Consider the following 67,500-nt stretch of genomic DNA (forward strand, 5'->3'; position numbering starts at 1 on the left):
ACACATTTTGGGTCTATATAGATATTTCGCTTACCATTTGTATCCATTCTGCTCCTGCAATATTTCAGAAGTTCATTTCCCAATTGTTAGCTTTTTATGATTTTGCTTATCCATATCTGGATGATATTGTTATAGGAGACTCACCAGCTGAACATGATAAACGTGCAACTAGCAGAGAGAAGAGCCCCATTAACTGTCCTTGTTTTCATTCTGTTTCTTTGTTTAGTTTTTAAAGAGTTTTAACTTTACTGAACACTCGTTCGCATTGAGCATTAGAGTGCGGCAAGCAAAGAGCAGTTAGAGCAAAATTGGCTACGTCTGAAAAAACAAGACTCTTTTTGGGGACACTTCTCCCCAGAACTTATCAGGTGACTCATTAACGAGATGTTTAAGTTCATGTTGCAAATGGGAAACATTCTCCATTGATCATCCAGCTTTTGAAGTAGTGAGTGGTCATCTGGGGTACAATCAGAGGAAGCTCAGATGCAAGAGGGAATAAGGAGGGGATTCTTTCTCTGATTCTGATGAGAGCATTTTTTGGACAGAGAGCTTAACTTTTGACAGGACACCATCATTGAAATTATACCTCTTTCTTTATTTGTGTGGATGCCACTACAAGGAACTTCTACACCTCTGATAAAACTCCTGCTGTTGAGCTTTCTTTTCCTGTATGGAGGGTTTTTTTTTAATCCCTGCATAACTTTAACTCCATAGGTACATTTGGTTCCTGTCCATAAATGAGAGAAGGAGGTCTCTGAATAGCATGGACACTTTATCATGGAGAACTGTTATTACTGCTTTATCTGACGGGAAAAATTTGTTGAACTCAGTAAACTTTGGAAGAACCCAGTCAAGGAACAAGAGATATAACTTCATGAAAGGATCATGAAGGGAGTTGATAATCAACTATGTTGCTAATAGTTTCTCAGCGAGCCACTTCTCCGAGAAAAATAGCTTCAGTGCCTCCCACTGTTCCAATAGCCTTTGAACCACGTTACAATTGGAGACAAGCGGCGGCAAGCCATGTACGGACTCCGAAATAATTCTTTCTTTTTTTATAGAAATTAGCCTGTTGCATGGAGGAGTTCACCGACCATTTATATTTGTAATTAATTACCTATCAACACCTTAGAATTATCGCACTAACCGTGCGATAATGGAAAATGCTATCGTGCATCGTACCAAGGCCGTTTTTATCGTACTTGTACGATAATTATCGTACGTGTGGCAACACTGGTTCAGCCTAGGACCCCTTTTGAACCTACTGACGTCATGGATGCGTATACGACAAAAATTTCAAGCGGCAGTGGGTTAACCTGTTAATTCTATCGGCCTTGACCACTGCTGCCTGCAGAGTAGCCTTATTATCGCTGCTGGCCGCCGCTGGGACTTCTCCTTGTGTCAGTGCACCTCTCGTGGTGCATTGTAGGCATTACTAAATGGTTTTTGCAGCGTCCTTTCGGCCCCGAGCTGCACAGTATAGTTATCGACACACACACACGTATAGTACACTATTAAGACAGTATGAACGATCTCCACACAAATTTCAGTCTGAACAAAGATTTTGTCTCGAGAAGACATGGCGTCATCTCTAGAAAAGACGTGCGCGATAGCGTTATATTGGCAGACATACACATACATTAAACGACCTGTGTATGACAGACATAAGTCATAAGCCACCATGGCCCACAACCTGGTCGTGACAGATTCCCGCTGAGATCGTTCAGACCACGAAACTCCGCCCACTTTTGCATTCAGACAAATCCACACAATGTTTTTGCGAACGATACAGACAATCGTTCAGTGTTTGGGCCCCTTTATATCTCCATGCCCAGTTCCTTTAGTCAATCTTGCTGTCCACCTCATTTAATACGTCATCCACCTTTACCTCAAAAACACACACACTACGATTACACTTCCTTGGTGAAAGGAAGTAGGTTGAATTAATGCCATGGAGCTGAGGAAAATAGAAAGAAGAGTTTCGCCTTTGATGCATTATTGGGTTTCAATTATTGGTTTATATAGCTACTACGGGATTTATTTTTTCTGATCGAGTTGAGAAGCAGTTTATTTTTCCAGTCAGAGAGAAAGGTACCTGTATGATTATGTTCATATTGTTGCAGATACGGTTCAAATAGTGCTTTAGCTGTGATAAATAATACACAACAATAGTCATAATTTTGAAAATAAAACCTACCTTGCACAATAAAAGGTTTCTGAATAGACCGCATTCTCATTGGAATTACAAATAAAAAGTTTTCTTTGAAAGACTCGTTTTCTATTCTGTTAGTTAAAGCCATAACTAATATAATAAAGTCTTCAACGTGATTTGTTACATTATTTCAAGTAATTTTAGTTATGCATTTTGTCAGAAAGACAAAATGTCAAATGAAGGGTAACACACTGAAAACTAAATTTGAATTTTGCCATTATCTAACAAATACGAGTGACGCAATAATAATGATTTTTTTTTTTTGCTATGCTAGCTAGAAAACCCGAATCCAGAGTAATTCAAATGCGAAGGTTAAATTTCATAAAACCCCATCTGTACTACATCGCGACTCCCTAAAACAAAGGAAAAGGCTGTTCTTCTGATTAATTCAAATGTAAGAGGAATTCAGTGACTCGAAAAGACTCCATTGTTTTAAATAACACTAGATGTAGCTATATACGTTGCGAATTGAATTCTCTGAAAAATTACTCTCGCAGAGTCGAAATAAACGACCCAGGAAACTTAGTTGTTTATGATGATTTCTACCAAAATTAACATGATTAGGTAGGCTATACCTAATGATTCTCAGATATATTTTAAAAATTTCAGAAAAAGAGGTCAGACTAAACTTTCTTCTTCTTCTTCAAATTAGCATAGTAATGTCCTTTTGCAATAGGAAACTTTCTCAAGAGTTTAAGGGACTGTGTTCAAGCTTCTGACAAATCCACATAAAGTGAATCGAGGCACTACAGTAAAAGGATCGAAAGGGGTTGCAGTTATAGGGGACGGAGTGACGCTGCAAAGAACCTAAAGTGATGCTTACAGTGCAATGTATGAGGTGTACTGACGGCACCATAAACCCCCTACGGGATATTCTAAGTTTGAACACAAACTCATCATTGATTTGATTTTTTTTTTTTTTTTTTTTTTACAAGGGACATATGACACGAAACTTCATCTTTGTCATTCAAGACTGCCTTTAATTTTTTGTTGTTCAAATGTTTACGTTGATCTGAATCTGTGTAGTGTTCGTTGTCCATTGAATTTGGGTATTAGTATATTACCCGTCTAGTCTTACGTTTGGGTAGTCACATCACTTCCCTGATTCCTTCTGTGGCCTTAATAAGTGTAGAGTATAAATTTATACATTTTAACATCCACTTACGCAAGTAACTGAATGCCCCAAAAAACTTGAGATCATCGCATTGATCCAGGTGGTAATCACCCTCAATCCCCCACAGGGAATGTTTCTGAAAGGGATTTTTGAAGTAGTTTATGGTGAATAGATCGTAGAATTTCTCTATCTGCAAAAAACAATTCGCGTGTGTCTGATTTCGATAGATTCTTAATTCTTCTTAATTTATTTCTTCTGGAATGAATGGTTTCAGTGAGCGTTTATTTTCTTTCTTTCTGAACAGACTCTCAACTAACAGGTAGTACAACGCCAAGTATTATTCTTTATGGGTATCACAGTTAAGTCATATAATCTTTTCAGTGCTTACGAATCTGCCGTAGAATAAAAAGAACGATGTACTGAGAATTTACGAAAAAAAAAAAATATATATATTAAAAAAGCTGCCTATACACAATCTCATTCTTCATAAGAGTATTTTCTCGGAATATCTTCTCCCGTTTTCTATCTGCAGGAGATGGGATTCTCTGTTAGACTGAAAAAAAAAAAAAAAAAAAAAAAAAAAAAACTATGCATGTCCGTGTATGAATAGAGCAGGTATAACTATCAACTTTACACTGATTATCTTATGATTTTCTGAAGGAACCGGTGAATACATTAGTAATCGATGTTATTTCTCAAAGTGAGCAAGACGTGATTTGCGGACTCATCAGAAATAAAGCAGTTCGTGCAAGCGATTCCTCTACTGCAAAATAAACTTCTCGAAAGTTCTTGAAAGCATTTAAATTTACAACCAATTATCTTGGAGATGGAAGCTATATCAAGTGCAATTTTGAAGTTATTCTTAGCAAAACAGATGAAAGGGGATATTCTATCTCCTATTAATATAATTATTCTCAGAATTCCTCATCAGGAACTCGATCTTCAGCAGGGTTGAAAGATTACGAGGTTCTGTTTAGTATCCTTTAATATGCCAATTTTTACAGTGTTAAAATTACGGTTCGCGTAAGTTAACGCTTTGTAAGGAAGGAGACGACGTAACTGGAAAAAAAAAAAAAAAAAAAAAAAAGACATTAAGCGAGACTGAGGAAAATACACTATAAATTTGATGAATATATAACTTGCGAGGAGTGGCTATGTTTACCTCTCCGATGATATTTTACAGTATGTAGTTACTACAGGGTGTTGTTAAGGTAATATGTTTCAGAATATGACAAAAGAAAAATCAGACCATACGTTCTTAAGTATATATACATGAAAGTAAACATATATGCAATTGTGCATTGGTACGACTCTTGTTGGGCCGGGGTGCAAGTTCTTTTGCACAAGAATAGAGAGGACAGTGATCTTACCAAGTATCCAGATAAATTCAGTCAGCGGAGACAAAAACACACAGGAAAACTCAACAATATTTATTAACAAACAAAGCAAAAGAATAACAAAGTCAGTCTTGTGACTATACAGGACACAACTTAGTCCTTACGACTCCAACATTAATATAAACCAATATCTATAAATAAGCAGTGAGGAAAGAAGTAAGAGACCAACAGGGGGGAAACTTCATTCTCCTACTACAATTATAAACTAAATCTTAAATATAACAAGCATCAAACATCTTAAAAGATAATATCCACAAGAAATAACGAAAATTACATCACTCGTGACAAGATATACACAAAGACTGACATATATATATATATATATATATATATATATATATATATATATATATATATATATATATAAATAAATATAAATGTACGCTAAGAGCTTCTCACACTGAATAAGGGATGAATGGATGCCCAAATGATTCAGGCTAAACAGTCGCCTTGCTGAAGGCCGAAATACAGAGGAGCCGTGACCTCTTTTACATTCACTGGGACCATGCCACGTACCAGGCCAATACTCAGCTATCTGAAGGGCGTGCAGCTACACAGGTCACCAACACCGTGGGAAAGGAGTCTGTCGTGCTCCCAACCAAAAAACACAAGGGAATTCCCTACCTGGTAGCAACCGCCTACTTGCACCTTCACGGCCTCAATGCCCCCACCGCTGCAGCTCAGAAGGACGTCGTAGAAAAATACAGCGAAGTCTCCCACGTCTACACTGTCGGGATCCAGCGCCGATATCAGAGCCCGCGGGAAAGTAAACACTGTAAGGGGGAAAGTCACCGCAGATGGCAGAAATGCCCCTGCGCCTCCAACACTGACGGCGACAAATCCTTCGAAGGGCGATAAAGAAAAATATGCCAGCTGCACAACAATGCGGGGAGAATAGCAAGCCCGAACTGTTCTCGGGAAAAAGTCGCGCCCCTCCAATATCATCACTGGTGTCCTTTTCACCAACCACTCGAAAGATTAAAAAAAAAAAAAAAAAAAAAAAAACTAGCATTAATAAGATGCTCACAAACATTTAACGAGCGGGGAGGAGGTTAACAGGCAGTTCGCTTGACGCTCAGCCGAGACGAAAGTAAAGCTTAAAACTAAAACCTTAAAAACTAATTTCCTTACGCTAATTTTACATATAACAAAATATAACAAAAAGCAGAAACAAGGCTGAGATAAAATAGCAAAAGCAATGCCAATTACGTTAATACGTGATATGCATCAAACGTGTCACTCACTACAGAATGGTGCTGCAGACATATCTTAGAGAGAGAGAGAGAGAGAGAGATGCATATTGACACCAAAATATGAACAGGGTTCGGACTAAAGATACTACAGAGTTCAGACTGAATCCCGTGACGAAAACCGACCAAGAGCGTCAGCAGGCCTAGAAAGAAATGCGATTTTAATATTATTTTTATGATCTTCCAAAGGTCCCATTCAATAAATGACCCACTGCTTGTTGATAAATACACAAATGTTGACTTCAATATATATGCTCTGTGACCTGCGAGGCGTTTGTTTTCATTCTGGACTCAAGATAATGAAAGATTTAAACCGTTCAACATCGTAGGCAGATGCTCCAGCGATGAGATATCAGGTGTTCTCGAAACAGAATCCGTAAGAAAAGGAGTAAAAATTATTTAAAATGCGGGAAAACATTAATCTTCATTGCTAAAACATTATTTCAATGTAAGAAAGGGCCTAAGTTTTTATCTTTATTAACATAAATGTTTTGCAAACGACTTTTTTCAGGAATTGGATATTGGCGTTCCTCGGTATTCGATGACTTACCGATATGTGATAAATAAGGCAAGATAAGTGTTTAGAAAATTAACACTATTCATATTTAAATACAAAGCCCCACGAATACTCGTGTCAGTTAGAGGATATTGGTTAACGATATAAAGATCCTGGAAGGAATTAAAAATAACGGTTGAACATGTGATAGTTACAGCACAAGGAAATGTGACATTGCATAACATTACAGTCGGTAACATATTCATACTAAAATAACTTAGCATAACGTGGTTATGTACTTGGATATCGTCATAAGAGAATGTGATCGAGTATTTTATGGCTCAAGCATATCGGAATAGAATAGATGATTTAGGCATAAATCCAAGCTCATGCTGTGAAGTACAAGCTTATCGACTTTGGTATACAGTAAAAGTTAAAATCCCGTAAGTAGAAGACTCGTTCATATTGACAAAAATGTAAATTGAAAGTGTGAAAGTTTGGAATTACAGCAGAGTCAACATACATCCTTGCTTCAGTATTTTATGAGCATTTTGTTTATAGTACAAAATAATGTTCCATACTTTGAAACCACATCATAGTTATTTCCTCTTCCAAGTGAATTTCCATTTCGTTTCTAAAAAACAAATGATCTCGCTGCAGTGTAGTTGATTTTACTCGATTTAAGGAATATTTTGTATGCAGGCCTTTTCACGAGTAGGAAATCGATATATAATTGGTAGGGTAATCTTTCCTGATGGTATCGTTCTTCATTTGTCAGCTAGGGCATCTCAGTCTCCTAAGTGCGTCTTCAGATGGCCACTTATTGGGGTAATTGGTAAAGCAGAACAACGCATATGGTTAAAAAAATCGTAATAGAATATCTCAAAGTTACGTTGGAGGGTAAAGATTAGTGATTATTATCTTCTTAAAGATTAAAGGTTAAAGGAATGTGGTACGAAGATATGGTAATGGAAAAAAAATTATGCTCAGAATAATTATTCATTTTCCTACACATCGTATATCATTAAGATGAGTGAAGATCTTTTTCAATAAAATTAAAAAATATACTACTTCTCACAGCAACTTAAACAAAAGGGTAACACTCTATTTTACAAAACAACTGTGAAATAAATCACAACAAAAAGTTATGTTAAACGCCCATTGTACACGAGAGAGTAGAATATTACATAAATTATCCCTAAAGCTTCATATGAAGAGCTTTATTCACGCTGTCCATATTTGGAAGTGCTCAATCTTTGAGAATGTTTCTGGTCCATTTTTGGGGAGCATGATTGTAAGTCAAACTGGGTGTACCTGGTGAGACGACGCAGTCATGCTCTTAAAATAAATTTTGAAAGTTTAATTACGTATATATTATATATATTATATATGTGTGTGCGTTGTTTTGTATGAGGTCATCCTTACTCCTTTATTTATACATGGCGTAACTAAAACACTCTACCACTGAAAGAAAATAGTTTGTGGGAATAAGAAAAACTAGAAGAAAGGAATTTATGCCAAATTTTGGCATGCACAGGCAAACGTTCTGTAGCAAGCTATCTCTGATCAACCATCTATCAACAATGCAAGAATCTTCGATACCGTCTATTCAGAATGGCCGAAATCTCTGAGTTGCTGGTAAGGACACTGATGGAGAAAGGAAATCGAGTTTAAAAGATATTAGTATCTGCAGAACATATACTAATATCTGCTCAACTCAGGGTAACTAATGAACAGTAATGAAACTTCAAAATATCTAACTATATGGGAACGTTTCATCAACAGATATTCGAATGATTAAGGAGCCTGAAATATAAACTACTTGGCAAATATACTTCGAAATTTATTCTCGTCAATGATTTCCCAAATCATGACAGTTGACAAATATGGTAACACCTGGGCGAAGTAGGTACCAGTTAAAAAGGATTAATTTATGTATATCACAGACGTAGTAAAACCAAGCATATAGGTAATTCTAAAATCCTAGTAGTGTAGTTCTTACTCAATTGTGAGATCGGAAATAAGTACTACATCGTTTAATATGACACGAGGTATGTAAGGATAAAAAGAGATAGGCAAGCAAATGTCATATGTGGATAAGAAAAACTCACTAGGAAGCCGAAAAACTAACTCTTCACCTGAGAAAATAAAGCAACTGAAAAAAAGATAAGGGATACACGAAATGAGTGTATATCAACGAAAGAGAAAGACGATTAAAAAAAAACCAAAGTCCCTTTATTATCATAGAAACAACGAGCAAAATACTAAAAAAATTTATGTTGCTACGATAATTCAGAGATATTTGACAAGGAAAGTTTAAATGCATCAGAACTCAGAGAATGAAAAAAATCACAGGAGATGCTATCATTTTAATGTGCAAAAGGCAGTGATTAAATGGAAGACTTGGTATAACACTCACTATTATAAATGGAATTCTTAGCTTTCGAAACACATAAATATTAAACTGGGAGGGTCGTTACAAAGGAGGCTCCTCTCTACTACTACTACTACTACTCTGCAACGGACGGAAAGTTATCACTATCACAGAGAGCTGAAGAGAAGGGAAAACTTTCAGACGACTAGAATGCTCTAAAAAGGAAGTCCAGGGAAATATAGATAGAAACAAAAGAATTGTTAGAAGTGTAAATGAGTTAGAGGTAGGAAATGTAAAGTGATAGAATTGTAATAATTTCGAGATAGGGAGTAATAATATTTTTAGAAGTGTAAGAATAATTAGTTAGAGAATAGAATACCTAGTAGTAATGTTAAGAGCTCTGAGGAAGGAAGTAGAAGAAGGGAAATTAGTTTAGGGCAGGTAGGTGGGTGAAGGAAGTAACTTTAGTAACAATCTTAGACTATTAGACCTAGAAGAAAAAAGTGGTTTGCAAAGATAGATAAATTGCTAGATGGTAGAAGAAGCAATTTTGTAAATAGAGAAAGTGAAAAAATAGAGCAAGACAGAGAAACATCTCAAGAAATCTTGAAATAAAGCTTATAAACACCCAAGGACTGACAAAGCAAAAATAATCGAGCTAGTGGAGATAACAAAAGGAAACACAATTATGTGCATCACAGAAACACACCTTAAACAGCAAAAATTACTATTACCAACAAGCATCAGAGCGGTAGACTCAATGAGAGATGAAGACAACACCAAAGAAGAGGCCTACTAAAAAAAAAAAATATGTTATAGAACCAAAGGAGAGATTCCAGATGGAGAGAAAAGTCTGGAACACAAAGACATTCCTAATAGTAAAGGTTAATTATAGAACAGCAATATTCAACATAATTCTGGTCTACATGTCAACTAGTGTAAGAAAGAAATAAACGAATAATAAGCGCCTTGCATGTAGCCAAAGAAAAATCCACAGACCTGCCTGTGATAGTCCTTGGGGATTCAATGGGCATTTAGGTTTCATAGGGACACAAGAACTTGACCAAAATGGAAAATATGTTATGGACCTAATGGAAAAATATAGACCTAACGCTATTGAAAAGGAGATCCCAGCTGCAAAGGAGAGATAACTTGGACTAGGAGATCAGAACAGTGATATAGACTTTGCCCTAGTCAACCAAACTATGTACAAAAACTATGAATGTATGGAGATAGATGAGGGAAAATATGAATATGATCTATCAGACCATCACCTCATACAGTTCCAATTCAAAATGAACACTAAAGTAAGGAAAACTTTCACAAATGAAACAAGAGAAATCAGATATTTGAAAGTTACAGAAGAGTCTACCAGGAAATACCTTGAATATATAGAGTATAAAGTAAGCCAACAAGACAGAAAAGGAGATCTAACCCAGTTGGAAGAAACAATGAGTGAAGCAAAAACAAATAACCTAGAGAAGATAATCAAAAGAAGGTTAAAGACAGGAAAGCAAGAAGAAATAGGACCAGTATGGGTCACCAAAGAAATAAAGAAAGAAATAAGCCAAAGAAGGATATATAACAAATAAAAAGGAAAGTCGCAAGAAAAGAAGAAAAAAGATACTATGAAGAAGCATATCTTAAACAAAAACAAAAAGTACAGATAATAATAAAGAAAGCATATGAAGAATATGAAGAAAAGATTAGAAATGAGATAGTGAATGATAAAATAGACACAGGAAAATCTGGGAATATATAGATATGCTGAGAGGAAAGACAACATCAGAAAAAGAATGGATAAGAATATTCGATGAAAATAAGGCAAGAGATGAGACGAAACCCTAGGAAAAGAGCTGGTAAAATTCTGGGAAAACAATATACCAAAAAGAAGAAAACAAAATAGGATAGATATGGAATGAAAGCAAGAAAGAACAGTACAAACATGAAATGGAAGAAATAGTGAAAAGATTAGGACAGCGGATGAAATGCCATATATCTTTAAGGGAACATATGTATGGAGTGTATGACCCGACAGAGATTAGACCCATGGAAGAAATCAACATAACAGAAGAAGATGTAAAAAAATCAACTTGAGAAATGAAGACAAATAAAGCACCAGGACCAGATGGAATGAAGCCAGTACTGGTTCAAATACTCTTACAAAGTAACAACCTTCAAAAAGAATTGGCAGAATGTTTAAATAACATCTGAAGGGCAGAAAACGCAGAAAAGCTGGTTTAAGTAAAAAACAACACTTACGCCCAAAAAACAAAACCCCACAGTTAAAGATCTAAGGCCAATTTCTCTAACAAATGCATCATATAAAATCTTCATGGGGATCCTGAGAACCAAAATACATATTAGAAATATAGGAAAAATGAATGAACTGCAATCAGGCTTTACCGCACAAAGGAGAGGAATCGATAATTTATATATCTTACAGTACTGCATACAAGAAACGTACAAAAGAAAGGACCCATTATTTGTAGTATCAATAGACTTCCAAAAAGCATTTGACTCAGTTAATAGGAAAAAGCTCATAGAGGTATTGATGAAATATAGGCTACATACAGAAGTAATAAATGCAGTTGCAAAGATATATACACATGATGTAACAAGCCTATGCCTTAACAATACAGAACAAAAAGAACTAAATGTAACTAATGGAATAAGACAGGGATGCAATGGCTCAACCATATTCTTTCTATTAATAACCTACCTGATAATAGAAAAATTAGAGAATGCAACAGAAGGTTTTAGAAATGAAGTAATAAGGATAGTGGCACTATTATATGCAGACGACGGATTAATACTAGGGCACACACTACAAGAAATAACAAAATCAATAAAAACCCTTATGAAAATCGCAAGTGAATGTGGCCTAAACATAAACAAGGACAAGAGTAACATACTAATATACAACGACTGGTACAGTATCGATGATGTGGAGAATATGGAACACATAGAAGGAATAAAAATAGTTAAGAATATGAAATACCTAGGAGTAACAATCAACAACATGAAAGACTGCTTCAGAGAACAGATAAAAAGGGCCCAAATTAAAGCAAAGCAGATGGCAAATATGTCTAATGCAGTCATCAATAAAAGCTGTAGCAGAGTAAAAATAGAAAAATTGTACTGGAAAGGACTAGCGATGCCTTCATTCATGTATGCAATGGAATTCATGAAACTTGACAGGAAAACAATAAATGAATTTCAGAAGATAGACAATAAAGTATATATAGAGCAATTTTGAAAGTTCCAAGCTACACAGCAAGTTGTGCGTTAAGATCTGAAATAGGGGCCTCTTCCTGCCAATCTAGAGATATCAAGAATAAACTATTCTACCTGAAACATACACTGAAGAATGGTGGAAATAGGCTCCTATATGAGATAACCATGGATCAGTATGAAAACAAAAAAAAAACCCTGGATAATGCAAGTAAAAGAGTATATGAAAGAACTAAACATAAACTTAAGTAAAATTGAAGCAGTTAAAGACAAACAGTTAAGAGAAATAATAAACAATTGGGACAAAAAAACATGGCAGAAAGAAATGAATGAAAAGTCAACGTTAAGAATCTACAGAAAATATAAAGAAAACATAAGAGAAGAAATCTGGTATGACAACACTGAAAAAAACTAGGTATACTAGGATTAAATGACAGAAATAGGATAAAAGGAGAAGATACAAAATGTTTATACTGTGAGGAACAAAATGAAAATTTAGAACATTTCTTACTTTACTGCCCAGCATACAATGAAATTAAAAATAGATATAGCTTTATGCAGCAACCATATCAAGAAAATAAAGAGGAATTAGTAGCAAATATACTCTTATTGGTAGTACTTATGAGGGAGGAAGTGGAGAATAGGAAAGATTTTATAAAAGAAATGTGGTATTTCGGAGAGAAGAAGCTCAAACAAACACAACAAAGGAGGAATAAAAGAAGCAAGGAAGCCGTTTCAAAGGCAAATCCCACCTACTACTACTACTACAGCTGAGAGAGACACCGGAGAAAATGGCTTCCAAGAAACTGGTTAGCTCATTTTGTATCGATATTTTCACTTTAATATCATACATACTAAATATGCATTGTCAGAATTATAGAAATATGTTCAGAAAGTTGGTCGACTTCATTGTTAGAGATATATAGGCCATACAAAGTGCCGTAATGCGTGTCTAGGCTATGTCTTTCGTTAGGTTAGGGAAGACTACGCTCGAGTAGCCTGTGTAATATTTTGGTATATGATTGTTTAAGGAAAGGATATTTTCTTATAGTTTTTAGTATAGCCCATATATTTTTTCAGCCATTAAGCCTAATCTAAGCCTGTTTGTACAGGGGAGGTCTCTTTTTAGGTCGTCTAGCCGGACTGAATTTCTCTCCAAAGGCACGATACCTAGGAATGGTCTTAGCTTATAGGGTAAAACACCGCATGGCCTGAATCAACTCAACGACGATCATAGCATGCCACCCTCCGAAAAAGTACTTATAACGCGTCTTGACACCAGAGATGGGCATCAGTCGCGACTTCTTGTTGGTGAGAAGCGGAGCTAAAGACCTCTACTCTCCTTTCGAAGTAAGTATTTTCTCCAAAGTTAGAAATTAAGCCCAAATTTAAAGCATTAAACAGTGGGTAGTGAAAAGGGTGTCCAAATCAGTGCAAATCTCACCAAAACGCTTTCGAAATTTTTACTTACGCTTCAATATTTTAGAAGATTGACGCCATCTCGATGTTTACGGAGTCGCTTGTGTCAACAAACTTCCCATTTCCTGTGATACTAAATCCGCACACCACTTGTACCCACAGACGCTGGGGCACTTTCATCACAACAATCGGAACACGGTCCCTTACCATGACGTTTTTAAGTAGGCCTAAACAACTTGTTTTGGTAGAAGACGACGATGAAGCATGGACTAGATCATTTTTTAAATAAATAGTAAAATATCAATATTTTACATATTTATGATGATTAATTTGAAAATATTGCAATACACCCCCTGAACACCTGAACTAGCCCTGGTCACTTACCAGCCCGAACCATCATTTATTAAAAATTTACCAAATCTTTGGTTAAAATAAACGATCAGTGTTGCCAATCTCCTGGCAAACACCCTCGTTACCTAGTTACCAGCCCACCGCTAGTAGCCCTGCCTCACGGGCCGGTCACACCTGCCCTCTCACGTCAATCACTTATCGTTCGCGGTGGAGTACAGATGTATCCACAGCGAACTCCTTTTTGGTCTTGCCCGGCCTTCATTTGCACCTTTGATTTGATTGATTTTGGTGACGAATTACGCATCCATTTGGATTACGGTGGGATTGCTCTTAATACCTTGTCATTAGACATTGATTCTGCAAAGGAAGAAACAACACAGGCTACGACAACGACTACTGCATCTCGGCCACGACATCACAGAAAACGACGAGCGGAAGTTCAACACGTATCATCTTTGCCAACAATGCAAGAAAAGGATGAGTACCCTATGACACGATAGTCATTCCTTATGCGTAAATTGTAGGCCTGTCCAATATAATGTAAAGACCAGATGTTTGGAATGTCAGGAGTGGTCTTTGGACCAGATGTTAGGGTATCTTCAAACATAGGAAACGGTCTCGTATTAGAAGTAACTGTAGGCAGGAAGAGACTAATGTAGATCAAGATAAGACTTAGAGACAGTGCTTTTTTTAAGAGACTTGAGAGTACGCTGACATCGAGTATGACATCTGTTACCGATTTTGATTTTATGTCAAGATTATGTGAGGATAGATCGAGCAATAGGGATACTAAAATTACTAATCGTTCTTTTCCAGCTCCCCTGCCTGTTCCAGAATCAGCCCTAACCGGTGCTGGGGGTTATGGGGATCCGCAAGCCCAGAGGGCAGGATCCGCCGTCCCCCCTGGCGCGGAGCAGGCAGTGTTGGCAGCAGATTCCCCTTCCCTCGATGACATCTCTGTTACCGATTTTATGTTAAGATTATGTGAGGATAGATCGAGCAATAGGGATACTGAAATTACTAATCGTTCTTTCCAGCTCCCCTGCCTGTTTCCAGAATCAGCCCTAACCGTGCTGGGGGTTTATGGGGATCCGCAAGCCCACAGGGCAGGATCCGCCGTCCCCCCTGGCGCGGAGCAGGCAGTGTTGGCAGCAGATTCCCCTTCCTCGATGTAAAGTTCTCAGGATGATAAAAACTAAACATAAACATAGTGTTTAGTTTAGGAAGAGAAGTGCAGGCTTCTTCGGGTCGGTTTTCTATTAAAAGTAGTAGTTTTTAGAGGCACAGTGTCCTTAGAGCATCTTTAGGCTTTTTCCTGCTTCGAGTTCCTTGCATCAGAAGCTTTTAGGCCAGGGTTTGTCTTTCAGATATGCTCCTTCGTCTTTAAGGTTACTTTCCTCTACGTATACGATACGATAATTGTTAATATCAACTAATTCTCCGTTCAATGCAGATTGACTTACGATATTCAGTATGAAGAGAAATCGAATAAAATTAACTACGGTTAGCCTAGTGTTCACGATGATATATCGTATGCATATTCAGTAGCCTAGCCTAACCTAAAGTATTCGCTGTACAACATATCGGTAGTTATTTTTATATTGGCTACGCTGTAGGCTTAAGGCATTCTTGACTTCGGATAATTCAATACAGGTGTAATTGAAAACGAACGAGAATCCGATCTGAGGATAATTAATATGAATGTAATCGAACAGAATGAAGATCGGATTCTGTCCGACTAAAGCATTATAATTGTATTATGTGTATCATCATATTGGCGTAGTATAAACACTAAACTCGGCCGTCATTCACGCTGGAATCAGCGGATGACGAATACGGGTTTGCGTCGCCGTATCCATCTCATTCTCTCCTGATTGACTAAAATGACTAACGTAACAACACTCTCACTTATGCAAGTTTGTACAAACGTCTTAAAGGAGACGTGTCTTCAACTATGTTGACATTTAAAATAGTCAATGAGGTATCTTATCTTGGGGCATATAATCAGATGTCAGATATAAGGAATTTGTATGTATGACGTCTTCATACGTCTAACAGACTATTGCCGTCAGTATTTACATTGAGCTTATGTCAATTACAGTTACAAAGTATTACCAGTCGTATTATCAAATTACAATGACAACTGAAATTAATATTAGGCCTAATAAAGTTAATTTAATTACCTTTAAATATTATTTTATTACTTTTCAATTAAATTACAATTACACTAGCTGTCGTCAAACAGCACTATTGTAAGGAGGTGTGGTTTAGACAGACAACGATGCCGGCTAGTCTATTTTTTTTCTCCTTGGCTTCAGATTCAACCATATCACTTGGTCTCGGCTAATGTTTTTTGTCCTTAGTTAGCATATTAATGAATATCTGGATACTTAACTTATGTAACGAAGTCATACTGTTCGTCTTACGATGTAATTTAAGACCAAAATTTGACTGATACGTCTCATTGGAAGCTAGTTTTTCCCTCGGGTTAGATGGCGTTAAATTTAGGATTCCGTTCGTTTTTCACTCGTTTTCATAGGTATTACGAACCTTACACTTATATATGTTATAATTCCTTTGTCTGTGTGAAAACAACAGTAATGAGCTCTTTCATGCTATAGTTTCTTTTACCACACGGCTGCGTTGGAATTCATACAAAGCTCGGGACTTCTGTCCAGGTTGCTGATGAACATAATTTTTGCCCTATTAGCTTCAGCTGCATTTATAACATGAATACAGTAATTACCGTCCCACGCGGATGAATACAATAACGGATGTTGCTATCGGATTCGATTACTGTCAACACAAGCAAGCCGCTGATCAATACAATAAAGTGATGTTGTTATAGGAGTCGATCGCATTAGCAACAAGTTCTCGTTCGGTTGTTGTTTCATAGCTTTACGGAGTTATACGAGTATTATCGTTAAGAATACTACCCTTTTAACTTGCTGCAATTTGCGGAGGTGGAGATATTAGACATCGTAATCTCTCTCTCTCTCTCTCTTCTCTCTCTCTCTCTCTCTCTCTCTCTCTCTTCCCTGATTTTATCTCTCTCTCTTTTTCCCTGATTTTATATTCTCTCTTTATCCTAGACGATTGTGTTTCTCTCTCTCTCTCTCTCTCTCACTTTTCTGATTTCATATTCTCTCATCCTATTTTCCACGCTCTCCTAACACTGGACTCATTGTGCAACAGAGGTTTTTCTTCCTTTCACACCTTTTCAAACTTTCTCAACCTTTCCCTTCAGCGCTGACTGACCTCATAGGTCCCAATACTCGCTTTGGCCAAATTCTATTTTTAAACCCAACAATCTTGCTGTCTGAGTTAGGATTGAGTAGGGAGCGACTATTAGGAATATGTATAAGGTATTCATGATATGATATATCACAAGAGGATTTTAAGTATTAGGACAGATAGGAAAGAACATGTCTAGGTCTATCTGAGGGTGAGGGTATTCTTTCAGTGCCAACCAGGCAGAGTACAGACTGGCAGGTACAACACTACAAGAGGACAATCACTACGATCGACGACACCGTCGCAGACGCACCGATGGACATGGTTTGTCTCCTCCGTACATGAGAGGCCTAAGGCCACATGGGAGGTCTTCAGTTAACCTCCATACATGAGAGCCGAGAGCCACATGGAGGTCTTCAGATTCCCTCCATACATGAGAGGCCGAGAGCCACATGGAGGTCTTCAGATTCCCTCCATACATGAGAGGCCGAGAGCCACATGGGAGGTCTTCAGTTTTTTCCTCTACTCAGGTGAGGCACATAGCCAGCTGAGAGGAAACAGGTTTGTATCCCTTCCGCAACTCAATGAGTTTTGACCTTAGGGTAGAGGTGCAGGAGTTTTTCCCTCCACATATGGCAGGCCTAGAAGCCACACATGGGAGATTAGCTTGGACGAGTGACAAATGAACTTGAGACTGACTCCGCGTACTCAATTATATTGACTGACAACTAGTACAGTGGAGGGCCGGGCATTTATTTGATTCCCACCTCCAAATTAATGTTGATTAATCGGGCTAGTTCAGGTGTTCAGGGGGTGTATTGCAATATGAGGTTTTTAATTGTAAAAACTAATATTGTAATACCTACCTGAACACCTGAATGATTCCCACCCTCCTCCCCTCTCATACAGAGTTATTGAGTTATGATTGACGTGAGAGGCGGTGTGACCGGCCCGTGAGGCAGGGCTACTAGCGGTGGGCTGGTAACTAGGTAACGAGGGTGTTTGCCAGGAGATTGGCAACACTGATCGTTTATTTTAACCAAAGATTTGGTAAATTTTTAATAAATGATGGTTCGGGCTGGTAAGTGACCAGGGCTAGTTCAGGTGTTCAGGTAGGTATTACAATATTAGTTTTACAATAAAAACCTCATATTTGTTATTGAAAAAGTAACTCGATTCTGACTCAAATTTAGGTAAGTAATTATTTTTTGGAATTAGAACATTCTTTTAAGTCCTGTATTATGACGTCACGACATCTTGACTTTCATACCTATTGTAAAAAATTGCTATACTCAACTTTCTTGCAGAACAGTTTACCAGTTATTCATGCAGATTGTTATCAGCTATTCATGTAATTGTTATAATTGTAATGCGCATATATATCATTATTATTTAATTTTTGGATATATGAAGATGTTTTACTGCCGGATTACCGCCGTAAAAGTGTGACGCAATCGCTTTTGGTCCCTGGGCCTCTGTCTGTTTTCGCACCATAAGAAATTATGGGGCCGAATTTGCAATGACCAGAAAGTCGTTACAAGAGGAAAGTTAGCATTGAGGGGCATATGTTTTGATTGAGAAAAATACAAATTTATACAATAGCTAGCTTGTAAAAAATACTTGATTACAAAAAACTTGATTGACAACTAACCAGCATACCTACTATGGATTTCAGAGACAGTGCAAGCACGTTTTTGGGCAATATTTCTGTAACGAACACTCGTATCAGAACGAGATTTTGCTTTAGTGCATTACACCCAGTACCGTAATTTATAAGGGTATCGTGAATCACTAATCGTAAAGAATAACGACTCTTGTCCTTGTACCAAGAGACAAAAACTCCATTATCCAGGAATGGATATGAACACGCATAAAAAACTCCACCTACCTTCCCCCCCACCCCCCCCCCCTTCCCCCCCCCCCCCCCCCCCCCCCACCGCCACCCCTGTCCTTCTTCCTTCGCTTTCCTTTTTCTCTCTCTCTGTTGCCAATTGGTATGTGTTCACCCTCCAAACTGGGTATAAGACTTACACAAAACGTGGAAATTGGTGAAATTAGGCTATGTATTGGAAGTATATATACATAAATATTAAAGTAATTTTATCATTATTACATTACTATGAGAACTAGAATTCATGGAAACAGTTTATAATAATGCATCGGCTTATGTGTGAAGCTCCACTAATGTGGCATCAATGATTTTGCCATTCTTAGCATGCAAACATTAAAGGTTACATTTATTTCTGGCATACAGTTATTAAAAAAAATCAAAATACTAATATAGACTTAAATCAATGAAAAGTGCTAGCAAAAAAAAAAAAATAATAAAAACATTTTAATCCACTTATCCGTAGTCTGTTCCGCTATGGTTTTCGGCAGCCAGATGTACGACAAGGTTAGAAACAATGGATTGTACCTACTTTAGAAATAAGTGTAATTTTTGGGGTAATTTGTTTGCAAAAAAGGGATAATAGATATGAATTAAATAAAAATTTTTAAATAACAAAGTAAAGTTGAACTAAATAATGAGTAAAGTAAACAATTTAGGGAATAAAATTTTGCAGTGACGTCGTCTGCTGTTCGTAACTGTGTTTGTGGAGTGCGCGCTTAGGAACCAGGAACAGCAACATGGTTAAAGTGCAATGTGGAGTGAATTGAGACCAAAATGTGTATAATAACAATCAAATAAGCACTGTGGAGTTTCAGTTGTGATGGCAGTAAGGATAAAACCACCGATTACAAGGTAAAAAATGAATTCAGTTCAAATCATGACCCCGGGAATAACAAGTTTCATACTTTCACTAATATAGGCAACAAAATGTTGTTTTATTGTGCTGATTACAACTGCAATCTTGAGTAAGATCAATAAACGTTACATATATACACTAACATTGTTCAAATGAGTGCTGGGAAGGCTGGGGAAGATGGTGGACAGTCCGTGACTAGACCGGCCAGCCACACGGTAGCCGCCATATTGGATTTCAAAACTGCCTAGAAAACATATTTTATGAAGAGCGTCACATGCTTATTTTAGTTCTTATGTGGCTTTCATAAAACACATGTTGACGAAACTTCAGTCTTTTGAATGGTATGCTTAGAGTTGTAATTGTTTCACCAATTAAGTATCGAGTGAATAAGACCCGGCCAGCATGATGATGGTGGATCCTCCGTGATTGTTTACCCTATTCACTCGATATTTAATTGGTGAAACAAGAATACAATTACAACTTAAGCATACCATTCAAAAGATTGAAGTTTCCTCAACTTAATGTGATATATGAAAGCCCCATACGAACTGAAATAAGCATGTGAGCTCTTCGTAAAATATGTTTTCAAGGCAGTTTTGAAATCCAATATGGCGGCAATTGTGTGGCTGGCTGGTCTAACCACGGACAATCCACCATCTTTCCCAGTCTTTCCAGCACTCATTTGATCAGTGTTAGCGTATATATGTGACGTTTATTGATCTTACTCAAGATTGCAGTTGTAATCAGCACAATAAAACAACATTTTGTTGCCTATATTAGTGAAAGTATGAAACTTTTTATTCCCGGGGTCATGGTGTGAACTGAATTCATTTTTACCTTGTAATTGGTGGTTTTATCCTTACTGCCATCACAACTGAAACTCCACAGTGCTTATTTGATTGTAATTATGCACATTTTGGTCTTAATTCACTCAACATTGCACTTGAACTACGTTGCTGTTCCTGGTTCCTAAGCACTCACTCAAACACAGTTACGAGCAGCAGACGACTACACTGTTTATGAGGTGCAAAGCTTTATTCCCATAACTGTTTACTTTACTCATTATTTAGTTTAACTTTACTTTGTTACTTCAAAATGTTTATTTATTTCATGTCTATTACCCCAGTTTTGCAACCAAATTACCCCGAAAAATTACAGATATTTCTGAAGTATGAGCAGACGACGGCCAAAAGACACTTCGTTGCCAATCTAGTGCAGCTTCACACATACGCCGATGCATTTACAAACTGTTTCCTTGAATTCTAGTTATCATAGTAATGCAGTAATGATAAAATTGCTGTAATGTGTATATGTATATACTACAAATAGATACGCTAATTTCATTTATTTGCCCGGTTTTGTGTAAGTCTTATACCCAGTTTGGAGGTTAACACATACCAATTGACAACACTAATAAACAATTGAAGAGCGCAAAACGCCGCAAAGAATGCCATAGTCCCCTTGAATAAGTGCTGGTTAGAGGTTGGGTTTACGACTGTTGTGATGAAAGTACCCCAGCGTCTATGGGTACAAGTGGTGTGCGGATTTAGCACAGGAAATGGGAAGTTTGTTGACACAAGCGACTCCGCAAACACCGAGATGGCGTCAATCTTCTAAACTTTTTTAATCGTAAGTAAAAATTTCGAAAGCGTTTTGGGGTAGTGTCCACTGCGTTGGCCACACTTTTCATTACCCTCTGTTTAAATCTTAAAATATGGCCTTAATTTCTAACTTTGGAGGTAATACTTACTTCGAAAGGAGAGTAGAGGTCTTGAGCTCCTGCTTTCACCATCAACAACTCATGACTGATGACCATTTCTGGTGTCAGGACGTGTTAAAGTACTTTGGAGGGTGGCCAAAACCACGGTAGTCGGTGAGTTGGCCAGTCCACTCAGTTGTTTACCCTAAACATGAAAAAAGCTGAAAAAAGCTATAAACATGGAAAAGGCGAAAAAAAGCTAGTAATTAACATGTTTGGCAGTGGGCGGGAACCAGGTCTTGGTAGTCATCAGTTGTAGCTCAAACCTTGCCTAGATATTCGGTCACAGGGAGAAAAACTGGATGCATCCTGTCCTAACCTAAGTTGGGGAGAAGGGTCCTTCCTGGCCCCGTGAAAGAGAGAGTTTCACTGGCATGAACCACTCCAACATAACTTGACCATTGTTCGTGTTTTAAAGTGCGAATGCGAAATATTAGCATTGCAAAAAGGAGTGTCTATTTTCTTCCTCGTTTTTACTTTTATACTAATAACTTTGTCATTTTTTATCTTTGAGTTAGTAAATATTTGTATAACTATAAGATATATATATATATACTGGCAAAAACTGATTTTTCTTTCATATTATTAAATAAATATCTGTACAGATCTAATGATGAAAAACTAATACTGCAATGTGTATTATATCCTTTCACCACTTATTTAAGTGTATTAAGATATGATTATCACATTCAATAAAGGGTATGATAATTACTTCGTTTCATCACAAGGAAAGAAATGAAGCTCTAATGTCTTGTTATGCCTTGAAAGTTTGCCTCTTTTCCCAGTTAAAACTTCTTTTGTTCCGATACGTAATACAAACCATCGGTCCTTTAACAATAGGAAGTAGCTAGCGCAGCTGGAACGGTCGTAAGCTTCGAACAAGGGAGAACGGTAGTTAACTGCTTGTCCGATCGTCGCGCGCCGCGCGACTGGGAGGTAAACAAATCACTTTTGCTTTCGGCCGTGTGCGGAGAGGACGTGTTCGCCATCGCTCTGCCCGCTTGTCGTTTGCTTCAATTCTTGAGTATTTGGTTTCTATTTCTGTTTTATCAGGAGTGATAGTAAGTACTTTTTTCTCTATTTCAATTGATTACAATGAGTGGATCAGAGGAATTGAAATTCACACCGCGCCCTCCAGTCGCCCGTAGAGTGTGTCCCGGGCTGGAGGGACGTAAATGTGGGGGGTTCAGGTCCTTTGTGGAGGTGGACCCCCACGAGGTTTGTACTCGTTGTCGAGGGCGAGAGTGCTCTCGTAACGAGCCATGTATGGTTGTATTTTTTTTTTTTTTTTTCATGAATTGGTCCGAGGCGCAGTGGGTGCTTGTACGAGGGCAGGAAGAGACTTAGGCCGGCCAAGAAGTCATCGAAAGTCCAGTGACTCCCTTGGTGACGGACACTTCGTCCTCTTTCCTGCCTCCCGGACAGCCCCCACGGTTTGCGCCTTCCCTGCGGGGGGGGGGGTAGCGGAGTCCTTTTCCTCCCTCGATCCGTCGAGTGAGGAGAGGGCGCTCGCTACCCGGACGTACAGTTGTATTCGGGGTCTTCTGTCCGCTCTGGGGGGGGAATTTCGCCCCCCAGGTGCGGGGAAGCCCCTCCTATTAACCCGACTGTTGCTTCCGCAGGTGTGCCAGCAGCCAAGGACGACTTGGGACAGGTGTGGGAGTCGCTGGGACTGCAGGGAGTGCCCAGCATCCAGGGGTTGCTACAGCGGTTGGCGGGGTCGGCCGTGGTCACTCATGGTGCGGTGACCACCACGACGACCACAGTAACTACCCCCGCGTATGAGATGCCACCACATCTCGTGTATACGCCTCACATAATGTCGGTGACACCCACGGTGGCAGTACAAAGACCAATTGCCGCCGTTCCAAAGAGGGCGATGCCGCCACCACCTGGATTTTTTCCTTTGCCGACCCCGGACTTCCGCTGCCCCAAGAGTACCCCCCTGGACCTGCCGCCAGTGCCACGGATGTCGGTGACTGTCGACAGGACGCCTGGCTCTCCCTTAGTACTGCCGTGCCTGCCGTACCTGTGGCCGCTCCAGCGACTCTTTCCATTTCAGGTGCACATTCCCTTTCAGATGTTCCTGCTGTTCCTGCTGTTCCCGGACCTGTTCCTGCCGTTCCCGCTGCTGGGGGTTGCTGTAACAGTCTCAGGTCCTTCCGGACAGGTGCAGTCGGGCCCTGTTGCTTCGGCAACTGCCCCGGCTCCCTCCTGGATGGAAGACCTGACGTCTGTCCTGCGGAGCCTGGCGAAGAAGAAGAGGAAGAGGAAGAAGGTGTCGTCGTCGTCTTCATCGTCTTCTTCGTCGTCTGCTGCCTCTCCTTCCCCTTCGACTTCTAAGCCAAACAGCCGAAGAAGAAGAAGGTTGCCTCCTCCCCCCCTCCCCCCAGAAGACTCCTTCGGGATCTTCTAAGGGCCCGGCTCGTTCAGGCGAGCTGGGGAGCTCTTCTGTTGGTCCTGTTCCTTCGGGGTGCGGGTCGCCCGTCGCTTCTTCTGCAAAGAAGAAGTCGACGGGGACCAGAGGTGCATCAGCTTCGGCTGGTGCGTCCTCACCTGGTGCTAGTGGTTCTGCCGCTAAACCAGGTTCGTCTCGGCTGCTTCCCGTTCGCGAGAAAGCACCGAGTGGACGCTCTTCTAAAGAGGACCGTCCACAAAGTCTCGACGACCGAGCTCGCTCGCCGTCAAGACAGCGGCACGGAGCAGAAGACTGGCGAGAGTCGTGCACACGACTCTCGCCAGGCCAGTGGACGCTCTCGCAGCGACCAGCCGGCTGCTCGGGCTGACGTGACGGTCACTGACCGGCCACGGGTTGAGGCGAGGAAGGAGTCCCCACGGCCGCAGGAACCAGCCACGGCTGGTACCAGCGGTTTGACGCGCCGAGAGGACGCTGGCCGGTCTCGACGCGAAAGGGAGCCTAGCAGGTCACCCGTCCGCCGCTCCCAGATGGGACCGGGCGAGACGGTGACCAGCGGCAGCTCGCCTTGACGCTAGAGAGCGTCTCGACGTTCTCAGCTGAGCCAATCGCCCAGCGAGCGGCGACGCTAGGCCTACTGCTAGACCGTCACCGCGGGTTGACGATCGGCAGCAGCCCTCTACGCACGCTGGTCCTGCCAGCGAGCGTGGGGGGAGCGTCAGGTCTGCCTCTCCTGTACCTTCAACCTCCTCGGGCTATACCGGGAGGAGCGAGGTACCAAGGAGCGATCACGAGAGGTGCGCCGCTCGTGACCCAGCTATGACGCCGTACGGCTCAGGCACGGTCTTAGGACCGACCAGGACGTACGCGCAAGTAGTTGGAGGCGACCGTCAGGGGTCTGTCGCTGTTCCTCCTTCTGAAGGAGGAGTATCGAGGGATATGCTCTTGTTGGAGGGACTGGACGGTCCTACTCCGCAAGACGCTGTGACGCCCGAGATACAGAGGAACTTCGCGGAAGTCATTAAGCTGATGCGGCTGCATAATGGCCTCGCGGAAGGATCGCCGCTCCACCATCAGAGCCCACGTCCCGGCTCGAGTCATTTTGGGGGTCCCACAGGGAGCCCAAAACCCCCCCCCCAAAATGATGATGGGGTGCCACGATCAGAGCTTGCGGACTCAGTCCTGGATCAGGTGGAGAATCTCGTCTCAGGACGGGAGGCACTCGCTAAAAATCAAAAGGTACGGTCCTCTAAGCTGCTTCCCCTCCATCCTCCTCTACAGCGGGCAGAGGCGTTTCTACGTGCCATCAGAAGACCCGATACTGCCGAAACAGTTAACCCGGAGTTAGCGAGGCTGACTCCAGGTGTGTCCCCTGCAGCAGCTCCTGTCGGAAGAACCTATGGTTCTCGCAGCGGAGGCACTTGCCCTGGAATCTCCGCTATGCAAGCATTCCAGGCAGTTTCCTGGTTGGATTTGTGGTCCCTCACAATATCCAAGGTGGCGGCCGGCTCCGGGAGTTCTGCTCTCGAAGACGACGCTTCCTTTAGGAGACTGTGCCAGTCTGGAGGTAGAGCTATCTCTTACCTCGCCCATCAGACTGCTAACCTGTGGGCCAACTTGGTTCTTCGGCGTAGGGACGCAGTCCTTACCCGAGTGACCAAGGGGGCTGGGCGTGAGGCGGCACTCGGGCTAAGAAATGGACCTCTGAGGAGTTCCCCAGCTCTCTTTCCGGGAGAGATGGTGGACGCTGCGGTGGAACGGCGGCGCACTGACGAGAGTGACCGCTTAGTCCACCAGGCAAGTCCTCGAAGGTTTCTGGGCAACCTCGAGTAACTGCGGCCAAAACCAAAGAGCTTGGCTAGCGCTTCACGGCGGCGCAAGACGGTTGCACCGTCCAAGCCCCGTGTGAAGACTCCAGTTGTTTCGACTTCTGCGCGAGAGGAGGCCGCAACCAGCCCTCCTCCCAGCCCTCCTTTTCCCCTTCCCCGAGGAGGTGTTGGAAAGAAGTCGAAACGAGGAGGGGAAACGCTAGGGGACGGCGTTCCCCCTCTCACTGCTGCCGGAAGTGGGGGGTGCATGGCGAGCCTTGTTGGGCGACTTGGCAGCGCTACGGCGCCGAGAACTGGATAGTAGACGTCCTTCGGGAGGGATATCTACTACCCTTCGAGTCTCGGCCCCCCTCATCTCCAAACCGGTCCATCTACAGACCTATGTCCGGGATCAGCAAAGGACACGCTCTTCGACGGAGATCAAGACCATGCTGGCGAAACACGAGCTGTAGAAATCGTGGAGGACCAGTCACCGGGCTTTTACAGCCGCCTCTTCTAGTGGAGAAGGCATCGGGGGGCTGGCGTCCGGTGATAGACCTCTCTCCCTGAACCGCTTCGTTCGCATACGACGCGGTTCACGATGGAGTCGGCACGCTCAGTGCTCGACTCGATCAGGGGGAACGATTTCATGCTTTCGGTGGACCTGAAGGACGCGTATTTTCAATACCCATCCATCAGTCCTCCAGAAAGTACCTCCGCTTCATCTTCGACGGGACGGTGTACCAATTCAGGGCACTTTGTTTCGGTCTCTCAACCGCCCCACAGGTGTTTCACTGCGAGTGTTCACTCTGGTGTCGGCTTGGGCCCATTCGAACGGGATACGTCTTCTGAGGTATCTCGACGATTGGCTGGTCCTGGCGAGCTCCCGCTCGCAGTTGCTACAGGACAGAGATCGACTCCTCAAGTTTTGTCGCGATCTGGGGATCTGTGATAAACTACGAGAAGTCCGATCTCGAACCCAAGCAGAAGATGAAGTACCTGGGTATGCTGATAGATACGGTTAGCAGGGCAAGTCTTTCCCGCAGACTTGCGTATCAGCAAATTCAGGGAGGCAGCCGGCCGGTTCCTGTCGCGGCAGGAACAGGCAGCACAGCAATGGCAAGTCGTGATCGGCCATCTGTCGTCACTCGAGAAGTTAGTCCCTCACGGGCGTCTTCACCTGCGGTCTCTCCAGTGGAGACTAAGGGAGAGTTGGTCTCAGGCCAAGGATCCTCCTTACTTTCCCGTGGCTATCACGGACAAGGTGAGGCAGGACCTAGCCTGGTGGCTCGACGACAAGAACCTCTTAAGAGGAGTTGCCCATTACGCACTCCCCCCCCGGAGATGCTTCTGTTCTCAGACGCATCCACCGAGGGATGGGGCGCACACCTGAGGAGTTGCTGACTGCAGGTGGTGGGTGGGGACCATCACGAGAAGCACCTTCACATCAATGTCCTGGAACTCAAGGCGGCGTTCAACGCGCTCCAAGAGTTCGGGACCGCTTGGTGGGACACTCAGTGGTGTTGATGTGCGACAACACCACAGTAGTGGCATATGTCAACAAGCAGGGGGGGCTAGTGTCTCTTCCGCTCCATCAGTTGACGGTGCAGGTGCACGAGTGGGCCACGGCTCACTCGATAGAGCTGTCAGCACGCTACATTCCAGGCAAGAGGAACGTAGTAGCAGACAAGCTCAGCCGTCGGGATCAGGTGATAGGGACCGAATGGTCTCTACACCAAGATGTGGCGGAAAGGCTCTTCAACCTGTGGGGGCGACCGGTCGTAGACCTCGCCACCCGGCACAACAGGAAGATCCAGGGTTGTTCTTCTCGGCCGTGCCGGACCCATGGGCAGCTGCAGAGGACGCTCTCCAACACCCCTGGGACAACCTCTTCGCTTACGCCTTTCCTCCCTTCTGTCTGATTCGGAAAGTGATCAGTCGAGCGCTGGTCCACTCCCAATCTCAGACTGATCCTGGTGGCTCCCAAACGGCCTCAAGCCGTTTGGTATCCGACCTGCTGGCTCTTCTTGCAGACGCACCGAGAGAGCTACCCAACTGGCACAACCTTCTAGCCCAGCCACACGTAGAACGGTACCACCGAGCAGTCCAGTCCCTTCAACTTCACGGCTGGCTGTTATCCACCATCTCTTGCGAACGAGAGGCTTTTCTCGTAGCGCAGCAACAGAGATGGCTGGACACGTCAGACAGTCCTCTGCAGCTGTGTACCAGGGGAAGTGGGCCGTCTTCTGTGGTTGGTGTCGTAGACAGGGTTTGTCTCCTCTCAGAGCCACTCTTCAGCAGGTAGCGGATTTCCTCGTGTTTCTTCGCCGAGAGAAGCTCCTCTCAGTACCCACAGTTAAGGGATATAGAGCCGCTCTGGCTCTCGTCCTAAAACTGAGGGGACTGGACATCACGAATTCGTTCGAGATATCCTTGCTAATGAGGAGCTTCGAAACGGTCTTGCCCACCCAGGGAACTCAGGCCCCCTGCGTGGGACGTGACTCTCGTCCTTAGGAGTCTGACTCGAACACCGTTCGAGCCACTCCGAGAGTCGTCAGACAGGGATCTGACCCTCAAGACCCTCTTCTTGCTGGCCCTGGCATCGGCGAAGAGAGTAGGGGAACTACATGGCCTTTCTTATGAGGTTAAGCATACCAGAGGCTGGGGATCTGTGACGCTCGATTTCCTCCCGAACTTCGTAGCTAAGACTCAGAATCCGTCGATCCCTGACGACAGGTTCGAGTCTTTCACGATCCCCTCCCTGCTGGACGTTACAGATAACGATGCGGATGAGATGCTGCTTTGTCCTGTGCGGGCGCTACGGCGCTATCTGAAGAGAACTCGACATCTCAGGCCTGAGTGTCGACGCCTCTTCGTTAGCACTGGGGTCACCAAGAAAGAAGTCTCCAAGAACACGCTTTCTTTCTGGCTACGTGAGGTGATCAGGAGAGCGTACGAAGCTGATGGTAGCGACGACATCCGTACGCTCCATCCGAGAGCCCACGAAGTCAGAGGTATCGGACCCCTCCTTGGCGTTCCGTAAGAACTTCTCGTGGGGCGCAGGTCCTGAAGGCAGGTGTCTGGGCCAACCAGACCACCTTCACGTCCTTCTACCTTCGGGATATTGCCCACAAGTCCTTGGATACTTTGTTTTCCTTGGACCTGTGGTGGCTGCTCAACACGTTGTGTAAGCTTACCCAGCACCCGAGCAGGCAGAACAGCATCGATTCCTGGTATGACTGGGAGAATGAATGCGTGAATGAGAGAGTGACTGGCTTCTCTTCACCATCTTTTTCTACCTCTACCTGTGGGCAGAGGGATACGGTCGTTACCTTGCTGGAAAGGAGTCCGATGCAGGTAAGCTATTCAACAGAGCTCCATCCTATCTCTTTAACTAGAGATAGGAGTAAAATATCCACCACTTTCTCCAACCAAGGGGGAGAAAGTGGATGCCAACATGAGACAAACCCATTACTTTACATTTGCTCATGTAAAGGAAAAAGTTCTTACAATGCTGGTACGAAGAGATACGCTTGCCTCTCTCTTAGTACTCGGCCCAGAGGTCTGACCATTGATCCTGCGGTGCACACCCCGCCCATCAATCGGACAGAGGCTTGGATCCCTCCCTCGCTCTTACGACCAGGGAGGCATTCCAGGGATGGACGAACACCAGTCTGTTCATCAAAAGACTCAGATTCCACCCACAAGAAGTGAGTCTTCCTATTGTTAAAGGACCGATGGTTTGTATTACGTATAGGAACAAATGACAATTTGTCGAAAATTGCATTTTTCCTAACTATACAAACCTGAGGTCCTTTAACATAAAGTCCCTCCCTCATGCCACCCCTCACTCTGCGTATTTTGCATGGCCAAAAGCAAAAGTGATTTGTTTACCTCCCAGTCGCGCGGCGCGCGACGATCGGACAAGCAGTTAACTACCGTTCTCCCCTTGTTCGAAGCTTACGACCGTTCCAGCTGCCGCTAGCTACTTCCTATTGTTAAAGGACCTCAGGTTTGTATAGTTAGGAAAAATGCAATTTCGACAAATTGTCATATTGAATCAGATAAATGTGATATGACAGAATTATGTCATGACTTAGCTGGTGAGTGTATAGTGATGTCATAGAAAGGAAATATTTCACCAATCAGGAGTGCATTATGTTCTTTGGGCATTTAAATTGAACTACTTTAGTGGCTCAGTGTTCACAACAGGAAAGCCCAAGAAAGGGCTGATTGACGGATGCAGGGTAAAAAGTTATTGCTTACATTTTATATATTCTTGTGTATGTTGGTTGGTGAGGCTTGTAATCTGTCTTTGGTGCTTTTTTTTTATTTTTCTTCTTATACCATATATTGGATTTATTTCGGTAAATAACATTGGTATTAGTAGATTACAATAATGTCAGATTGCAATACACCCCCTGAACACCTGAACTAGCCCTGGTCACTTACCAGCCCTCCCGAACCATCATTTATTAAAAAATTTTACAAATCTTTGGTTAAAAAAAATGTAAACGATCCTTGTTGCCAATCTCCTGGCAAACACCCTCGTTACCTAGTTACCAGCCCACCGCTAGTAGCCCTGCCTCACGGGCCGGTCACACCTGCCCTCTCACGTCAATCACTTATCGTTCGCGGTGGAGTACAGATGTATCCACAGCGAACTCCTTTTTGGTCTTGCCCGGCCTTCATTTGCACCTTTGATTTGATTGATTTTGGTGACGAATTACGCATCCCTTTGGATTACGGTTGGATTGCTCTTAATACCTTGTCATTAGACATTGATTCTGCAAAGGAAGAAACAACACAGGCTACGCAACGACTACTGCATCCTCGGCCACGACATCACAGAAAACGACGAGCGGAAGTTCAACACGTATCATCTTTGCCAACAATGCAGAAAAGGATGATGTACCCTATGACACGATAGTCATTCCTTATGCGTAAATTGTAGGCCTGTTCAATATAATGTAAAGACCAGATGTTTGGAATGTCAGGAGTGGTCTTTGGACCAGATGTTAGGATATCTCAAACATAGGAAAGGTCTCGTATTAAGAAGTAACTGTAGGCAGGAAGAGACTAACGTAGATCAAGATAAAGACTTAGAGACAGTGCTCTTTAAGAGTCTTGAGAGTACGCTGACATCGAGTATGACATCTCTGTTACCGATTTTATGTCAAGATTATGTGAGGATAGATCGAGGAATAGGGATACTGAATTACTAATCGTTCTTTTCCAGCTCCCCATGCCCTGTTCCAGAATCAGCCCTAAGCCTGGTGTCTGGGGGTTATGGGGATCCGCAAGCCCAGAGGGCAGGATCCGCCGTCCCCCCTGGCGCGGAGCAGGCAGTGTTGGCAGCAGATTCCCCTTCCCTCGATGACATCTCTGTTACCGATTTTATGTCAAGATTATGTGAGGATAGATCGAGCATAGGATACTGAAATTACTAATCGTTCTTTTCCAGCTCCCCTGCCTGTTCCAGAATCAGCCCTAACCGGTGCTGGGGGTTATGGGGATCCGCAAGCCCACAGGCAGATCCGCCGTCCCCCCTGCGCGGAGCAGGCAGTGTTGGCAGCAGATTTCCCTTCCCTCGATGTGTTAGTTCTCAGGATGATAAAAACTTAGGTCAGATATAGACGAGTAGGGATAATAGGCTACATAGTGTTTAGTTTAGGAAGAGAAGTGCAGGCTTCTTCGGGTCGGTTTTTCTATTAAAAGTAGTAGTTTTTTAGAAGCACAGTGTCCTTAGAGCATCTTTAGGCTTTTTCCTGCTTCGAGTTCCTTGCATCAGAAGCTTTTAGGCCAGGGTTGGTCTTTCAGATATGCCCTTTCCTTCGTCTTTGAAGGTTACTTTCCTCTTTTTATGTAATACTAATACGATAATTGTTTAATATCAACTAATTCTCCGTTCAATGCATATTGACTTACGATATTCAGTATGAAGAGAAATCGAATAAAATTAACTACGGTTAGCCTAGTGTTCACGATGATATATCGTATGCATATTCAGTAGCCTAGCCTAACCTAAAAGTATTCGCTGTACAACATACGGTAGTTCGGGGTTTTTATATTGGCTAACGCTGTAGGCTTAAGGCATTCTTGACTTCGGATAATTCAATACAGGTGTAATTGAAACGAACGAGAATCCGATCTGAGGATAATTAATATGAATGTAATCGAACAGAATGAAGATCGGATTCTGTCCGACTAAAAGCATTATAATTGTATTATGTTGTATCGTCATATTGGCGTAAGTATAAACACTAAAGAACTCGGCAAGTCATTCACGCTGGAATCAGCGGGTGACGAATACGGGTTTGCGTCGCCAGATCCATCTCATTCTCTCCTGATTGACTAAAATGACTAACGTAACAACACTCACTTATGCCAAGTTTTGTACAAACGTCTTAAACGGAGACGTGTCCTTCACTATGTTGACATTTAATATAGTCAATGAGGTATCTATCTTGGGGCATATAATCAGATGTCATATATAAGGAATTTGTATGTATGACGTCTTCATACGTTTAACACGACTATTGCCGTCAGTATTTACATTGAGCTTATGTCAATTACAGTTACAAATTATTACCAGTCGTATTATCAAATTACAATTACAACTGAAAATTAATATTGCCTAATAAAGTTAATTTAATTACCTTTAAATTTATTATTTTATTACTTTTCAATTAAATTACAATTACACTAGCTTGTCGTCAAACAGCATATTGTAAGGAGGTGTTGTTTTAGACAGACAAGGATGCCGGCTAGTCTATTTTTTTTTTTTTTTTCTCCTTGGCTTCAGATTCAACCATATCACTTGGTCTCGGCTAATGTTTTTTGTCGTTAGTTAGCATATTCATGAATATCTGGATACTTAACTTATGTAACGAAGTCATACTGTTCGTGTTTTTACGATGTAATTTAAGACCAAATTTAATTTTGACTGATACGTCTCATTGGAAGCTAGTTTTTTTTCCCTCGGGTTAGATGGCGTTAAATTTAGGATTCCGTTCGTTTTTCACTCGTTTTCATAGGTATTACGAACCTTACACTTTATATACGTTTATTAATCCTTTGTCTGGGTGAAAACAACAGTAATGAGCTCTTTCTGCTATTAGTTTCTTTTACCATCGGCTGCGTTGGAATTCATACAAAAAGCCTCGGGACTTCTGTCCAGGTTGCTGATGAACGTAATTTTGCCTTATTAGCTTCAGCTGCATTTATAAACATGAATACAGTAATTACCGTCCCATGCGGATGAATACAATAACGGATGTTGCTATCGGATTCGATTACTGTCACAACGCTGATCATACAATAAAGTGATGTTGTTATAGGAGTCGATCGCATTAGCAACAAGTTCTCGTTCGGTGTTTGTTTCATAGCTGTACGGAGTTATACGAGTATTATCGTTAAGATAATACCCTTTTAACTTGCTGCAATTTGCGGAGGTGGAGATATTAGACGATCGTAATTTCTCTCTCTCTCTCTCTCCTCTCTCTCTCTCTCTCTCTCTCTCGCCATCTCTCTCTCTCGTCTCTCTCTCTCTCTTTTCCCTGATTTTATATTCTCTCTTTATCCTAGACGATTGTGTTTCTCTCTCTCTTCTCTCTCTCTCTATCTCTCTCTCTCTCTCTCTCTCTCTCTCTCTCTCACTTTTCTGTTTTTCATGATTTTCATCTCTCATATTCTCTCATCCTCTTTTCCACGCTCTCCTAACACTGGACTCATTGTGCAACAGAGGTTTTTCTTTTTTCTTTCCACACCTTTTTCAAACTTTCTCAATTTCCCTTCAGCACTGACTGACCTCATAGGTCCCAATACTCGGCCTTTGGCCTAAATTCTATTTTTAAACCCAACAATCTTGCTGTCTGAGTTAGTATTAGAGTAGGGAGCGACTATTAGGAATATGTATAAGGTATTCATGATAGGATATATCACAAGAGGATTTTAAGTATTAGGACAGATAGGAAAGAACATGTCCTAGATCTATCTGAGGGTATTCTTTCAAGTGCCAACCAGGCAGAGTACAGACAGGCAGGTACAACACTACAAGAGGACATCACTACGATCGACGACACCGTCGCAGACGCGATGGACATGGTTGCATGGCTCCTCGCCTACATGAGAGGCCGAGGAGCCATATGGAGGTCTTCAGATTCCCTCCATACATGAGAGCCGAGAGACCACATGGGAGGTCTTCAGATTCCCTCCATACATGAGAGGCCGAGAGGCACATGGAGGTCTTCAGATTCCCTCCATACATGAGAGGCGGAGAGCCACATGGGAGGTCTTCAGTTTTTTCCTCTACTCAGGTGAGGCACATAGCCAGCTGAGAGGAAACAGGTTTGTATCCCTTCCGCACTCAATGAGTTTGACCTTAGGGTAGAGGTGCAGGGAGTTTTTCCCTCCACATATGGCAGGCCTAGAAGGCCACACATGGGAGATTAGCTTGGACGAGTGACAAATGAACTTGAGACTGACTCGCGTACTCAATTATATTGACTGGACAACTAGTACAGTGGAGGGCCGGGCAGATTTGATTCCCCACCTCCAAATTAATGTTGTTAATCGGGCTAGTTCAGGTGTCAGGGGGTGTATTGCAATATGAGTTTTTATTGTAAAACTAATATTGTAATACCTACCTGAACACCTGAATGATTCCCACCCTCCTCCCCTCTCATACAGAGTTATTGAGTTATGATTGACGTGAGAGGGCAGGTGTGACCGGCCCGTGAGGCAGGGCTACTAGCGGTGGGCTGGTAACTAGGTAACGAGGGTGTTTGCCAGGAGATTGGCAACACTGATCGTTTTATTTTAACCAAAGATTTGGTAAATTTTTAATAATGATGGTTCGGGCTGGTAAGTGACCAGGCTAGTTCAGTGTTCAGGTAGGTATTACAATATTAGTTTTACAATAAAAACTTCATTTTTCAGGTACACATAATATGCTGTATCTGGTCCATGTGTTTATGTGATGAAGGCTTTCCCAGATGACAGAGATGTGTAACTTAACTAATTAAGAGACAATTATGAATTTAACAATGACAGGGACAGGAACTAACACTAATATATTTTCCTTTTACTTCACAGGCCACTGGAATAGCTGGTTTAGCAGTGGCAACCAATCCACATCATACACTAGGAGTGTTGTATGGCAAAATTCTTCGCTGCTTGCAAAAAATGCCTGCGGATTCATCTTACAGAAAGTACACTGAGCAGATAGTTACAGAACGTCATAACCTTGTTAAAACAGTAAGTAGTAATTTCTGACAGACATAATTAGACATAATTTCTTTCTAGAAGTACCTGTATTTCTACATGTTGCATCATAGCTCATTCCTCATTCAGAATAAAGTAATTTTAAAATAAATGTACTTATACTTTGATAATGGTTACACATTTTGTTCATGAGACTTACCTGTCAGATATATATGTAGTATATAGCTGTATTCTCCGAAGTCCGACAGAATTTCAAAACTTACAACACACGCAGTGGGAGGCCAGGTGGTTAGTACCCATTCCCGCCGCTGGGAGGCGGGTATCAGGAACCATTCCCATTTTCTATTCAGATTTTCTATGTCGCCGGTACTGTCAACACCTGTTTTCAGTATCTCCGTCATTGGATTTTGTAAACTTTGTTGCCACTTAAGTATTCTGATTGACTTTTGGTTTTGTTCATGAAACTTACCTGTCAGATATATATATACTATAGCTGTATTTTCTGACGTCCGACAGAATTTCAAAACTCGCGGCACACGTAGTGGGCGGCCAGGTGGTAGTACCCATTCCCGCCGCTGAGGCGGATATCAGGAACCATTCCCATTTTCTATCATATTTTTTCTGTCGCCGGTGCTGGAAACAACTGTTTGCAGTACCTCCGTCTAGGATTTTTGGATTATCTCGCTTTAAATTATCTGGATTGACTTTTGGTATCGACTTCTGGATTGTTGGATTGGCACGCGTAATAGTGGATTGGCTTTTGATTTTGGATTGGCTTTTCTGTGTACATGATGTCGGGATCAAGTACAGGGAGTTTCAGAGTGTGTGTGAGGAGTGAATGTAAGGTGAGGCTTCTTAAACCTTCAGTTGATCCTCACACAGTTTGTATGGAATGCAGGGGACATGTTTGCTTGGTTGATGATCGGTGCAATGAATGCAAGGATTTGTCAGATGATAAATGGAAGATGTATGAGACCTATCGGTGTAAATTGGAGCGCGATAGAGTCAGGAGGTCTTCCTCCAAGAGCAGTTCTACAAAAGGTAAGGAATGTAATATTTCTCCTCCTCTAACACCGGTAGATTTTGTTCAACCTAATCCTGTTTTGTTGCCTTCGGGCCCTATTGCTGTGTCTGGAGAAGTAACGCCCTTTTCTCTGATTCTCGAGTCTATTCGCGCTCTTGAATCGAAAGTGTTGGCCTTAGAAACTGGCCCTGTGAAAGTTTGTGATAGTGCCCTAGTGTTGTGGAGGGGGCGTCAGATCGGCCCCATAATGCCTCTAGGCCTAGACCTCTATCGACTCCCAGGACTCAGGGAGTGGGTATGTCGAAAGCCGCAAGAGGGTTACAGGAGCTCCCCACCGATCTGGCGTCCCTTCGGCAGGCCTTGTTGCTAAATCCCAGGCTGCCAAGGAGCGCGCACGAGCGCGCGTCCTGAAGGATTGCTTTTCGTCCTCCGAAGCGTCCTCCCCGCGCAAGGGGTGGAGCGCTCGGAGAGACTCGCGTCCGTTGAAAAGGACTTTTCGTTTTGAGGACGCTTCACGTCCTATGTCACCGCTTTCTTCAGAGGACGCGTATGACGCTTTTCCTCCTCAGAAGAGAGGTAGAGTCTCAACCGACGAGGACGTTGGGTTGCGCCCACAGGCGTGTTCCCCTGAGATGCAGGTAGCTGTACCTGCGAGAAGGAAGGAGGCGTCCCCTCGCCCCTCGCCTTCTCGCAGGGTCAGTCCTGCCCCTTCTTCTTCTTCGTCACCTACGAAGAATATCCTTTTGTCCCTTCAGGACCAGATTTCATCTCTCATGGCTCAAAGGACTCGCCCAGCAGCAGTCCGAGCCTAAGCGGAGAAGGGAAAGAAAGACGTCAGGCTGCCCGTCAAGAGGACGAAGCAGTCTCATTCTCTCTTGTCTTGTTCGTCTCTCTCTCCGCCTCCGGATCGTCACCGTTCTCGTTCTCCGAGTAGATCTTTCGCACACGCTTTGGAGGACGCTCGGCAGGATGCTCGCTGTTCGAAGCAGGACGCTTTGCGCTCTCGGCAGGGCGCTTTTGAGGACGCTCAGCAGGACGCTCGCCGTTCGAAGCAGGACGCTTTGCGCTCTCGGCAGGACGCTTTTGAGGACGCTTGGCAGACGCTCGCCGTTCGAAGCAGGACGCTTCGGACGAGCAGGACGCTTTTGAGGACGCTCAGCAGGACGCTTGCTTGGCTAAGCAGGACGCTTTTGGCGCCTCTCGTCAGGAAGCTCGCGCTTCCTCTCGTAGGGACGTGTCTAGTAAGACAGTTCCCGTTGTTTCAATGGACGCTCTACGTTCACAGGATGTCCGTCCTTCAAAGGATCGTCGTAAGGGCGATTCCGTACCTGAAGCGGTGACTTCCAATCAGCGGAAGTCTTTGTTCAGGCCTAAGCCTGCTGGACGTACGCCCTCTCCGGATGGACGTTCTCCAGTTCCTCTTAGAGAAGAAGGGGAGCTTAGTAGTCCAGCGAGTTCAGTCGAAGAAGAACCTCCTGTAGCTTCGGCTGTCTAGACTATAAGGTTCTTGTGCGGCTGTTACGTTCGTCCTTCGGGGATAAGTTTCAGCCGGCAGCCCCTAGGTCTCCTCCCTCTCAACTTTCGTCTTCTAAGTCAGTCAAGACTCCTGAGTTTGTCGAAATGAAGACGTCGCTTTCGACCAAGAGGGCTTTCAAGAAGCTACAAGATTTTATGTCTCGAAGGAAGGACCAGGGCAAGACCACTTTCGCCCTTCCTCCCTCTAGACTCTCCGGGAAAGGAGGAATTTGGTATGAAACCAAGGAGGACGTGGGGGTAAAGGTTCCTTCGTCCGCTCTTGGGGACTTCTCCAGTTTAGTGGACGCTCAGAGGAGGTCCCTCTTATCTTCTGCAAAGGTGTCCCTGGACTCCTGTGGAGACGGACCACCACTTGAAGGGACTGCTGCGCACTTTGGTGTCCTTTAATTTCTTAGACTGGTGCTTGGGAGTTTTGGACCTTCAGTCTAGAAGCCCTGATTCTCTCAGTCTGAGGGAGCTGTCCAGCGTGTTGTCGTGTATGGACAAGGCCGTCAGGGATGGTTCGGAAGAGCTGGTTTCTTATTTTGGAACAGCTTCCTGAAGAAAAGAGCTCTTCTATGTAATTTTACTGCTAAGTCGGTTTCTCCCTCGCTCAGAAAGCGAATTGCTCTTTGCGCCTCTTTCGGACCATCTCTTCCCCAGTTTATGGTAAAGGATCTTGCAAACGAGTTTGCAGGAGAAGACGACCCAGGACCTCTTGGCACAGTCTTCAAGACGCCCCAGCAGTTCCTTCCATCTTCATTCGTTAAACCCCCTGAAGAAAGTCAAACCCTTTCGCGGGGACACCCCCTCGAGAGCAGCTCCTCGAGGGAGAGGTTTTTTCGAGAGGAGAGCTTCATTTAAGCCAAAATCCACCAAATGAAGATCTTGTCCTTCAGACGCCAGTCGGGGCCAGGCTGAAGTTCTTTGCGGAGGCATGGAGGCAGAGAGGGGCGGACCCTTGGACTCTCAAGATCGTAGAGCAGGGGTACAAGATCCCCTTTTTACATCCTCCTCCTTTAACATCAACTCCCAGAGACCTCTCTCCGACTTATCAGGGAGAGAAGAAAAGTATCCTTTTCGATCTTTTAGACCAGATGGTCGAAAAAGAGCGGTGGAGCAAGTCTTGGACCTGGGGTCACCGGGCTTCTACAACAGGATTTTCCTGGTGCCGAGCAGTCCGTCGGGTTGGCGCCCAGTCCTGGATGTGAGCAGGCTCAATCTTTTTTGTGGAGAAAAACAAGTTCAAAATGGAGACGTCTCAGTCGTGGCTAGGAGCCTTGAGACCTGGCGACTGGATGGTGTCTCTGGACCTGCAGGACCGCGTACTTTCACGTCCCCGTCCACCCTCTTTCAAGGAAGTACCTGAGATTCGTCTTAGGCAACAGGGTTTGGCAATTCAGAGCCCTTTGTTTTGGTCTCAGCTCGGCCCCGATGGTTTTTACAGTTATAATGAGGAATGTAGCGAAGTGGCTCCATTCTTCAGGGATCAGGATATTCCTCTACCTCAACGATTGGCTGATCAGAGCGTCGTCGAGACGAAAATGTCTGGAGGACTTTCAGTCGACGTTAGCCCTAGCAAAGTCCCTGGGTCTTTTGGTCAACTCCGAAAAGTCGCATCTGACCCCGACACAGTCCATCGTGTATCTGGGGATTCAGATGGATTCAGTGGCTTTTCGGGCGTTTCCATCCCAGGAACGTCAGCAGCTGGTTTATTTTTGAGAAAGTCGCAGCCTTCCTAAGGAGAGAAGCTTGTTTGGCGAGGGAATGGATGAGTCTGCTGGGCACCATTTCCTCGCTGGAAAAGTTTGTCTAATTGGGAAGACTGCACCTCAGGCCTCTTCAAATTTTTCCTTGCGGAAGAATGGAAGTCGAAGGAGGACCTGAATGGGATCCTAAGGATCTCAAACACAGTGAAAAACCACTTAAGATGGTGGCTCGACCCTCAGAAGTTGGGAGAGGGCTTCTCCCTAAATCTTCTGAGCCCCGACCTAGTGTTGTTCTCAGACGCTTCCATTTCCGGTTGGGGAGCAACACTAGGGGGGGAGGAAGTGTCAGGCTCCTGGAGAGGGGAACAGGTAGCCTGGCACATCAATGTAAAGGAACTGGCAGCAATCTTGTCGCTGCAGTTCTTCGAAGACAAAGTGTCAGGCAAGGTCATTCAAGTCAACTCAGACAGTACCACAGCCCTTTGCATATCTAAAGATCAGGGAGGAACTCACTCCAGATCCCTTTTTCTCCTTGCGAGGGAAGTTCTGCTATGGGCAGACGCAAGGCAGATCAAGATCCTGACGAGATTCGTGGCAGGGGTACAGAATGTCAGGGCGGACCTTCTCAGTCGTCGAAAAATCAAAGTTCTGCAACAGAGTGGACCTTGCACCAGGAAGTCTGTCAGCAATTATGGAGACTGTGGGGACGTCCTCTAGTCGACCTGTTCGCTACGTCGAGGACGAAGAGGCTTCCTCTGTATTGCTCCCCGGTTCTGGATCCAGGGGCAATTGCGGTGGACGCGTTGCTCTGGAGCTGGACAGACCTAGATCTTTACGCCTTTCCCCCATTCAAGATCATGGGGGAAGTCATGAAGTTCGCAGCTTCAGAAGGGACAAGGTTGACTCTGATTGCCCCGATGTGGCCAGCAAGAGAGTGGTTCACAGAGGTCATGACTTTCCCTTGTGGACTTCCCAAGAACGTTGCCCTGGAGGAGAGATCTACTCAAGCACAGCCTCACTTCAAAAGGTATCACCAAACCTCTCCGCTCTGGCTCTGACTGCGTTCAGACTATCGAAAAGTTGGCCAGAGCGAGAGGCTTTTCGAAGGCAGCTGCGAGAGCAATCGCTAATGCTCGAAGAGCCTCTACCAATCTAAGTGGGCCTCCTTCAGGGCATGGTGCAAAAAGGAAGGAATTTCCTCTTCCACGACCTCTGTGAACCAGATAGCAGATTTCTTGCTCTATTTAAGAAATGTGCAGAAATTGGCAGTTCCTACATTAAGGTTATAGGAGTATGTTGTCTGCCGTTTTTCGCCACAGAGGACTGGACCTCTCCGACAATAAGGATCTACACGATCTCTTAAGGTCGTTCGAAACCTCCAAGATTCCACAGGCAAGACCACCCTCATGGAATCTCGATGTGGTTCTGAAACATCTAATGTTAAGTCCCTTTGAGCCTCTCCACGAAGCTTCTCTACGGGACTTGACGAGGAAAGCGCTTTTCCTAGCTTCTCTGGCGACGGCGAAGAGAGTTAGTGAAATCCAAGCGTTCAGTAGCCTAGTGGGCTTCAAGGGGGACAACGCTGTCTGCTCGTTGAGACCCGTCTTTCTTGGTTGGCAAAAAATGAGAACCCGTCTAATCCTTGGCCGAGGAGCTTTGAAATCAAAGGTATGTTTGGGTCTCGTGGGTCAAGAACCAGAGAGAGGCCTGCGCCCTGTCAGGGCTCTCAAGTTCTATGTTAATAGAACTAAAGAGATAAGAGGTCCCTCAGGTAATCTCTGGTGCTCGGTGAAGAGACCAGATTTGCCATTGTCGAAGAATGCTGTGGCTTTCTTGCTTGAGGGACGTCATTAAAGAGGCTCATTCATCTTGCCAGAAGACTGATTTGAGCCTCTTTAAAGTGAAAGCTCACGAAGTCAGAGCCGTAGCTACTTCTCTTGCCTTCCAAAGGAATATGTCTATCAAGATATCCTTGATAGCACCTTTTGGAGGAGCAATTCCTCGTATTCGCCTCACATTACCTTCGGGATGTGAGAACGATTTACGAGAACTGTAGTTCTTTGGGGCCTTACATTTCGGCAGACACAGTTTTGTGGGCTGAAGGTAGCTCTCTCCCTATCCCTTAGCTTAGTTTAGGTTAGTTTTATTATTGTGTTTTTGGTTGATGGTGAGATCTTCTGTGGAAATCTCCCATTCTTTAGTTTAAACTGTCAGGGTTTTTTTGTTTTTTGGTTAGTTGGTCAGGTGGTGGTCGGTTTGCTGTGTTACTCCCATATGTTTGGCTAGATGGTCTTGTCACATTGAGGTCACGTCCCCGTTGACAGAGCATCCAGAGTGCACCAGCACTACAGGTCTACACCTGGCTGGCAACTCTGATAAAAGCAGAAGCAGGCTTAAGTGACAGTAATCACAGTCTACTTTGCTAACAGGCAAGGAACCAAGAAGTAAATCTTTTACTTAATTTTAAGTTTCCTAAAATCCTATTCTGTCTCTGCCACCATCCGAAGGTGGGATTCAGCTATATATATATCTGACAGGTAAGTTTCATGAACATATGTTATTGTTATAATACATTAAGTTTTGTTCATACTTACCTGGCAGATATATATAATTAGAGTGCCCACCCTCCTCCCCTCAGGAGACAAGGGTCATGAATAAAATATGAATAGAAAATGGGAATGGTTCCTGATATCCGCCTCCCAGCGGCGGGAATGGGTACTACCACCTGGCCGCCCACTACGTGTGCCGCGAGTTTTGAAATTCTGTCGGACGTCAGAAAATACAGCTACAGGCAGTCCCGGGTTACGACGGGGTTCCGTTCTTGAGACGCGTCGTAAGCCGAAAATCGTCGTAAGCCGGAACGACGCTTGGAAATATGTCTTAAACTAATAAAAAGTTATAAAAACCTTACTTTGTAATCCTTTGGTTACACTACATGTTGTTCCTGTAGTTTTATGTACAACCTGGAGTTATTTTCATAAAAGAATGCTGGTTTTTGAAGGTAAAAACTATTGTAATCCTCTGGTGACACTACATTCTTGAAAGTTTTTATGTACAACCTGGAGTGATTTTGCAAAATCTTGAGGGCTACAAGACAGCTGATTACTATTTACGTATCATATAGACTAATTAAAGTAATGTATCTTTAAATAGGCTTATATATTAGTACAACAAAACATTTCCTGCCATGAGTCAGAGGCCGTTTAATGAAACTAACACTTCTCTGTCCTATCTGTTTCAGAAAATAAACGTTTACGTCAATCCCCGAGACCATTGTTGCCAAAGCGTCTCTCTCTCTCTCTCTCTCTCTCTCTCTCTCTCTCTGATCAAATTACATTGGAAACTTGACATACGATTGCCCTAATATACGAATGTTTTTGAGATATAACAGAAAATTTGCGAAAATACAAGCTTTGATATACAACGAAATATTTGGAGATACGATTTTGCGATGAGTGTTAGTTGTATAGGCGACCGATAAATGGCGTTCAGTCTGTTTGTTTGTTGTGCTGCATGTTAACACGTCGTTGTTTAGTTCGTTGTATTTGCGCCTATTTTTCGTATTATTTTGTCTATTTTATTATTAACCATGGGTCTCAAAGCTAAAGACAAAGCAGGTGATAAGAAAAAACCCAAGAAAATGATTTCGATGGAAGCCAAAACATGAAATTATAGCAAAGCATGAACGAGGCGTTCGTCTATCGTCGATTGGCAAACGAGTATGGTCGAAATCCTTCTACAATATCCACGATCATCAAGCAGAAGGAAGCTATAAAAACCCCCGAGACCATTGTTTGCCAAAGCGTCTCTCTCTCTCTCTCTCTCTCTCTCTCTCTCTCATCTCTCTCTCTCTCTCTCTCTCTCTCTCTCTGATCAAATTACGTACTGGGGATAATGTCTCTCTTTGGATACTTCGATTATGCCAAATATTGAGGGCTACAAGAACAGTTGATTACTATTTACGTATCATATAGACTAATTAAAGTAAACGTATCTTTAAATAGGCTTATATTATTAGTATCAACAAAACATTTACTGGCATGAGTCAGAGGCCGTTTAACCGCAAACGAACACTTCTCTGTCCTTAACTCGGAGCGTCGGAAGACGCCTCTCTCTCTCTCTCTCTCTCTCTCTCTCTCTCTCTCTCTCTCTCTGATCAAAATTACTGGATAATGTCTCTCTTTGGATACTTGGAATTTGCGTTGTAATCTAACAGAAACTTCGTTTTGTTATTATTACTGGAAACAAGCAATGATTTTTCATTATTTGCGCTTTTTGGACTGTTATATGTAAACTAGTATGTATTCATTCGCTCGGAAACTAGTTCCGCATATGAGGCGTCACTAAAAAACATAGAAAAATACAACATAAAAGTGTCGAAAATCATCATAATCTCAAAATTTTTTTTTTGTAATCTAACCAGAAACTTATTTTTATTAATATACTGTGCTAACTATAAGGATTTTATCATAGTATGCGTTTTTTAAAAGCGTCGTTAACTCGGAGCGTCGGAAGCGTCAGCGTCGTAACCTCGGAACAAGCGTCGTAACCCAGGACGGATTTTTCCATTGAATATTTAAGAAAAAGCGTCGTAACCTCGGAACGTCGTAAGCCGGAACCGTCGTAACCCGGGGACCGCCTGTATATATATATCTGCCAGGTAAGTATGAACAAACTTAATTGTATTATAACAATAACATTTTTGTCTTTGGTTTTGTGGCTAGGCACACGCTATTGTGGACTGTTTTGAATTTGGCTTTGATTTTTCTTGAATAAGATGTCTGGTTCTAGTTCTGCTAGTTTCAGGGTATGTTGTGTGGAAGAGTGTAAGGTGAGGCTACCGAAGGCTTCGGTAGATCCCCACACTGTATGCACGAGTTGTTGGGGACGTGTGCTTGGTAAATGATCAATGTAAGGAGTGTGAGAGTTTGTCTGATTCAGGCTGGAAGACGTATGATTCCTATGTGCGCAAGTTAGAGCGTGACAGGATCAGGTCTTCCTCCAGGAGCGTGTCAGGCAGTGGACATCAGGGTAGTAATTTTTCACCTGCTAACCCTCCTGTAGACTTTGCTACCCCTAACCCTGTGGTGTTGCCTTTGGGCCCTGAGATTGTGTCTGCGGAGGGTAATGCCCTGTCTGTGATTATGGAGTCCATCCGTAACCTGGAATCCAAAGTGCTCGCTTTACAAAGTGGTGTGGTGAAGTGCAGTTATAGTGCCCCTAGTGTTGTGAAGGGGCCGTCAGATCGGCCCTATAATGCCTCTAGGCCTGGACCTCTGTCGGACTCCCAGGACTCAGGGAGTGGGCAAGTCGAAAGCCGAAAGAGGGTTATGGGGGCTCCCCACCGATCTGGCGTCCTTTCGGCAGGTCCTGTTGACGCTTCCCAGGCTGCCAAGGATCGTGCTCATGCACGAATCCTTTAGGATTGCTTCTCGTCCTCCGAAGCGTCCTCCCCGCGCAAGGGGTGGAGCTCTCGGAAGGACTCTCGTCCTTTGAAGAGAAGCTTCAGAGAGGAGGACGCTTCACGTCCCTTTTCTCCAGATGCTTTTCGGTCGTCTCCGGAGAGTTTTGACGCTTTCCCACCGCAGAAGAGGACCAGGACGTCATCAGAGGATGACGCTGTTGAGTTCCCCAGTCGCTCCAGGGAGAGAGCTGTAGCTTTTCCTGTGAGAAGGAAGAAGGCGTCCCCTCGCCCCTCGTCTTCCCACAGGATCAGCCCTTCTCCTGAGAAGGAGTCTTCTCCTACGAAGAAGATGCTCCTTGTTATGCAGCAGCAGTTAGCTTCGTTTATTGCTGAGAGAGTTGCAGAGCCGCGTCGACGCAGGAAGGACTCGAGGCTGCCTATCAAGAGGTCCAAGCAGTCCTCCTCTCCTTCTCCTCGTTCGTCTCCTTCACCTGCTTCGTCCCCCTCTAGATTTTGTTCGGCACCCCAGCGCTTGTCTAGAGGGTGCGATGAGCGTCTCCCCAGACACTCTTCTGTTGAGAGGGAGGAAGACCGTAAGGCTCATCGCAGCAGGGATCGTCTTGCTGCTCGACAAGACGCTCCTCTCGCTCCCCTTCGTGATGCTCTGCATGCTGCTAGGCATGACGCTCCGGACGCCCGTCAGGACGCTCGTAGGGATGCTCGTCAGGACGCTCATCAGGACGCTTCCTTCGCAGATCTTCCAGACGCTTCAGAGGCTGTTGTAAAAGACGCTCAGCCTTGTGCGCCGAGTTCTTCTTCGCAGCGGAGGTCCCTCTTGACAGTTGGGCCTAAAGGTCTTAGACCTCTTAGTTCTTTGGTGGATTCGTCTGTTGCTCCCGTGGAAGAGGGAGAGTTAGGAAGTTCATCGGAGGCCGCAGATGAAGAGCAGCCTGCTACGTCGTCTTCATCCTCAGATTACCAGATCTTGGCCCGCCTTCTTAGAGAATTGTTTGGAGACAAGTTCCAACCCTCGGGCCCCACGCTCTCCTCCTTCACAGTTAGCTTCATCGAAAGTGAGTAGAAAGCCGGGATTTGTGAAAATGAAGACTTCTCTTTCTATGAAGAGAGCCTTCAAGAAGATCCACGACTGGATGGATTTTAGGAAGGCCCAAGGCAAGACTTCTTTTGCTCTGCCTCCGTCGAGACTGAGTGGTAAAGCAGGGATTTGGTACGAAACGGGAGAGAACGTTGGGTTGAGAGTTCCTTCCTCTTCCCAGGGAGACTTTGCCAGCCTAGTAGACGCTCCAAGGAGGTCCCTCCTTTCCTCGGCGAAGGTGTCGTGGACTCCTTCTGAATGAGACCATCATCTGAAAGGACTGTTTTGGACAATGGAAGTATTCAACTTTCTGGACTGGTGTTTGGGAGTCCTGGATTTGCAGTCGCGGAGTCTGGACTCGATTAGTCTGGGGAGCTGTCCAGCATTTTGGTGTGCATGGACAAGGCCGTCAGGGATGGTTTGGAGGAACTGGCTTTGCACTTTTGTACAGGGCTCTTGAAGAAGAGAGCTTTGTATTGTAACTTCACTGCGAAGTCTGTTTCTCCCTCACAGAGGGCAGAGTTGCTGTTCGCCCCTCTTTCGAGCCATCTTTTCGCCCAGTCTATGATCAAGGATCTAGCCGTCAGCCTGCAGGAGAAGGCTACTCAAGACCTCCTAGCCCAGTCATCCAGATGTCCAGCAGTCCCTTCGGCTACTACGCTTGGGCAGACTTCTAGGAAGCAGAAACCCTTTCGCGGAGGAGCTTCCTCGAGGAAGAGGTCTGCCCAGAGGCAGAGCCCCTTCCAAGCTCAGGGGTAAGAAATGATGCGTAAGTCCTTCAGACACCAGTCGGAGCCAGGCTTCTTTCCTTTAGAAAAGCCTGGAGAGCGAGAGGGACGGACAGCTGGTCCCTCGAGGTCATCGAGAAGGGATACAAGATCCCATTCCTCAAACTTCCCCCTCTGTGCACTACACCCAGGGATCTGTCACCCTCCAACCATCGAGAGAAGCAGCAGATTCTTTTCGATCTGCTCGAGTAAATGCTCGAAAAGAGGGCTGTGGAACAGGTCCTAGACCTGGAATCCCCAGGTTTCTACAACAGGTTGTTCCTGGTGCAGAAACAGTCGGGAGGATGGAGACCAGTCCTAGACGTCAGCAGGCTGACCCTTTTTGTAGAAAAACAAAAATTCAAGATGGAGACGCCTCAGTCGGTTCTAGGAGCCTTAAGACCAGGCGACTGGATGGTGTCGTTAGACCTTCAGGACGCCTATTTTCACGTCCCCATCCATCCTCAGTCTATGAAGTACCTGAGGTTTGTCCTGAGGGGGAAAGTTTTTCAGTTCAGGGCTCTTTTCTTCGGGCTAAGCACAGCCCCGATGGTTTTCACGATTCTAATGAGGAATGTGGTGAGATGGCTTCATCTTTCAAGTATAAGAATCTCTCTGTACTTAGACGATTGGCTCATTTGAGCCTCGTCGGAGTCGAGGTGTCTGGAGGACCTTCATACGACGCTAGAATTGGCAAAGTCCTTGGGACTTCTGGTGAACTTTGAAAAGTCCCATCTGATCCCAACGCAGTCCATCGTGTATCTGGGGATTCGGATGGATTCAGTGGCTTTTCGAGCTTTTCCGTCCCAGGAATGACAGCAGCAATGCTTAGACAAAGTTTCAGCCTTCCTGGGGAAGGAAACATGCTCGGTGAGGGAATGGATGAGTCTGCTGGGGACCATTTCCTCGCTGGAGAAGTTTGTTTCCCTGGGGAGACTGCATCTCAGACCTCTCCAGTTTTTCCTTGTGGAGAACTGGGAGAACAAGGAGGATCTAGATGTGATCTTGAGGATCTCAAAACCAGTAAAGGATCACTTAAGGTAGTGGCTCGAACCCTGCAAAGCTGGCAAAGGGTTTTTCTCTCAAGCTTCAGAGCCCCGACCTAGTGTTGTTTTCCGACATGTCCACCTCGGGATGGGGAGCAACACTAGGGGGGGAAGAAGTGTCAGGCACCTGGAGAGGGGAACAGGTGTCCTGGCACATAAATCTCAAAGAATTGGGGGCAATTCATTTGGCTCTCCAGTTCTTCGAGGAACAAGTTTCAGGCCGAGTAGTCCAGATCAACTCGGACAATACCACAGCTCTGGCCTACCTCAAGAAACAGGGAGGAACACACTCTCGGTCCCTGTTTGGCCTAGCAAGAGAGATCCTGTTGTGGGCCCAAGCACGGGAGGTAACGATCCTTACGAGGTTCGTGGCAGGAGTCGAGAACGTCCGTGCGGATCTACTCAGTCGGCTGGAGCAACTGCTTCCGACCGAATGGACCCTTCACCAAGAGGTTTGCCAGGAACTGTGGAAGTTATGGGAACGTCCTTTGGTAGATCTGTTCGCAACATCGAGGACGAAGAGACTTCCTCTATACTGCTCCCCTGTATTCGATCCAGGAGCATTAGTGGTAGATGCCCTTCTCTGGGATTGGACAGGGATGGACGTGTATGCCTTTCCCCCGTTCAAGATCTTGGGAGAGGTCATCAGGAAGTTTGCAACGTCGGAAGGGACGAGGATGATGTTAATCGCCCTGCTTTGGCCGGCGAAGGAATGGTTCACAGAGGTCATGACCTTCTTAGTAGACTTCCCGAGGACGCTACCTTTGAGAGTCGATCTACTCAGACAGCCCCACTTCGAGAGGTACCACAAAAACCTCCCCGCTCTGAGTCTGACTGTGTTCAGACTATCAAAAAGTTGGCCAGAGCGAGAGTTTTTTCAAGACCAGTGGCAAGAGCTATTGCCAATGCAAGGAGAGCTTCCTTGCGGTGTACCAATCGAAGTGGGCCGCTTTCAGGAGTTGGTGTAGGAAGAAGGGCATTTCCTCAACCACGACCTCTGTGAATCAGATAGCTGACTTCCTCCTTTATCTAAGGAAAGAAGAAAAGCTGGCAGTCCCAACAATAAAAGGATACAGGAGTATGTTGTCAGCGGTCTTTAGACACAGAGGTTTGGACCTAGCTAGCAACAAGGACCTTCACGATCTCTTAAGGTCTTTTGAAACCACTAAGGTGGCTCAGCCTAAGCTACCTTCCTGAAACTTGGACGTGGTCTTGAAGTTCCTGACGTCCAGTCTGTTCAAACCTCTCCATTCTGCAACTTTGAGGGATGTGACCAGAAAGGCTGTTTTCCTAACTGCTCTGGCGACGGCGAAGAGAGTTAGCGAAATTCAAGCCATCAGCAAGCATATAGGCTTTAAATTTAAGGGCATAACGCCGTTTGTTCCTTGAGCCCGACGTTTTTAGGCAAGAATGAAAACCCGTCTAACCCTTGGCCCAGGAGCTTTGAGATCATGGGTATGGCTGAAATTGTTGGACAAGAGCCAGAGAGAGTCCTGTGCCTTGTCAGGGCTCTCAAATTTTATTTGCATAAGACGAAGGAATGTCGAGGTCCTTTGGAAAATTTGTGGTGTTCTGTAAGAAGGCCAGACTTGCCTATGTCGAAGAATGCTCTGGCGTTCTTGAGAGGAGGCTCATTCATCCTGTCAGGACAGTGATTTTAAACTGTTTAAAGTGAATGCTCACGAGATGAGGGCGATCGCAACCTTTGTGGCATTTCAGAGGAATATGGCACTCAGTGACATCCTGGGCGCCACCTTTTGGCGAAGCAACTCTGTGTTCGCTTCACACTACCTGAGGGATGTGAAAACAACATATGAGAACTGCTGTTCGCTAGGGCCATACGTTTCCGCAGATACAATTTTGGGGTCAGGAGGTAGCACTCATCCTACCCTTTAGAAAATGGTTAGGAAGAGTTTTTAATTTTATTGTGTTTGTTTATGGTTGTTGGGTCGGCCGCCAGAGGCGGACTTCCCATTCTTTAGCCTAAGTTATGTTATATTAACTTATGTTAGGCTTGGTCAGGACCTTGCTGGAGAGACTAGTAAAGCAGAAGCAGACTTGGGTGACAGTAATCACGAAGTCAGCTATGCTAACAGGTAAGGAACCAAGGTGTCAATCATCTACATGTAATTTGTTTCCTAAATCCTATTCTGTCTCTTCCCACCTCCAATGGTGGGATTCAGCTATATATATATCTGACAGGTAAGTCTCATGAACAAAATGATATTGTTATGATACAATAAAGTTTGTTCATACTTACCTGGCAGATATATATATTCATAGTGCCCACCCAACTCCCCTCAGGAGACAGTGGCACTAGAAAATCTGAATAGAAAATGGGAATGGTTCCTGATACCCGCCTCCCAGGGGCGGGAATGGGTACTAACCACCTGGCCTCCCACTGCGTGTCGTAAGGTTCTAAATTCTGTCGGACTTCGGAGAATACAGCTATATATATATCTGCCAGGTAAGTATGAACAAACTTTATTGTATCACAACAATATCATTTTTATTTTCATATGTGGAGTTTTTAAATGAAAAGATTTAGAGCAGTACAGGTATTCTGGCATATGTGTTTCATGAAGATACAGACCTTTGTTTTACTGTCTGTAGCCCACACTGTGGAATGCACTTACAAAGCCACCTTTCATAAACATTTATATAAAAAGGTACTCGTAATTCTAAGAGAAGGAGAGGTGAGAGTCTTGTCAGACTGTGCAACAGACAAGCTTTTGTACCAAGTGTTTGAATTTCTGAAGATCTGACTCCACTGTTTGGTCACAGCAGGAAAAAAATTTCATGAAAACTGTGTGGTACTGAACTTGATATAAGGAAAGGCAAGACTATTAGGATTTACCACAGTTCTACTGGTTCTGGGTAGATGTTATGGTGTAGGAAGGTCTGATTGCATAGGATGATTAGGATTATGAAGTATCTTATACAACTTGCCCATTAAGGTAATAGAATGAAGAAGTCAAGATCAGTGATTAGAAAGGTATTAGAACTCAATTTTGTGTCTGAATATTTAGGATGAGTTAATTGCTGAAGACCAGACAGGGAAACAATTTTCAAAACATTAAAGAATGAAGAAATTTTTTCAAGTAGCAGATCAGTAACTCCTATACAAAACCTGACAAAATACTGTATACAGTAGCCTTAATTTCAGGCTCAGTGTCTCTGTTCTGCTATTTTTTTTTTCAAACTCAACAGATGAAGACAGATATCTTGTCAATATTTTGGTAGTTTGGAACACATACCTTTCGTTCATTCTGTCCCTGGTGATTTGCTTTCAGTAAAGAGATAATATCTTAAGAATTTTACATTTATTGTCGCCTCTATATGGAAAACATCATATAGTTTGTACAAACAAACTAACATCTTTGTATCAAAAGGGTCTATCAATCTTCCCTCCTTTATACACTTAAAGGTTTTACTGTATCCTATCTGAGAGACATATTAATCACTCAAGGCAGCAACAGGTAAGTTCCTTTCTTCATTCAACAACCATGAAGAAATCAGAAGAAACCGTCCTCTAGGGCCACAATCTTTCAGGCCCTTTTTTAAAGGCACTGGAGTGAAATATCTGATTAAATCAAGAAACCATTTTTTAAGACTTATGAAGAAGATACTAACGAGGGGATTGCCTATTACAACCTTTCTCTGTATTTTCTTCTGCCCTACTTTCCAGGAAATGCTTTGATTATTTACTGCAGTCTCTTGACTGGAAACTGACAGAAAATGTATTTGACACCCAACTACCAGAAATTTGGATGAAATCAGAAATGTCCAATATCTCCTCTCTACCTGAATAAGCTAGAGATGGGGGGAAAAAGGCTTATGCCCAGTTAGTGCATTAGTCCCATAAATGTAACCATCTCTCTACTTCTGTTATGCTTGTTTTAACGTCAGCTTGACATTACTCAGTCTGGAATGATAAAGTAAGATTCTGTCTGTTGATTCTATTCATAAGACTTACGATCATATTCAAGAGCAAGTCTTTCCTAACTAACAGTTTACTGTTATCTCAATCTTCAAAGACCACCATGCACCACACTCATACCTATCAGGTGGTACATAACTTTTTACTCTAAATTCAGTCATTTGTATTTGTCATATAGTTTTTGTCAGTTGACTGAACATTTGCCATTATTGGTTGCTATTTCCAAAAATCATTCATCAAATAATCTTCATTCTTGATGAAATATCAGGTTTAGTACAATGATTTTAGTTTCTGTTGTTATCCCAGTAAAAATGTTCAACATCACAGCTTTGGCCCACAAAATGGACGTTAAAGTAATCCTACTTCCACGGATTAACTGGCAAGTTTAACCGCTTTGTTAATTTCTTATCCTATGACTGAAGCTATTGAGAAATTTTGGCACTTGCAGTAATGTATTATACTAAAAAAACTGTGCTTATTTTTGCTTTAATCTGGCCTATTTGTTAACATGCCTGATTTAGAGGAAGTACTATACAGTACTTTATGGCGACAGTGTAAGTGGATTATTACTCTGCTTTGGTCACCTTTCCACATAAGTAAATGTTAGGTTCTGGTAGGGCAGTAGTTTGTATCTTGATGAGGATATAAACATTTCTAACACAAATGTTAATTGCATTATTTTGAGGGCCTTCCCCTCGTCTTATGACTAGATGCAGATCTATGTTAACCAGGCAGGGAATTATAGGAGTGAACCAGGGATTGAGGAAACTTAAGAGTAACTTCTTTTGATGGAATGACAATTATTTTATTATGTGAATGCTCCAGATGATGTACCATAGTACTAAGGAAATTTTCCTCTTTAAAATTAAATTCAATACGAAAAGTTAAATGTTTGTTTTTTATTTCTTAGGAACCGGATGTTGCTAAATTGGAACAGGCAATCAATTGTGGCCAGATTGAAGAAGTTATTGTTCAGGCAAGCAGTGAGCTTAGTTTGGCCCGAAAGATGCTGGAGTGGAAGCCGTGGGAACCTCTTGTTCAGGAACCCCCCAAGGGACAATGGAATTGGCCTTTGTAAGATGATCTAGATTTTGCATTATTTAAATATGTATTTCTGTATACTAGGTTAATATTTTGATCTAGATCAGGTCCTGTACATTACTGTGGATTCATGCAAGAGAGTAATACTGTAATATAGGTGAAATTTATAGATAAAATAGTAATGACTATGACAGAATTTGATTGTCCTTTGTATGTCTTTGTCTGATTATGTTGCTCTCTGTGAAAAATAGTTATAATTAATAGTTTGTTCTAAATGATAGTTATAATTAATGGTGTGTTCTAAATGATGGAAGTTAAAGGATATAACCATTTAAGGTTGGAAGTAACCAATGTTGAATGTTTTTGTAACAAAAGTATTAATGTTTCTTTTTTGATGGATGGGAATATGTCTGCAATCAGTGCCTGACAAATAATCATAGAATTTTTCTGTCATTAAACATAACTAGATGCTAAACACTAGGTATGATGTTGAAGCAGTTGTTTGAAATTGTATACAAACTGCTTTGTATTGTTAAGTCCAAATTTTAAAATTTTCTTCGGTGAAAGAGGTAAACGTGTTGGTTGTAAATTGGATTGTTGAAAATACAGTTACGTATAGACTTGAAAATTGCTCAACTTACTAAAAATGTTTAACTGGTTTTGGAAAATGTTTCTGTAACTGCAGTTAACATTTCAAAAAATATGTTACTCATTATGAAGCCATCAGTGAAAAATACAAGAAAAATACAATAGAAAATTTTACTTCATTTAAAGATGTAAGAGTCCTCACTTCCTTATATAATATCCAAGTATGCTGAAATTTAATGTTGACAAATTTGAATGCAACATTGTCTTGACTCCTAGCACCTTGTCACTGATCTGTCCCTAACAAAGTTAGTGTCTTCATTAAGTGTTGCTCTTCTGTAGATAAATAGGCCATTCTTTTCTCTTTAGTGACTCCTTTGACTACTATGTTGAGAATTACCTTGTATGTATTAAACATTATCAGAGCCAGTTTAAGAATGAAAACTGGTTTTAGCAGGTTTGAAGTCGGATACAAATTGTATAAGTGTGAAAAAACGAACGTAAATATAATATACAAAGTACATAGTTGCTACAACTCTATCTTTTGTGTTCTTACTTCTGTACTATGAAAGACATTTAACTTATGTAAGATGATATGCTCAAGCCAATTGGTGATAACCAATTTCTACAGAATAAAATGCATTTTTTAAGATTGTACCACTAGGAGTTGGGGATAATTACTCCAATTTGAGCTATTGGGTGAATGAATACATTTTCATGGAAGGCATATATTTGAATAATTTTTCAAACGTAAATTCATTATGTAATGCACAATGTGAAATGTGCATTGGGACCATTTCTGCATTGCCATCTATTGTGAAACAACATGATAATCTTTTTCCTGTCAGCTCAATCCTTACTTAGTTGGGGTCACTGTTTTTAGTGAGAATGTTCCAGGTGTTTCTCAACAAATTTGAAAGGCTCATTTCATAATTAGTTTTGGCAGATTTATATGGATGCACACACTTACTGACTCCACCATGTTATTAAGCCATCAAAATCTGTATGGAACTTGCTATAGAAAATCACTAAATATTGTATACGATGTATCAAGGTTTTTTTTAGCTGGGCTGCTGATAAAATTACTGAGAAGTCACTATAATGTAATGTACGGATCCAAACCGGGCAATGACTGCCAAGCGTATTCTTATGCTCATAAATCAAAAGTAAAGGAACTGGACGTAGTTTGTAGTATGGGGCTTAGAATCAGCACAGGAGGTTTCAGATCACCCTTTAAGAGTCTTCAAATGTGCTCACAATGCCGTCAGATTAAACTCAGTTTGAGCTAGGTTTGCTGTGACCCTTGCGACTGAGGGGCTCAAAACTTCATAATTCAGACAGCTTGAAGAATTAAATGATGATGGCAAAAGTTCAGTAAATCTTAGAACTAGATTATTTGAATATTGTGCAGTTATCGTTCCTTCTAGAAATAAGCATATGCTCTAAAAGTACAATGAAAAAGAAGAAAAAATAAACAAACTCCTTCAATTTTCACTGGTGAAGCAACAGCTATAGCCAATGATCTGAAACTTGTGCACAAGAAAAAAATGTAAAACTGATATTCACAGTGACTCGACAAGTATCTTGGACCTACGGAAAAAGTTGAACTGTATTTACTCTGATTCAGAAAGCCCAAACGTTGCTCTTTCGTGTCTTCAGGCACAAATCTGCGACCTTTTGTTGGTAACTGTTTGCAAGGGAATGAACTAGCAGGCAAGGAGGCTAAAAGTGCCATTAGATGGCAATTTCTCAAGAAAAAAGTTCCTGCAATGATACAGGAAGGGTCATTTACGCTCATATTCTGAACACCTGGCAGCAGAGGTGGTCATCGCCCCTGCTACTTCATAAAAATATATAGTGGACGAAGGAAATTGTTTTAAATTACTGTCACGAAATGTGAGAGGATCCGAGGTGAGATAGGCTTCAAAGGATCTAGAAATCTGGGTATAACCACAGAATGTGCCTCTGTGTTAATCCTCTATGTGATGAGCACATTCTGGTGTGCTTTTCCAGAGATGACCATTTCAAGAGGAAATAGCACTTGGGCTGCAGGAATATCTCGAAAGTTATCTGTCAATGTAGACAACCTCACGTTTATCTACGAGGTACTTAAATTTTTAACGAAACAGGCTCACCAAAAACAGTGAGCCCGACTAGATTAAGCTGAGAAGAAGTCTAAATTAAAAAGTACCAAAAATCATGATCAGCCAACCAATCAATAGTAGTGGATGAAACGAACAAGTTTTACTTAAAACCAAAAGGTAGTAATTGATTATAGGTATTACTGGGTGTTACTCTTCACAAATGCTCGGTGAAATTAACAGAACACACACACATACGAATAAGAACATGAATTCGGCCTTAAGATAAACAAACAACGGATATAATAATATACTTAAGATGACGTCAAAGTGTTGTAGCACTATTGACATTGGAAAACATATTTTTTCTCAATGGCAGCTGGATTTCTCTAGTACTTAGTTATATTTCAAATAATGATATTGAATCAAATGTCCTAGATGACAACGATAGGTGGAAGGTCAAGGTGTAGTACATTTCTAACAGCAATAAGCAGAGATAAGAATACGTACTCTGACCTTTTCTAAATGCTTGGCGATCTGTTTGGAACTATTCTCCCTAAAAAATTGGGGTTTCTCCATTTCAAAGACACAGTAGCCCGTAAAGGAGTCCAGTAACTGCATCACGCACCCAGAAGTGCTTTCCCTGAAGGATGTCAGCCAGCGGAGGTGGTGATTGCATATGAAGTACGTTGTACGCACGTTGTTGGATAATATCCTGAGAGAGAGAGAGAGAGAGGTATGAAAACAGCGGCAGAAGCGATAAAATTCTGAGAGAGAGAGAGGTATGAAAACAGCGGCAGAAGCGAAAAAATTCTGAGAGAGAGAGAGAGAGAGAGAGAGAGAGGTAAAAAAAAACAGCAGCAGAAGCGATAACATTCTGAGAGAGAGAGAGAGGTGGGCGGGGGTTGGGGTTGGGGGGGGGGGGGGGGGGGGGAATAAAAACACAAGCAGAAGCAAGCATAAACTTGAGGTCGGAAATCTTGGACCGCATTACACAAATATCTCGCAACAAGCACTTCTTTGCAAATAAATCTGATCTTCCACCTTCAGAATGAAGGCAAGAGTGAGCAGTGTGGTAGAAAAATGCAAAGAGCTCGAGAGAGACGCCTGTATGTAGTATGTGGACCTAAAACAAACGAGGAAGAGAATGAAACGAATACATAATTCGAAGTGGGGTGGGGGGATAGTCCCCGTGGGAAGGTAATGCCGCCAGTGCACCTCTTGAGTGGCACTGTAAGCATGACTTAAGGTTCTTTGCAGCATCCCCTTTCATTCCTTTTACTGTACCTCTGTTCATATTCTCTTTCTTCCATCTTACTTTCCACCCTCTTCTGACAGTTGATTCATAGTGCAGCTGCATTGAGGTTTTCCTCCTGCTACACCTTTCAAACTTTTTTAGTGTCAATTTCCGTTTCAGCCCTGAATGAGCTCATAGGTCTGAGTGTTTGGCCTTTGGCGCCTAAGTTTTGTATTCTATCTATCGAATAGGGTTAGTGCGGCCGTCAGCGCACATCACGAGGTGCACGATAGACATTACTGAAGGCTGCTACTTCCTATCGGCCTAGAGCTGCACCCGCATTTTCAGCCTTTTTCTCTACCTCCGTTCCTATCCATTCTCCAGTTCCCTCTTTCAGTATGCTGTCGCAGCGGCGAATTGCAGAAATCGCCCTACTGCTTGGCATCATAGCCAAATTTTCATAAATCAAATTAAGCGCACTAGTATGAAGGTTTATGCAAATTTTCGTATACAGAAGACACACTTTTATGTAAGTAGATAAACGTGGTCATATTTTTCGAAGCATTGTTGTACATCTGTGTAACTATTGTGTACGTCGGTGGGTCTGTGCGTTTGCACATGTATGCATATTGAGAGAGAGAGAGAGAGAGAGAGAGAGAGAGAGAGAGAGAGAGAGAGAGAGAGAGTAGTACTAGATCTGGCAAATGGCCCCTTGGGCTCTGAGGAACAGGATCGTTTTAAGCACATGATCAAATCGAAAATAGAAAAAGACTGAAATAACTTAATCTTGACAGGAGTTCAAGCACTTCAGTGAGTAATATACCGATTTCATTATACCTATTTTTGTTTTCTTCTGTAATTAAATTCCCCTCCCGATTTTGTAATCCAATGGCACACCTGAGAAGCTGCAAACACGTTTTAAACTCACTGCGTTGAGTCAACGACCTATTCTCTGATTTCTTTTTCTTTGTTTTCTTTTTCCCCCACCCCCACCCACACCCTGCAGTATCAACCTCTGAACGTGAAGAGAAAATGCGATGCTGTGGCTTCGTACTAAAAAGTGACTTTGCAAAACGTAAGCACGAGCTGAATCCTGTAAATTAAGTCCACTCCGCCACTTTATTGACATGCAACTTTATCCGCCGAGAAGGTTAAGGGGTCACTGACCCGAATAGAGTAGTAGCCATTCATTTTCAAACTGAGGAAAAAAATGAGTGGAATAATTGATGGCTAAGTGCGGGAGTTGGTGATGCAGGTAAAGAGCTAATTTATTGACACTATAACGTGTCGGTTCGTTGTCAATCTTTCTCGTCGCCTGGCATCAAGGAGAGCCGTCCCATATCTCGTGATCTCCGCGCTGACCCTCGAATTCAGCCCCGGGAGACGATGCGTATAAGGAAACGCTTCTTATTTCTTTAATAATCGTCATTCACAGCTACAACTTCTACGCATAAACTACGAATCTAACGGAGCTGCAACTGTTGAGATATTTTCCGTGCAACGCGACACTGAGCTGAAAAGCTGCAAGTAATTGTGTGACAGGGTTATATAATGCACTTTTGATTAGGAGGGAGCCGCCGACACGGGAGCCGAATGTTGCAAGAGGCGGTTTCTGCGTGAAATCTAGAGATCTCCTCATGGTGCTACATCACTGATTATGTCATTCCACTGCAAATGGAGCTAAGCAAACGCCTATTTTATTGACAGAGTGTATGTAATCCCATTTGTTCTTCTTTCAGAGCATGAAGAATTGCATTTTTATTTTTAAAACGACTCTAAATAGCGCAGTGAATGGACTGCCGAAAGGAGTACGTGATGTTTCTGTGCAAGAGGATGGGTGGAGAAAAGTACAGTAGTATTAGTAGGAGGAGGAGAACGTTTGGGGGGAGGGTGGAGGGGTAGCACAGCGCCTCATACAGAGTGAAAGATGTGGGAGGAGTTACAATATAGGCGGAGCAACAGGTGACCCACTTTTCGGGTGTGAGCGTCCGAACGGACGTTGCACTCTCCACTGAAGAAGAAGGAACCACCACAAATTCAGCTCTCTCTCTCTCTCTCTCTCTCTCTCTCTCTCTCTCTCACGTGCTTTACGTCGAGCACCTTCTCCTTACATCTCTCTTCTCTCTCTATTCTTCCCTTCAGTGTCTGCAGATTTGCTTCTATGTCAGAATATCAGTTCTATTTCTGTCAGTTTTCATAACCGAATTTTTCCTAGTTTTCCCTAAGCATTCAGCGTCTGACATTCCACTCCCTGGTCCCCCTCCCCCCAACTCCAAAGAAATCTGCATACTCGGAGGACCAGGTAACTCATGAATTAAAGATGAAACAGATCATTGCAACCACAATAGTCTTGCTGTTGGGATGAACGTTGCTGACTTTCTTAGCTGCAACCATACTTCTTACTCAGCCTTTTACATTCATTTTCAAGCTCTCTCTCTCTCTCTCTCTCTCTCTCTCTCTCTCGCCAATTATCTCATGATCATTCAGTTTTACTTACACAGATATCTGTCTCATATATATATATAATATATATATATATTATATATATATATATATATATCATATATATATATATATATATATATCAATTGAAACACCAGCAGGGAAGCGCCATCTACCTATCAGTAAGGACTCCAAGGCCAAAACCCGGAACAGCATTTTGTACAACTTTGTTGGGACATGTTTCGAGTAGTACTATCATTCATTATCAAACTTACAAAATTAAAAATGAATGACATTATAGTTCTTGCAATCAAATTCACAATAATAAAATGACATGTATAAAAATTATGAGTAAGTTAAAAGATAGCTAATACTTAAAAAATTAAAAATTAAAAATTGCTAAATGAAACAATTGAGTAGATAAAATAAAATAAAACAGAATGCAAATTTTAAGTCACAAAAACGGATGGTACAAAAGAACAGTAAATATACTAAGTCGATATACAAACCAGCAGGATGCAGACTAATAACACAGTGAGGTAAAAGTATTAGCTATCTTTTAACGTACTCATAATTTTTTTACATGTCATTTTATTATTGTGAATTTGATTGCAAGAACTATAATGTCATTCATTTTAATTTTGTAGGTTGATAACGAGTGATAGTACTACTCGAAACATGTCCCAATAAAGTTGAACAAAAATGCTGTTCCGGGCCCCCTTTTGGGATTTTGGCCTTTGATGTCCTTATTGATATATATATATATATATATATATATATATATATATATAATATAATATATATATTATATATATTAGTAACAATATATATAGAGAGAGAGAAGAGAGCAGAGGAGGAAGACGGGAGACGGAGAGGAGAGAAAGAAGCAAGAGAAAAAAAAAAAAGTTGTAGGAGGGTTCTTCAATTTAAAAGAAACAGTACCAACGAAGTGATATCTTACTGTATTTGTACACACAGAAAAGATACAGTCCCACCTGGAGTGGTTTCAGTGACTTATGTATCCCAGAGATCTAAACTTTGTAAATAACGAGCACCAGGTATACAAGGTAGAGTAATATCGCGTTTGTTTGTTTGTTTGTTTTTTAATACTCCAAGCCACAGAATTCTGTGCTGTGAGCGTATAGCCTCAAACTAAGATTCACTAATTTTTTTACCCATCTTACATATCACCAAAAAAAAAGAAAAAAAAAAAAAGATGCATATGGGAGAATCAGCTTATTCAGTGCTAACATTATCATAGTTTTGTTTTGCATTCTCTGTTGTATATTTTTCGGTTTAATTTTCCTGATGATTTTTTGTATTTCAGATCTTAAACACTACTGAGGTTAGAGGGCTGCAATTTGGTATGTTGATCATCTACATGAACTCATCAGACATACCAAATTGGAGATCTTTCGCCTCGGTAGTTTTTGTTTTATGTAAGGTTAAAGGTAGCCATAATCGTGTGCCTGGTTAAGCTACAGCACAGGCCACCACCGGCCGTGGTTGAAGTTTCATGGGCCGCGGCTCACACAGCATTGTACCGAGACCACCGAAAGATAGATCTATTTTCGGTGGCCTTAATTATACGCTGTACTGAACACTTGATTGCTTCGGCGCATTTTTCTCTTGTTTTTTTTTCTATCAGCACTTTATGCCTTTAATATCGAAGTTCAATTTGGAACAATCTTTAGTAAAGGTTCCAGTACTGCCTGAGGTTATGCTTTTATTAGGTCTGTCTAACCGTCACTCATTGAAAAGCTTCACGCGGAAGAAACTAATCTCTCGGAAAATTCTTTCGAACAGCAACAGATATCTGTCTGTACTCGTCTAGGTTCGCGCCTTCACACCGGAACAGCCAGCGTCTTGTCAAACGAGAGGTTTAAGAAGCCACAACAAAAGCCCTCCAAGAGTCACTTTGGAGCCTGTGCTTCTTCGTTTGTCCTCAGAGCCAGATCGTGGTGGCTCTCTTGGGAACTCACCACCGGGTTTACCTCGAGAACACGTCTCAGCAATGTCACTTGACAATTGACTTTTCCCACAGGACAGAATGCAACTGACATTATTGTTAACCAGCAGCTGGTCAAAGCTATATGGCCTGTATATTATTAATAATAATAATAATAATAATAATAATAATAATAATAATAATAATAATAATAATAGGACTAATGCAGAAGAGTGTACTCCTAGAAACAGCGCACATAGTAAGAAAAGTGATGGACTCCTAAGGAGGCAGGATGCAACCCGGAACCCGACACTATGAATACCACTCAGTCAAATTGGAGGAATGTGATAGCCGCCCCCCAAAAAGATAAAATAATAATAATAATTATTATTATTACTATCCCCAATATTATTATTATCATTATTATTATTAATCATTTCAGTATATGAAACCTATTCACCTGGAACAAGCACACCAAAGGGGCCACTGACTTCGAATCCAATCTTCCAAAGAATATTGGTTTCAACCTCACCCCACCCCCGGAGTAACTGATCATGATACAGAGCCAGTGATTTTTTCTTCGCCCTCGGGGAGGCACGAACCCGCGACATCTGAGTAGCCTTCCACAATGCTAGCCACCATAAGGCTACTGGCCAAAAAACCCATTGGGAACTCCATTCTCAGCAACACTTCAGGCACAACCTTGTGTGTTCTCAATACTAGAAGGAAGTACTCGCAGTGATTACTTTCCTATGTATCTGACGTGCGCAGGAGGTCGTCTGAACAATACCTGGTGGCTTGTTTTGGTGAACGGTAACTAGGTATGACTCAGGGATATATAATACACTTGTCTCAGATGATTTGACGTTACCATAGAACGTCTTAGTACTGTATGTACAGTTTTATAGAGTAGTTGAAGATTTCGTCTTGTAGAGTAGTGGAAGGTTTTTGTCAACTTACAGAGGCTAGGCATACTTTAGCAGATGGTGAATTTAAGAGCATGTCGGAAGACGAATAAATCGGTAGACAGGAAGCACAGATAGAATGGCTGTTGGAAAAGACTAACATTAGAAGTATTTAACTTAACGTCCTATGTTAAGTTAACTACATTAAGGTTAATGAAGCAAAATCAAGCTCCTACTGAGTGAGTTTATAACTTGGAAAATTAGGGATTTTTCAGGACGAATGACGCCGTTAGAAACAAATGTAAACATTTAATTTTTTGCTGATTAGAAAATGAGGTGACAAGGGTCACTGAACGCCAAATTCTTGTTCGCTTTCAGGATATCAGGCGATAGGCTACAAAAAATTGAACGTTCACGGTTAATTGCGTTATCCTGTGCAAAGACGTTGCTTTAAATAAGTTTAACTGTCATTTAGAGATGTGCACATTTTACAGCTATATTGCAATATAGTTTCTTTTTTATACATCGCCAAGGTTAAATTATAATTTGATGTTATAAGCGGATAATTTTAGTGAAAATGCTCAATTTCATGCGTTGAAGTCACAGATAGTTATCCGTGCTTCTCGGTGGCTTTCATTTAACCGCGAAGTTCGCAATGAGACTCACTCTAGTGTACGTGAATATCAGAGTTCCTGCTTTCGTCGGCATTTCATTTCCTTTCTACAGCCATTTTAAGCCCACCCACGCTAAGTTTGGTCGAAAACTGTCACTGGCGGTCACGAGGCTGCGACCTCACACCGCTACTGTTATCTTTCTCCTTCGTGAATCAGTTTCGCCTTGGTTCATTATTCTTCTATAAGCAAGAACGCTATTCCAGGCTTGGATTCCATAGACTTGCCGTGCTTTCCAGCCATATTCCAGGCCCCCTTCTTAGAAAAAGTAAAATTTAGCACATAAAAACTCTGAGCTAAAAAAAAAAGAAGTAAAAATTAACGTCATGTTTGCCTTACAGATTTAACGTACGAACTACGAAAGGACGCATTTTTTTTTTTTTTTTTTTTTTTTTTTTTTTTTTTTAGAAAAGTCTTTTGTAGTTTGAGTACCACTAAGAAAGAGATTTAATCTGAAGAGAGTAATAATTTGATTTACATTAAACATAGTTCAGTTCACTTAGCCCGAAGAATTGTGCTGAATAAATTATTTTTTATTTATTATTTTTTTTATAATTACACCCATCCCGCATTAAAACTCAAAGCCTTGGTCAGTGAAGTATAAAGTTTAGCTCTGCTGTATGCAATAACTCCAGATAAACACTTCAAGTATGAAATAGTGTGATAAGATGGGTTGTTCTTTCTAGTGAGTGGTGTGAAGACGAAACTAAGCACAGCGTCTTAAAATTAAAAGATGTCATCAAAGGTCCATTATTGTTATTGAAGATCTAACAAGCTAACAGATGCAGCCTGTATTTGTTCAAATAAACTTACTTAGCTTTGGAAGCAATAGGGGATTTATAGACCCGTTATCTGAAGATGTGACATATTTTGGAAGTGAAGTCTTCAGTCCTTGCTTATACACGACTAAGCATTTTCAGAGCCCGTGTGTATGTTTCTGTACTTGTCTGCTTATCATAATAAAATATAAATTATGGATGACTTCTGAATCATGGAATTGATGATTTAAGTTACATCTTGCTTATAAGAGAGAGAGAGAGAGAGAGAGAGAGAGAGAGAGAGAGAGAGAGAGAGAGAGAGAGAGAAGAATTACTCATTAGTTAATAAGATTCCACTTTTGACAGCTGGACAATATTGATTAATGCATTTCTGGTTTTATCTTTAGTCGAGGGAAAAAATTCTGCTACATTAGAAAAAAAAATGTATTTGCATAAATTGGATCTGAGGAGATGGGAAATGGGTAAATGGCTGAAGATCGCCCTGAGATCTCGCCATACTGACTGCCTACCTGCCTGGCCAGTTGGCCTCCCGAGTTCAAACCCAGAAAGTAGACAGAACGTGTTGTCTTTGAGCAATAATGAATGTATGGAGCTGCATGCTAAACGTTTCGATAAATGTTCTCTTGTTCACTTGCCTTTGGTCAGGAAGCGCGATTTAACGAAATCCTTCGATTTCACAGACTGAATTCCCATTGCGTGTTCCGTTCGTCTCGATACAACTAACAAGAGGGCAACTTTCCCTATAAGTGTAGACAATCATTCCGGAATTTTGTGGGGCGAACGGAACTAGTACAGTGAAGAACTCCCAATGAGTAAATTGATAAGCGTTCCGTCTTAAAAGAAAGTTGTGCCACGAATTGTAAGTCGCCACGGATTCCAGACATGAATGCTGTTTTCTTTTTAGCATGTATTGAATCCTAAAACACATACACACATATATATAGTATATATATATGTGTGTGTGTGTGTATATATGGATATATATACATACATGCATATATATATATATATATATATATATATATATATATATATATATATATGTGTGTGTGTGTGTGTGTTAAGAATCACAGTAGCTGCACATGACTTCATTATATAAACAAACACCACAGGAAAATGACAGGCAGAAGTTCAGTACTGAATATATATATATATATATATATATATATATATATGTATATATATATATATATAGATAGTAGATAGATATATCTATGTAATATGTACGTAAATATATGCAATAAGAATATGATATATTTAGACACACAACTAGATGTTTATTTTTAGAGAAACTGGTTTACACGTAGGAAGGGAAACAGGCTTAATTATACGGAGATTGTCAACTGACTCTTTACACATATTTATTATTTGCTGCGATAGCTCTCACAGTTTCCTTAATATTCCTAGTTAATATTGATAAAAATATAAAGGTAAAATAGTTTTTATTTATCCGGGCATTTTGAATATTTTAATACGATTCTGTCTAGTATATATATTTTATATTATATTAGCCGTATGACATCAGAATTGCTCTAATAGCCACCTGTATCAAATATAAATTGCTATTTATTGTTGTTTGATTACTTTTCTGTATTATCTTAATACATAAACGTACGAAAATTGTAATAGTCGAGCACCAGGAAAAAAAAAAAAAAAAAAAGTGAACATAAAATGTTGTGAAATGCGGAAGGATAATCCCGTAGATTTATTTACACGTCCGTATCGTCAGCATTGCAGTTCCCACCACTCGAAACTGTACACCAACTTCCTCGTTAGAATACACGAGTCAAGAGGTCCGCACTAGGCTTCTTATACCACCTGCCACTTTTCACCTTTCTTACAGGTGGTCTTCGAGCGAGGACCCCTTGCTGGCATAAGGCCAGAGTAACCTAAACCGACACCACCCCGATTCCTGAGGTCTTACATTATTCAGTGCCAAAGTTCGAGGAAATCGTCGTCTGCTTTGCCAAAAGTAGTTGTTCGTATACCAAGGTTCCAGTGAAGTCGGGGTATTGTCAAATATTACAGCACGTTATTGTAGTCATTAAGAAATAGCTATACAAATAACAGCTAAAAACACAAGCGAATACAGCCACATACACGCGGAGAGAGAGAGAGAGAGAGAGAGAGAGAGAGAGAGAGAGAGAGAGAGAGAGAGAGAGAGAGAGACTCTTATGAAAATGACCAATGGGCCTATGTCAGACAACCAAGAAAAATAGGCAATTAGGCTGGCAGAGAGAAAAGATCATTACACAGTCCCCGAATTCCAACAGCGAAGAAGAAGAAGAAGAGCGAAGTCTAACAACAACAACAATCTCGGAGAGAGAGAGAGAGAGAGAGAGAGAGAGAGAGAGAGAGAGAGAGAGAGAGAGAGAGAGTAAATTCCTCAACTCGACTAATTCATCTTCACAGCGAATTACAAATGCCGCCCGGTGGGCTTATGACTCAACGATTTTTAGTGTTTTCTGGGCTGTTCCGGGTAGGATCACTTTTTATCTGCGTCTGCCTATTCATTACTTAATTCTCCGTTTATTATTATTATTATTATTATTATTATTATTATTATTATTATTATTATTATTATTATTATTGCACAAAGTGAAAACTTCATTCAGTTTTCTTCTGAAGATGGAAAAAGAAACCCGCAAGGTACTGAGTATAACTTGTTTACTTACAAGTATTTACATAGCGTTTCACTTAACACTCAAGTGTTCAGTAAAATACTATGTGAATACCTACAAGTAAACAAGTTATACTCAGTAATCTTGTGGGTTTCTTTTTCCGTTATTATTATTATTATTATTATTATTATTATTATTATTATTATTATTATTATTATTATTATTATTATTATTATTATTATTATTTACAAATAATGGTTTCTACTTTCGAATTATATTTGAGGTGAATTATTTCGTGCGGTTTTCCTTTTTTTTCTATAAATTTCTGTCTAAAAACAGTTCAAACTTATATACTAATCAAAAAGTCAAGTTAATCCAATTTGGAAGTCAGAGAGTACACTTAGAAGTCATCTTAAAATCAATGCGTTAATTAACTAATGAGTTTAAAGGGACAGTAGGTTTCCATTTGAATCATAACAATCAACGTTATTATTTTTCTCTTCGGCGCAATCGAGTTGTCTGTACATCGCGTAATCAAGGCCACCGAAAATAGATAAGTCTTTCAGTGGTCTCGGTATGATGTTTTAATAAATCTTCAACCACGGCCCAGTGGTGGCCTTTCCTATATCGTTGCCAGATGCACGATTAGCGATAACTTTAACCATGAATAAAATAAAAACTACCGAGGCTAAAGGGCTGCAATTTGATATGCTTGATGATTGGAGGGTGGATAATCAACATAAAAATTTGCAGCTCTCTAGCCCCAGGGACTTTTAAGATCTGAGGGCGGACAGAAAAAGTGTGGATAGAAAGAAGTGCGGACAAAATAAAGTGCGGACGGACAGACAATGCCGGCACAATAGCTTTCTTTTACAAAAAACGAAAAGGGTCTTTGTAGCAAATTAACCCGGCGAAATTCACCTTTTCGATACCATTGCATAGGCACTACAATCTTAGAAGCAGACAAAGTTTAAATAACCTTTTTCTTACTTTGTAAAGGGAGATTAAACCGTGACCCATTAATCGACAAATCGTTTTAGTAACCTTGTTGTACTTCTGACTAAAATGATCTGATCCGTTTGTTTTACTTCATCGTTATTTCATACATTTTATTGTCGATGGTAATGTTGTCATAACTAATGAATATTCAATGACTACCCGGTGGGTTATGGGAACGGTTACGTGCAGAATCGCCCAGCCACGTTCTTTGTGTACGAATATTTCACAGTCTAGACTATCGCGTTTTACAGTAACTTCTCTGGGTAACGATGGCTTTATTATTATTATTTTTTTTAACGTAGATTATCTTTTATGAACTCGATGACACAAACTTTTTTTATTTCTATTAAGAATGGTCTTTTCGTAGCAATGTCTTATTTTGACTCATTTTATACTTTTTTTTTAATACCGTTACGTAAAATAGCAGGGACAACCATATGGAGATGTTAGTTAAAAAAAAAAAAAGGCCAACACATATCACTCGATCTATCTATCTATAGGAGCCTCTAAAACTCTAAAAACAGTCATAGGGCGTGAAATATTTATTCAGAATGACATTACAATCCTGAACACTGGGTTACTTTAAAGAAAAAAAAAGAAGAAGAAGAAGAAGAAGAAGAAGAAGAAAGAAGAAGAAAACTGACCGCAATTTAA

The 67,500-nt window shown here is 42.1% G+C and overlaps 1 protein-coding gene across 1 annotated transcript; it reads left to right on the top strand.

The window, feature by feature from the left end:
• The first annotated feature begins 12,798 nt into the window (after window positions 1–12,798).
• Window positions 12,799–52,766, top strand: LOC135224679 (NADH dehydrogenase [ubiquinone] 1 alpha subcomplex subunit 5-like). Its single transcript, XM_064263927.1, has 3 exons — window positions 12,799–12,886; window positions 34,908–35,069; window positions 52,448–52,766. Exons 1-3 carry the CDS (start codon window positions 12,869–12,871, stop codon window positions 52,613–52,615), a joined length of 348 nt encoding a protein of 115 aa, XP_064119997.1. The 5' UTR covers window positions 12,799–12,868; the 3' UTR covers window positions 52,616–52,766.
• Window positions 52,767–67,500: the final 14,734 nt, after the last annotated feature.

This window comes from Macrobrachium nipponense, chromosome 12 (genome assembly GCF_015104395.2).
Source record: "Macrobrachium nipponense isolate FS-2020 chromosome 12, ASM1510439v2, whole genome shotgun sequence".
Lineage (NCBI taxonomy): Eukaryota > Metazoa > Arthropoda > Malacostraca > Decapoda > Palaemonidae > Macrobrachium > Macrobrachium nipponense.

Coding starts and splice junctions, on each gene's coding strand:
- LOC135224679 (XM_064263927.1), top strand. Junction 35,070..52,447: donor GTCATAACCTTGTTAAAACA/GTAAGTAGTAAT, acceptor TTTATTTCTTAG/GAACCGGATGTTGCTAAATT.